The sequence below is a fragment of the Miscanthus floridulus genome, chromosome 12 (genome assembly GCF_019320115.1).
Source record: "Miscanthus floridulus cultivar M001 chromosome 12, ASM1932011v1, whole genome shotgun sequence".
NCBI lineage: Eukaryota > Viridiplantae > Streptophyta > Magnoliopsida > Poales > Poaceae > Miscanthus > Miscanthus floridulus.
The window spans coordinates 72881102-72950470 of record NC_089591.1 but is presented as its reverse complement, the minus strand read 5'-3'; the positions used below and the strand labels follow the sequence as shown (position 1 = coordinate 72950470).

At 45.4% G+C, this 69369-nt stretch overlaps 6 protein-coding genes, 1 non-coding gene and 1 pseudogene across 12 annotated transcripts in view; 3 read left to right on the top strand and 5 right to left on the bottom strand.

Moving 5' to 3' along the window:
• Positions 1–999, top strand: part of LOC136497555 (B3 domain-containing protein Os06g0194400-like) — a 2456-nt gene extending 1457 nt beyond the window's left edge. The window contains exons 6-7 of one of the 3 annotated variants that reach the window (XR_010769345.1): positions 157–297; positions 758–999. The gene's annotated coding sequence lies outside the window, so the exon portion shown is untranslated. Of the gene's footprint in view, positions 1–156; positions 316–757 lie in introns of all 3 variants that reach the window. The other 2 variants (XR_010769346.1, XM_066493394.1) reach the window with 2 other exon arrangements.
• A 2704-nt stretch (positions 1000–3703) lies between these two features.
• LOC136495308 (uncharacterized) lies at positions 3704–4718 on the bottom strand. Of its 2 annotated transcripts, none has more exons than XM_066491265.1 (2): positions 4081–4718; positions 3704–3975 (listed from the first exon to the last, which is right to left on the bottom strand). In XM_066491265.1, the coding sequence occupies exons 1-2, from the start codon at positions 4636–4638 to the stop codon at positions 3970–3972; spliced, it is 564 nt and encodes a 187-aa protein (XP_066347362.1). In that variant the 5' UTR covers positions 4639–4718; the 3' UTR covers positions 3704–3969. The 2 variants fall into 2 exon arrangements, with proteins under 2 accessions (XP_066347362.1, XP_066347363.1); XM_066491266.1 differs by having other exon boundaries at positions 3704–3965.
• A 14879-nt stretch (positions 4719–19597) lies between these two features.
• On the bottom strand, positions 19598–20095 carry LOC136496119 (uncharacterized). Its single transcript, XM_066491830.1, has one exon. It carries the CDS (start codon positions 20093–20095, stop codon positions 19598–19600), a length of 498 nt encoding a protein of 165 aa, XP_066347927.1.
• A 2507-nt stretch (positions 20096–22602) lies between these two features.
• LOC136497477 (probable UDP-arabinose 4-epimerase 2) lies at positions 22603–27331 on the bottom strand. Of its 2 annotated transcripts, none has more exons than XM_066493283.1 (11): positions 27074–27331; positions 26708–26834; positions 26179–26303; positions 25592–25705; positions 25400–25507; positions 25215–25306; positions 23983–24124; positions 23795–23898; positions 23589–23718; positions 23326–23470; positions 22603–23202 (listed from the first exon to the last, which is right to left on the bottom strand). In XM_066493283.1, exons 2-11 carry the CDS (start codon positions 26769–26771, stop codon positions 22976–22978), a joined length of 1251 nt encoding a protein of 416 aa, XP_066349380.1. In that variant the 5' UTR covers positions 26772–26834; positions 27074–27331; the 3' UTR covers positions 22603–22975. The 2 variants fall into 2 exon arrangements, with proteins under 2 accessions (XP_066349380.1, XP_066349381.1); XM_066493284.1 differs by having other exon boundaries at positions 27079–27331.
• A 7023-nt stretch (positions 27332–34354) lies between these two features.
• On the bottom strand, positions 34355–50544 carry LOC136498461 (pentatricopeptide repeat-containing protein At3g14580, mitochondrial-like). 2 transcript variants are annotated; one of them, XM_066494388.1, is made up of 5 exons: positions 50376–50544; positions 37333–37371; positions 35587–36928; positions 35273–35375; positions 34355–34854 (listed from the first exon to the last, which is right to left on the bottom strand). In XM_066494388.1, exon 3 carries the CDS (start codon positions 36923–36925, stop codon positions 35834–35836), a length of 1092 nt encoding a protein of 363 aa, XP_066350485.1. In that variant the 5' UTR covers positions 36926–36928; positions 37333–37371; positions 50376–50544; the 3' UTR covers positions 34355–34854; positions 35273–35375; positions 35587–35833. The 2 variants fall into 2 exon arrangements, with proteins under 2 accessions (XP_066350485.1, XP_066350486.1); XM_066494389.1 differs by having other exon boundaries at positions 34355–34832.
• A 696-nt stretch (positions 50545–51240) lies between these two features.
• TRNAR-CCG (transfer RNA arginine (anticodon CCG)) lies at positions 51241–51313 on the top strand. The gene has a single exon. It is a non-coding gene; the product is annotated as a tRNA-Arg (tRNA).
• Positions 51314–56754: 5441 nt separating this feature from the next.
• Positions 56755–58045, top strand: LOC136498495 (germin-like protein 4-1; annotated as a pseudogene).
• Positions 58046–58644: 599 nt separating this feature from the next.
• LOC136497433 (imidazoleglycerol-phosphate dehydratase 3, chloroplastic-like) lies at positions 58645–62498 on the bottom strand. Its single transcript, XM_066493230.1, has 8 exons — positions 62207–62498; positions 61913–62040; positions 60944–61048; positions 60595–60687; positions 59978–60052; positions 59553–59615; positions 59245–59354; positions 58645–59002 (listed from the first exon to the last, which is right to left on the bottom strand). Exons 1-8 carry the CDS (start codon positions 62418–62420, stop codon positions 58975–58977), a joined length of 816 nt encoding a protein of 271 aa, XP_066349327.1. The 5' UTR covers positions 62421–62498; the 3' UTR covers positions 58645–58974.
• Positions 62499–69369: the final 6871 nt, after the last annotated feature.

Below are 69369 nucleotides of genomic sequence, written 5' to 3'. Positions count from 1 at the left end.
GACCTTCATTGTTTGAAATGGTTGAATCAGAGTTTCATACTTCTGTTGTTTTTGGGGGTAAATTCTCCCATTTCCACATTGTATTTGAACTTTCAGCTTTTGATCAACAAACTTCAATGTTTATAATCTCACTTCCATTAATTTTGAAAATACAAGGACCTATGCTGCTTTAGTGAGGTTATCTTGATCTCACATTGCAAAGCCAATATATTTTGGGTGGATGGCTTCCTTTTGTCCAAGCTATTTGATCAATGTCTAATAGGCATGCAATCAATGCATGAACTGAGCAAGTACTAGGTGACTCTTTCAACTGATGTTGGTTTTTTTTTATTGTACCATCGCCTTTTCCTTTCCAGATACATTTCATTGGTACTTGGACTCTGTGCTCCACCTTTCTCTTGTAGGTTTGTAGTAGTAGTTTACACAATTTCATTTCTGTACTTTTTTTGGTAAAATATTACTTTTTCTGTAAGTTTAGCAAGATAATTGTTTGTTTAGTATTTGTCGGAAGGCATATTGCCTTAGCTGTTGTTGGAAGCGTAGATAGCTTGGCACATTGTCTTCTTATTCTTAATTTGACATGTCCACAGTTTGAACCAAAGAGATGTTTGTTTCTAAAACTTACTGTACTTCCATTGCAAGTGACTCTCCTTGTTTGACTTCTTACTGTTTTGTAGAAATTAGTGAACGTTACACAATTTCCAGGATGATGAATGCCTGTCCTGATGTTAACATGTTTCCTTGTTCCTTCACTCAGTTATGGAGGCGGGAGCGTTGGACAAGCTCGCATCTGGAAATTGCTGGGTGTCTTGAACCTTTTGGGTGGCAGAAAGTTAGCTGATGTATAAATGTTTACCTAACCTAGTATCTACCAGTATCTACCAGCTGCTAGTACTTGTTGGGCTTACCAATTGCACGGTTCAACCTGCACTATGTAAGGGGTTGTTGGTGGCTTTATGGTGCTAATATACAGACACTATGTATCCACCAGCTTGCTATTTCTCGTTGTCAGGAACTTGGTTTGTGGGTGGAGGATTGCAGAGATCGTAGGTGAAATATGTGAGGGTGAGGGATTGGCTGTGCAGGCCGGCCTAGAAAAATGCAACGATAATTCAGCTTGTTCGGTTGGCTGGTTCGTGAAGAAGTACTGTTGGTTGGTTTGTATGAGAAAAATATTGTTCTGATTGGAAATTTACGATCGTTTATGACAAGCCACAGCCAAACGAACAGGCTGAATAGCATGTACATCATTGCGATAAACCAAGAATCGTACATATTCAGCCCTTGGTTGCATACTCTTTTTTTGAACAGTATCATTGTCTTAGTGTTATTTGAAATAAAATCATTAATGATATCAACAATTCTAGTTCATTGCGATAAACCAACAATTCTTTCGCAGGAATCATATCTGAATTTTACAGAAATCAGTTAATTTACAGGGAAATTATAGTAATGAAAAAGAAATTCTGCATTCCAAAAAACAGAGAGAAGACTTGACTTTGGACGTTATTGATCGTCTAGTCAGAAGTGTCAAGCAGGACGCTGTCACGTCTCATATGTACTGGCATAGTGGCATGGACAAGCAGGCGACGGCGGCAACGTGAAGTGCAGTCCTTTTTGGCTTCTGGAGATGCGAACAGAATTCTCGCCTCTGTCGCCGGTGCATCGCCGCCGGTCGGAGGTCCTAATATACTCCGATGGAGTGTGTACTCCGAGCGGCAGCCGCGAACTAGCGCAAACCTTACCGTAGGAATGTACTACGTAGGATGAACGATTTAATTGACAGCATCTCCTCGCCTCTTTCTGCCGGTCTCATCGATCGATGCACGGCGCGATGCCGCGACACCTAACAAATCGAACTAGTGTTGAGCTGGTCGATCTTCCCTGAATCTAATAAAATCTGTCCAAGTATATAACACGGGAGAGAGTTTCTTCTTCGAGGCTAAGACAGACGACAGGCACGTTGAGGGCGGCAGCGCAGTCTCTCTCTTCTGGACTCTTGCTCGGGCAGTCCGGTCTCGAGCTTGTTTTTTTTTACACCTCTCGTCTGGATACAACCCAAACATCTATTCGCATACAGACACACACTTACACCACACACACGCACACATTATCCACACCACTTGGTACACAATCAGACCTATAACTATATACAGATACGAGACGCATCCTTGGAGGGGTCACTAGAGACATGAAGGCTCTGTAGGCGACAGGTGCATTGTAGTCCTCTTGTAGCACCACGCGTTGAGATGCTTCACTAAAATATTACTGTGGAGTAAATCTCGGTGCCAGCGCCGAACCTGAGATTCGAACGCTGATAGGCAGCGTGCACACAAGGGCTTGTTCTCGGTCTCGAGCTTTAGCCCTGTTCGCTTGGTTTATAAGCCATATTTTTTTAGTCAACAAATAATATTTTTCTCTCGTAACAAATCAGTCGACGATATTTTCAGCCAAACAGGCATTAAGTCCAGTAGGTTGCGGACAAAACTCCCCGTGCCCTGCACATTACACGCTACCCGCGGCCCGCCTCGCCGCCGCGGGCCTGCTGTGCACTGCACAACTCCAAAGCCCATCTGATGCAGGTGCAGCTCCAGGTCCGATGCTAGAAAATCCGGCATCAGGCTGAAGGCCCTGCACAGCGAAAATCCCTTGCTACCCTCTCTAATCTCTATCTTTGCCTGAAATGTTTGCCTACTACTACTTCTCCTGTAGATTGCATTGCAGTACAGTTTGTACCGATGCAGCATGCCAGCATTGAACCTGGGCCACGTGGAACCAGCAGAATACACAAATCCAACTGGAGAAGGCACAAATGTCTACTAGTAGTACTTTTATTTTTCTTTCCTCTCCTCGCTCCTTTCAAACACCTTTCTACGGCGACAATGCAGCCACGATTTTACGCCGTGTTCGCTCGGTCGTATCAGCCATGCTTATCACTTATGATATAGTGTTTTTCTCTCACAATGAAACAACATCAGCTGGCTTATAAGTTATAGAAACGATAAAGCGAACAGGGTGTTAGTTTACTCTGGACTCCTACTTTTCGTTAATGTCTCGTTTGTTTTATGGATTAGCATTGAGAGAAACAGCTGTAAAAGGGCATATGCTTTACATATCTATATCCTCTTCGCTCCTTCCAAACACATTCCAACGACAAGTCAACAACACGATAGGAACCATCATTTTGATTTATGTATCAGTAGCTATAGGAATGTACAACCTGCTCGGAAGTGCTTACTGTAGCAGCTACGGCTGAAGAAAACCAGCAACAGCGGCTTCAACAGCTGCTGGAGTAGCGCACAAACGTCATGGATAGTTTAGTTTAGCGTATCTTCAGAAAAACATGCAAGAGGACACTAGTTTTGTAGATCAAGTACTACTACTAGACAATCTGAGAGCCCGTCAGTGCCAACTGCCTAAGGCTCCGTTCGTTTAGAGCAAATTCAGCCCCGGAAGCATTCCGGCCGAGGAATGCTTATATAAACTTTAGTAATAAATCCGGCTGACAATGGTTCCTGATGGTCAATTCCAGAAACCGAATGGGGCCTAAGCAGGAAAAGAACTTCCTGCCTCATGGGACTGAGAAAGTCCACATCAGGATACGTCAGAGCGGGGTTCAACACTCCACAAGATACAAATATTTGCTCGGTACTTGCTGGTTTCTTTACGAACAGAAGATACCAAAAAAAAAATGCTAGTATTTCAGAACATGAACTTCGTTTTTCGTTGTGCTGTGATGTCAAGTTTGGACAGTTCTAAAGACTCCGAAAACTCAAATACTACTGCATACGGAACTCAAATCCTATATCAATGATGTACAAAGATCTAATTTCGACAAAATACTGTACAAAAGGGGGCAAATACTGAACAAAGAAGAGCTACAGCTATATGTGGCTCCTGTTGTTTATTTATGATACAATCGCCATCTGCCAGAGGCTTTCTTCGTCTTCCTGCCGCCGTCGTCACTGGTTAGAGCTGAGGAAAAACAGAGTAACAGAGATACGTTTAGTAGGAGCAGGAGCACAAGTCTTTGATAAGAGATTCAAGATAAGTAAGAGCAAAGCTATGGATATTCCAAACCTTTGAATCAACAACGACACGTGCAGGCTCCATGGCGTTGACCTCCACGCCGTCAGGGTCTTCCTCCTCCGCCACCGCCGCCACAGCCGACGACCGCGGTGGCGGGACTGCCATTCCACTGACCATGGACAGGCAGACTGCCCAGACTCCCACCAAGAACATCAGGAAGAGGAGGAAATCTCTGACCGTATCCAGCCACGTCGCCACTGCCTCCACCGCGGCCTTGTTCCGCGCGGCGACGTCGCCGGCAACGTAGAGCAGGATGCCGGCGAAGCCGAGCCACCGCAGCAATCCGGCGGGCGCGCGCGCCGACGCGCCGAGGGACGTCGTCCCCCGGGAAGCCTCCGTGGCCCGGCGCGCGAGGTCGGCCACGGGGCCGTGCCCCGGGGAGAGCAGCACCGCGGCGCAGCCGAGCAGCAGGACGGCGTGCAGGGCCAGCACGACATGCGCGCGCTCTTCGACCGCGGGGAAGCCCATGGCCATGAGCACGGACGCCGCGGCGAGCGCCACGACCGCACCCGCCCGGCGTATGGTCGCCTCGCTCTGGGACTGGGACATTGCGATGCAGCAGCAGAGGCGGAGGAGGTGAGGCGGATCGAGCAGGAGGGGAGGGGCGGCGCGGAGGCAGAGCAAGTCGAGTGTGCGTGCATAAACTGCACATATATAGAGAGGCAGCGTATGCATTGCACCTCGACGACTTACAGCAAGTATAACAAGGATTACTCAGCCGGCTAAATAGAGTCCACATCAGAAAAGTAGCGTGACCGGCTAAATAGAGTCCACATCAGAAAAGTAGCGTGATTTGGCAGAGAGAGAAAAGGAGAGAAGCAAGAGCCGACGCTTAACTCTCAGCCCGGCTGAATCGCACCATGCAGCCTGTTCCCAGCCAGCTGCAGGCTGCAGGTCGACATTTGGCTCCCATCTTGCTCGCTTTGGATGCCGTGATACGTCCACACATACGTAAGTATTAAATGCTTGTGATCATTGTTGCAGCCAACATATAATATAGGTTGGCTATATAACCAGCTATATATGACATGGCATGGTGTTACAACTTTCAGCTGGCTAAGTTATTAGCCTTGATCTTATGTCATCCAGCCTGCGGGCCTTTTATAAAAGTACAGAGGGAATAGAAAAGGAATAAAAATTTAGAATAATAGATTACTTTGGTACTTTCATTTTGTGGTGATCAGTGGTCGCATGGGTGGATGGGATATACATTATACAAGTTGCTTACGTACTACTTAATTCCAAGGATGAAAGAATAGAGTCCATGTATTATCCGTGATATATGTTCCCCTAGGATTTGTTTTTAAAGTGTTAAGCCTTATACTTTTACATCAGGCGTTAATTATGGGCGTTGAATTAGATCAATCTGAAACTTCACCAGTTATGATCATGACTTTTGAGCAGTGGTTTTAATCATCGGTAACGCTGGTATACGGCGTCCGTCTGTCCGGACGACGCCGATGGCGGGCCACGACGTATCAAAACAACGGCATATCTGTTTATCCACTCAGCCCTATCGTTCTAAAAAAAACTCACATCACCGCAGCGTCATGACACTCCGCTGCACCGCCTCAACGACGGTGCTCTCCACCGCGCTTCCCTTTCCACCGTGCCTCCCTCTCCATCACGCCTCCACTCCGCTGGCCGGTATCTCCTCCGCGCCAGAGCACGACAGCCCATCTTCCTCCCTCTCCACCGCGTCTCCCACCCTCTACGGGCTTCTCTAGCGCATGGACCTGCCGCAGCCTTCTCCATGGGACCTGCCATGGCCTTCTTCACTGGAGCAGCAAGCTCCGCGCCACCGGCGAGCTCTACACCGGTGAATTCCACGCGCCGATGAGCCTCCATTCCCATGCAGTAAGGAGATGTTGCGCTGAAAGCGCATGTTGCAAACGTATGTTTCAAGTGTTTCAATTCAGAGGTATATTGCAAGTGTTTCATATGGATGTTGCGAAACTAGATTGGGATGTTGCATATGCTACAAGTGTTTCAGAGGCATGTTGCAAGCGTTTGTTCAAAGTGTTTCATCTGTTAGACGTATGTTGCAAGCGTTTTGATCTGGATGTAGCATATGTTTCACACATATGTTGTAAGAGTATGTTCTAAATATTTCAGGTATTTCATTCTTATGTTTGAAATGATCAAGATGACTAAGAGGGGGTGAATTAGGCTAATTTTAATTTTTTACAATAATTAAACCATACACTTAGCCCACTTCTCCTCTTGTGCCTAGAATATATTTCTATTGTTCTACCACACAAAAATTTTGCATCCTAAATCCCAATCCTACTCTAGCATAGTAATTCTAGGAATGTAAATACAAGAAATAAATTGCTCAAATATAAATACTCAAAGTAAAGAGAAAAAAAAACGCGACGATGTTTTTTCTGAGGTATCGGAGAGTCGTCACTCTCCACTAGTCCTCGTTGGAGCACCCGCGCAAGGGTGTAGCTCCTCCTTGATCCGCGCAAAGATCAAGTGCTCTCTACGGGCTGATTCTTCGATACTCCATTGCGGTGAATCGCCCACAACCGCTCACAACTTGAGTTGGGTCATACACAAGCTTCGCCGGATGATCACCAAACTTTCAATCACCACCGAACCGTCTAGGTGATGGCGATCACCAAGAGTAACAAGCACAAACTCTCACTTGACCACGACAAGCCTAATGAGAAGGATGGATGCACACTTGCTACTTTCCTTACACTAATGAGGACCTTAATCTTGGATTCTCAAATCTCAATCATCTCACTAGTCTCTTGCTCTCCTTTACACTCTCAAGGGTGTTTCTCAGCTGAACAAATGGGCAAGAGACTTCCCATGGACGAGTGGAGTAAGTATTTATACCCCCTCATTCAAAACATAACGTTTGGAGGTTGAGTCAGCACTCTACGGGGTGACCGGACGCTCCGGTCAGTTATCCCCGTCACTGTGTCAGAAAGAGCCATTAAGTTCTGATCGGACTCTGACCTACGTCCGATCAGCACCGACCAGACGTGTCCGATCAAGAAAAACGCTCTTTGGAACCTTACTGATGTTGACCGGACGCTGGCACCCAAAGTCCGGTCACTTCACTGTTCAGCGTCCAGTCAGTTACCAGATCCTGACCAGTGTTCGATCAGCACTGATCGGACGCGTCCGGTCAAGAAAATCCTTCTCTGGAACCTCCTTGGAGTTGACCGAATGCAGGCACCCAGCGTCTGGTCCACTTTCACTCAGCGTCCGATCAGTACCAGACGACTTCATTATATCAAATGAACTGACCGGACTCACCCTCCAGCGTTCGATCACAATCAGACTAGCGTCCGATCAATCATTTGACCCTCCATTCATTTTCAACTCGAAATCATATGTGAATGAAGTTTACTCTAATTGATCTTAGGGCTACTTCTAAGCTACCTAGCGCTAGATTTGACAAGTGTGCACCACACCTATAACACCTCTGATGTTACGAGCTTGCTTAGTACCTAGGTTAATACCTAAGAGTAATTAGTAAAACGAATTTTCGGGTTTAAAAGTTTGAAGCACATGTGGAATTATAAACGAATCTTGTGTGACTCGCTTTCGTAAATAAAACAAGCAAATAAGTGTCGCTAGTCAACTTGTCTCGGTGCTTAGCAACTTTTAAAATAATCTTGCAGACAAAAGTTGTTTAGGGCTTGTTTTGGAAAAGTACGAAGAAAACGCTTAAAATTTCTGATAGCAAATAAAAGAGCGAATGGCTTGTTTATTTGATTAAGCATGAAAAATAAACTTTATAAACAAGAATACGATACGACTGGTATATAGTACTTAAGTAAAATTTGGAGCATGATTTTTGTTGTATTTAAAATATCGAGTAACAAACTTTAGTGCTTTTAGCCGTGTTTGAAAATATATATAGTCGGCTTAGAAAATAAATATTTGAGAGCTAAAATGATATATAATGTGGGTAGAAAAATCATATCATCAGCAGGATATGAACATCGTGAATATATTGATATGCTTGTTCGAGTGTCAAGGTGATGTTTGTTAGTTTAAAAATAATAACGAAAGTACCGCTGGCCATTCAGCTCACCTACCTCGCCGGTACGACGCGCGTGTTATGTGATTGAACTGAGCTTCCTGATGGGGCGCTGCTGCTTGCTGGCTGCCTTCACATCCCGCTAGGTTTGAGCCGTCCCGTCTATGCACTAGTTTGAGGGACGGTGGTGCCTCGCCGTTTTCGCGCGTGTACTCGACCTCGACTTAACTAGCAGAGCACTCTCGCCTTGGCCACGTCTAGCTCCGGTCGGACCGCTGCCACTTTTCATGTTGCCGCAGCGCCTGGTCCGCCTGTTCCCTGCATGCACTGCCCACGTTAATGCCCATGCACGCTCTGCACCCCGACGTGTCTGTTTGCCTGCGCTCCTGTCCTTCTCTCCCTCTCTTGCGTTGCGTCCGAAATTTTAATGTGAGCGACAGTCGAGCAGGTACCTTACTGCATCACCGAGCATTCAGGCAGCAGCAGGCCCTTTTTCTTTTCCTCGCATACCACTGCGCTCGGCACCTTGGCGTCCGCGCTCTTGCCCTGGCACGCTGCACCACCGCAGTGGCCACGCCCGCCGTCGTTTCCCCTTCACATGAGCGTGCGAGCCCCGCCGTGCTGCTACCGCGCCGACGTCGTTGTGCCGCGCTGCCCGTCCGTAGTCATCCTAGCCGGTACGGCTTCACCGCCGCAGCCACTTGCCTTGAGCCGCGCGCAGCTCCGCCTCGCCTCCTCTGCGTCCCCGCCGTGGCAGACCGGCTGCTCCACGGTGCTCCACCTCCAGCGCCTTCTCCTTCGCCGCTCCACCTCCGTGCTCGGCCAACGTCGCTGCCGTCGCACCAGTTCGTCGGTGCCGGCACGTGCCCGCAGCGCCGCCCCTCCCTTCCACGCTCCTTCTCCGGCTCCGTTGTGCTCCTCGCGTGGTCGCCGTAGCCACGTCGCTAGGAGCCGCCGCAGCCCCTGCTCGGGCCGTCGCCGCACTGCACGCCTGCGGTCAGGTCGCTGCGCCCTGCCCCGGCACGAGTAGAGCCTAGCCGGGGGCGTGCCAAGCCCGCCCGGTGCCGAGGAGCCGCCCTTGCCAGCCACTGCGCCGCAACTGCAGCAGCTCCACCGCCGCTGCCTCTAGCCGCTGGTTGTCGCGCCCGCCGCTGCGCGCGGCCGCGCCTCTGCGGCCACGGTAGGGATTGCCTTGGCCACACCGTACGCGTCCTGGTCCACCGCTGCCCCACGGCCGGTTCTCCGCCACCACCGTGCCACCCTCCGTGCCGAGTTCGGGCGCCAGCCGGTTCCCCTGTCGTGCTCTGCTTGCGAGGAGGACGAGAGGGACCACGGGGTAAGGAATAAAGTTCTTCAGGGTTCTCAATGCAAAAATCAATGACTATCATGAATAGTGTTTGGTATTGCGAGTTAGTTTTGAAATAACCCAGGGGCCTTCTTGCAAATATACCACCGCCGCCCGTGTTGGGCCGCACTCACTGCGCGTGAGCCGGCCCGTTGGGCCACTGGCCGCGCGCCCCGCCTGGGCCGGCCTGTTCTCGCTTGCTGGGCTCCCCCGCCTGGGCCGCATTGCTAGGCCAACTCGCCGGTCGCGGGCCGTGCTGGAACCGCGCTCGCCGTGGGCTTTTTGGGCCGCGATGCTCTTTTATGTTTTTCAGTGAATTAGTGGAGATTTCCTAATATAAATTCTGAACTGATTTTGTTATTTAAATATAAAATCATTTAGGAGTTCAAAAATTGTGGAACAAATTTTGTTGAGTTCCTAAAATCATGATCTATCTATTGACATAATTGGTTCATCTAGTTGGTGTTGTTTTTAGGGTTGCTCTAATTATTTTGACATGCTTAATATTGTTAAAATGTGAACTTGTGGGAATTTTTGTGAGAAAATGATGATAGTGTTGACTCTAAAAAATTTACAGTAAATTCCTAATAATACTAGTTACTCACTGTATTTTTTATAGCTCCAGAATAATTAGTTGCTAGAAAGATAATGATGCTTTATATCGAATAAAGATTAAATCGATAGAATGAGATAAAGAAATAACTTGAGTTTGTATAACTAAAACATTTGTTGGGAAATAACGTCTTATTCAACAGCATGGATATGTAGCCTAAATACGGTCATCGTTAGAACTAGCACGTCATTTTATTCATATTTGATTCCGGACTGGTCCTTTTTCAGCGAGAACTCGCCGCTCGGATTTGTTCGCGCTTTCACCTTTTTTTATCATGAATCCTTTAGAATTGTTCGGTCCATTTGATGTGCCCGCACTTGCTTCGGCGTGTTAAGATGGATTTGATTCTAGGCACTGTGCTCTTTTCGTGATACTCCTAAGTCCTTTTGGTTCCCTGGGGTTGAGTCGCTGAAACGATTTGTAGTTAAAATGGATCACTAATTTATTTAATCTTGATAAAGTTTTATAAAAAAAAATTAATCTCGATAAACTGGAATGGTTCCTAGGTTTAATCCAAGCTAACCGAGCGGACCCTAAAACCAGGGGTGGAGAGGGGGGCAGGGGCCAGGGCCCCTTGTGAATGTGAATTTTTCACTATTTTTTTAAAATTCAAATAAATTTTGAAAATTCAACATTGTTGCTCCTCCCCCTAACATTCAAAAAATCAACTTTCTGGTTCCGCTTCTGCCTAAAACGGATATTGCTTGGAACACTGAGTGTAGAATATTCTAGCTACCTTGGCCACGCGGCGGAGGGTTAGCTGTGCAATGTGTCGACGTGTTAAGCATTCCCGCCACATGGAATTGTATACTAGGTTTATGCTGGTGTTGACGCCGGATTGATCCCGGATCACACACCAGCTAGGGATAGATTGTCCGGCCCGCCACGGACCGAAGAATGTAGCGAGGATATCACACTTTCGTGGTGAAGAACGGAGAGGTTTACGAGTAAACCACCAAAGGATAACCAACGTGCTTGCGTGACGAAGAACGGCTAGTTTGCGAGGAAATCAGAAAAGGAACCATCGAAGCTCCCGCACGGGAGGGATCCATCGGGGAAGGACGTCGCCCGGGCTACCCTAAGTCGGCCGGCAAGCCTAGGGCCTATCCTTGGTATCGGGATCAAGCGATGAACAGCAACCTGAGGGGTTGGAAGGGCAAAAGAGAGGTAGTAGATTGATTTGGTCAATTATATAGTTAGAATAACCCAATGGGCCGTCACCCTTGATATTTATAAGACTGGCCGGTGTTTCCATACAAGTCCCCTCCTCAACTTACAAGTCCGAATAAATTTCCCTTTACTGAACTCGGACATATTATTTTTGCTAAAAACAAAGTCCGCCGATGTAAATCCTTCCTTCTCGAAATCCCCTTCACGTATGCTATTTCTATGCAGGCCAATTAAATAAAAAAGAAAGAAGAGGAAAAGGCCAATTAAATAATCCTAGAATTCTTCTTGGACTCTTCTATTTCCTCTTTAAACACCGTGTGCACGTATACAGCAGTAATCCACCGCCCGACCTGCATTCGACTTGCCTTTGTTATTCTTTTTCCAAGGCACCCACATACGTGCAATATTCGGACCCAACTGAACACGCCTTTCCCAACTCAACAAAGCGTGTCTCCCTTGCTAGCTTCAGACAAATCTCATGTACTCTCCGGCCAACAGCAACGACCATATAATCTGGTGGCAGAGATGATTACAACATGTCAACATCTCTATTCTCATGTTATCAGCACTAGCACTGACTTCGTATTTCATTGTCTTGTCCTCACCATGCAACTTTAATTCCTGGATAAATTTGAGTGTCAACAGCTGCCTCCTGGCTTTCTGAGTTGGATAGGAAAACTACTGCAATGCGGTGTTTGTTTTGCGTTGTGACTTAGCTGAAGGGCCCCAAGCCCCCAACTGCTTAGGATGATGTTGTCAAAAAAAAAAAATGCTTAGGATGCGAGAGGTGTCTCCCTCCGTCTCTAAAAAAAAGTAATTCTCGCTTCATAAAAAATCAACAACTTTTAATTTTGATCAAATATATTTAATAAAATATTAATATTTATGGTATATAATTAGTATCATTAGGTAGATCGTTGAATATACTTTTATAATAAACTTATTTGAAGATATAAATGCTGCACGTATTTTCTACCAACTTAATCAAAGTTGAGAAAGTTTGACTAGTACGATTTTCGTATCGACTATTTTTTTTAGAACTGGAGGGAGTACTGGTTAGGTGGAAAATTAAGGGAGGGGAAAGCGCAAACATGACAGATAAACCATCAGTCTGTTCGCTCGGTTGTATTTGGCTTTTAAGTCGTGGCTTATCAGCCAACAAACAGTAATTTTCTTTTACACCGAACCAGACAACAATACTTTTAGCCCTGGCTTATAAACCAAACCATCCCAAACGAACGGGGCGCATAAAATCAAGGCGCCCATCCCCAACCACATACGGAGTATCAGATGGGCCCTCTGTGAGTGAGTTTTCCCAGGGAGTTCAATGTTCCGATGCCACGTGGACGGCTGACCCGCGGACAGACACGGCAGCACGGAAAATGACTGCCGCGATGCGGAGTCTCTCACTGGCCACACTAGCTCGTGTTTGGTCGGTGAAGATGTCCCGGTTCCAGTTGGATGGAGCACTGCCGGCTGCAGAGAACAGGAAAACAGAGTAGCCGTATCGGGCCCCCGAAGGCCGAACGGAGTGGTTGCACTTAAGGATGGCAACGGGTCGGGTTCGGATCGGGTGGAGTCTCCGTGCACCCAAAATCGAAACCCGAAATCGAAACCCAAATCCGCCCCGAAAACCGATTCGGGTGGAAATCCATCACCAAAACCAAACCCGCGGATACCCGAAACCCGAACGGATACCCGAAACCCGAATGGATACCCGAAACCCACGGATATATATACACATATTCACATATATAAACAAGAGGCAACAAATAATAAATATTTTCATGAGTCAACTTTAAATAAATTTAATAATCTAAGTAAACAAATTATTATTAGTATATTATAAAACATGAGTTTTAATTCTAAATGATTTATTTCGGATATCCATTGGATATCCACGAGTGGAAAACCAAACCCGAAACCGAACCCGATTGGTTTCGGGGCTCCGAACCCGAAAACCATGGGTGAAAAACCATCCCCAAACCCAAACTCGCAGAACCCGAAACCCGCGGATATCCGCACCTAACCCGATCCGTTGCCATCCTTAGTTGCACTCGTGTCCTGGCCTCGGTTGCTTCGCGTGGAAACTTCCCGAGAAAAGGAAAGACGGGGAGGAAACCCTCAACAAAAGCGTTGGTACTTGGTAGGGACTTTCATATTTTCTTTTTTTGTGAATAGTAGGGTCTTTCATTTTTACCTCGGTATATATGTAAAGCGTGAACAAGACGAGGGTGACGAGACGACCTCGTACAACAGTTTCCAAACGCGAGGAACAAGGTGCACTGCTCGCACCCGCATTCACTCGCCATTTGGGCATTCGGTAATCAGCCCCTAGGAGCTGAATTGCTGAAAAGAGCATGCACGGGCATGGCGACACGACTGCTAAAGTGCATGTTCCAAAAAATGACCTGTAGGTGTAGGTAACCCGTCCACGCTACCTCTGGCCAGCAATTTCATCAATCAAAACCCATCGTTAGTGGGGAGTAGATTGCCTTCTGGGTTGTTTTCGGTTTCTTAGGGAGTTAGCGCTCTCTCTTGTTTTCTTGCTTAAGTTGTTCCGGGTACGTTTGCCCGCCTATGCGCGGTAGTAGCTTGATGTTCTTCTCTAGTTTTGGTAGTAGGGAGTTTCCTTTTTCCACGCTGAACTATGTAATTAACGTGTTTTTTCCTTTTATCCGTCTAATAAAAAATCAGCAAAGCTTTTTCCACCTTTTTTTCTAAAAAAAAAGAAATCAGCAGCTGCAAATAAGGACAGGCGAACAACAGTAATACTCTGCACTTGTGTAGTATTTATGGATGAAAACGGATAAGATACGAACGGATATCACTGATATTACATTTGTTTTCGTATTTATGTCCGAATTCGGATTCGAATACGGATATTGTCAAACTTGACGGATATGATACGATTAGATATCGACATCATAAATATGCGATTTGATTATTCGGATAAAGATACGGTATCGGATGTTGAATATCCAGACTCAGATACGGACAGATCTGAACTTCACTAAACGGATTCGGTCTCGAATACGGTCGGAAAATATCCGTACCATTTTCATCCCTAGTAATATTATAGAAAATTCTACTCTCTCTGTCCCGAAATAAGCACACATCTCGCTTCTTGAAAAGTTATTTTTTTAAGTTTGCTAGAGCTATAGAAAATAGTATCCACATTTGTATCTCTAAATAAGTTTATTGCCAAGATATATTCCATGTTTAATCTGATGATATTTATTATTCACAATAAATGTTAATATTAATATTTTTATATATTTGATCAAATTTTAAAAGATTTGACTTCACGAGAAGTAGTACCAAGGGAGTAGTATACTACTACTAGTATATTGGTATTGCACACGTCAGACAGATTTGACAGTCCAAGTGGTCTGACATCACACCTCGTGATGTGAATACGAGAGGACTCAGGGCACAAAGTCAAGAGGAGCCGGCGGCGAGACACCTTAACACCGGCAGAAAGAAAGGAAAATGATGCTTCTGCCGAACAAACATATGCCGATGGCCCTCGGCCCCTCACTTCTTCTGTTCGTCACCGCGAACTAGTATTCCTATCCTATCCCATCGTGAGAAAAAAAAAAGTGGCCAAAGGCCACGCACAAATGGACACAGAATATATCGACCCTGCCTGCGGTGCGGAGTCATCCTTTGTTGTTTTGTGTTTTCTTCTTTCCTGTGGTTTTATGGTTAGTGCCTCTTCAGTTTTTTCTTCGTTGAAGGTATGTAATTTGTGTGTACACTTTTTTTTTTCCTTATTCCTCCTAATATATTTCGGCAAAGTTTTTGCCGACACTTAAAAAAAAACTGCCTGCGGATAATAACGGGATAAGAATAAGCGGTGAACTCCGGCTATTCACCGATGCGAATAGATGCTACGGAATATGCGTATGTGGCCTCGGTGACTCCAGGATCGGCACGGCGACGCGTACGAGGACCAAATGAACTATCGGTCCTCGGTCGCCGTAGGTCGCGCGCCCGGTGAGCGATGGTCGCGCTGCGCTAGGGCCGGTCTCCGGCTTGACGGCCCGGTACAGTCTTGTCTTGGTCACTTACTGGAGGTGTTGCGAAGCACGCTGTCTGTGAAGTAGGCTGACACGCGCTTACCCACGCATGCGGCATGCACATGCATGTGTTCTATTCATTCCCAAGTAGCAGGATAATATTTTACATGAGAATTAAGTCACACTTCTAAATTCTTGTGCACTAGAAATTCCAAACGGAAGCCGCTCACAGGTGTAAAATATTGCAAAACATCCAAACAGGGCATAATTGACAGTGACAAAACCAGCTCCAGAGGCCAGACGTGCGTGCATTTGACATTTTTTATAATCTCTAGCTCAAGTTATAACCAGCAACCTAGAATCACGGCTTTTCACAATTTCTAAATCATCCAACCTGAGCACGGGTGTTGAGCATATCAAACCTGAGGCTCACGTGCTCCTCTATTCTGAGATACAAATAATTTTCAATTGTTCTGAGTTAAACCATGGTCAAGTTGACAAAATTTATATAAAAAACACTAGTAGTCAAGATGTCAATTAAGTTTTATTAGATACACTATAAATTTATTTCTTTAGTGCAATAGATGTTAATACCATAGTCCACAGCTAGCATCGGGTGGAAAAGTGAGGGAAAAGCGCAAACAAGGAATCCACCGCACCGCCCCCCCCCCCCCCCCCCCCCCCCCCCAAATGGAAGTTACAGTGGTAAATCAAGGCGTCAACCGACCAACCCCAACCGCACGTCAGATGCCCTGTGTATGTTTTTCAAGGGAGTTCAATATTCCTATGGCACTTCGACGGCTGATCGCACGGGAGAATTTCTTTTTTCTTGGTTGACTAGGTTCGTGTCCATGCGTTGCTGCGGGTTTAAAGTTTTTCTAATATGTGTTCTGGAGCGCTCGAAGCCTAATACATACAAATACGATAATAATTATTTTTTGACAAGTTTGGCTAATCTATGAGCATCTTGTTTGAGTACCTTGGGGTCCTATGATTCTATGAAAGCCACGTGTATAAGTTGCAGAATATAAAAGAATTATAGTTAACCTAAAAATAATACAGAGAGAGCAGCTTATCCATGGTGACATATGTGTGTTCCTTCTTATCATATATACTACGATTGTAAGTTGACCCATCCTTGTAAGTTGTTCAAGAATGATCAGATTGTTGCAATCCACACAAAAATATTTGGGTGCTCTAGTCATGTATTCCATGGCACAAGAACCATCCCTCTGAAAGCACATGATAGGCCACTCTCCACCAGCAGCAACAACAAATAGCAATCACTTGTGGGGAAAAAAAATGAAATCTCATTACACAAGATGTTTCATCAGTAGTATTACAAGGGGAAAATGTTGACACCATAACAGACTATCAGTTAAAAAAACAATCTGGTTTCAGTCTCAATATAGGAGGAAATGAGAGGAATTCGGAGGAGGGAAGTTTTACAATCGTGGATTATTACTGCTGGCTGGTTTGGTGTGAGAGAAAAATACTGTTCTAACTAAAAATTTATGATCGTTTACGACCAAGCGAACAGACTATATGTCCTAAGGTGTCTGACGGAAGCTATGGCACGTGGCTCTCGTCGAAGCCATCGGCATTTCAGGAAAACAAACCACTTCTACTAGTAGTAGTAGTATGACTGTATGAGTATGTTTAACAGAAATGGCCACGTAAATCTTAAAACAACCCAGCTAGTACTACTTTACTAGTACATGTAGAATGCTCAGCATGGCTGTTTGCCTGCCTCTTTCGTCTCACTGGACTGGGGAAACTGGTCTGCTTTCCTGCCACTTTACTTTCCCAAGCGAATATGTGTAGGAGTCACTGTTTTATTAAAAAAGGGATATTCACTGTTTAAAGAAAAACATAAATTACGATACGCATAGTTGTTACTATATTCTTCGAGGGTGGTACAATATATTTTTTAGCAAAAAACAAAAGCAAATATTTTGAAAACTAGGACCAATACGAATGTGATTGGAAAAATTGGTTCTATATCATTAATAGATGACAATATTTATAAAGTATACTTTCAATCTCCAACTTGCATGGTAGCCTAGTTTTTAACCATAAACTACGAAATCGTGTAATGGACATCCTCCAACTGTAAAAGCTGAAAAATTTTGGTCCTCTGGCTGTTTTCAAAGGTGACTTTCTATTTTTCTAATAATAATAAAAATCCGATTTACTTTATAAATAATTAATTTTAAATCAAAAGAAATATGAAAGCACTATTATTTTTTATAGAAGTGTTATACATGTTTATGATGTATATGTAGTTATTTGAAACTGATTTATTGCTTATACTCGTGGTCATTATTTATTTAAAACAAAATAAGATCCAAATAACTCTAAGCAGAGCACTAATATATAGCTAACACTTTTACAAAAGAATCGTACTAGTTTCATACTTTTCTGATTTGAAATATATTAATTATGAATTTTTAGAGATCAAACTAGAACTTTATTATTTTTAGAAAATAGAAAACCACATTGGAAACCAACCATACAACAAAATTTCCCTGTTTTGGCAGTTAAAGGACGTATGTTATCCGGTTTTATTGTTCACGAATGAAAATCGGACTAACGTGCAGCTTGGAGGTTAAAAACTATATCCTATCCTTTACAAAATATCATCGGAAGAAACAATTTTTGCAACTTGCTTCATTCCATGGTATTCAAGGAGTTCTTTCGGTAACCTTATGAATTTTTTAGTGCTACAAAAAACATTTTTTTCCAATATGATTTTAATCCCGCACAGAGAGTATGAGCAATTTTTCACAGGCGCAACACTGGCATCTCCATCTCCCTGCTCCGTTTTAAAACGAGACATGGAGGCGCTTCAGATACTGACAAACCATAGTGTTGTCTGTTGGTTTTCTTACAAGTTCAGCCCGTTTGTTTGGCTGTGGCTTGTAGTAAACGATCGTAAATTTTTAGCCGGAAGAGTATTTTTCTCTTACACAAACTAGCCAGCAGTACTTTTTCACGAACCAGCAACAATATGAACCAACCAACCGAACAACGATCCTTGGTCAAGTGACCGCAGCAGTTATTAGCAGAGTTTTCAGATTCTTTATCTGAACAGTGAGTCTCAATACTGTGGAAACTTCCGGAATAAGTACTAGTACCTACCTGCACTTCAGCCCTTGTGAAGTTAAGGGAGAAGCCATGGCCCATGAGCCTCGTCGAATCGAAGTGGATCCACCCGAACCAGCCTGGAATTGACACGGTTCTTACGGCCCCGTTCGCTTGGGCTAAAAAAATAAATAAAAATACTGTTTCGGTTGATTTATTGGGAGAGAAAATTTATTGAGAGAGAAAAATACTATTTTGACTAAAAAAACTAAAAAATATGAATTATAAGAGAAACGACGCTTCTTTCTAAAAAAAAAAAGGTGATGCTTCCACTAGTCCTGTCCTGTACTCCTGTCTGCATTTAGCGGTATAACAAACTACCAGCATCTGATTAATTAACTAACTGAAACATGCTAAAAGCCAATAACCACCCTGTACGCTTTGCTTATAAGTCGTATTTTTTTAGTCAACGAATAGTATTTTTCTCCTATAATAAATTAGCCAACAGTATTTTTAGTCATGACTTATCAGCCAGGGAACAGACAAACAAGTGAATTATTCATCGGTAATAAACAATGATACCACGAGTCAATGACGTTCCATGTGTTGGTTTCATGCCATTTGTCCGGCTTCTGCAGCTTTGCGGGCTTTATATGCTTCCTCGGTGAAAGTGGGACCTACTCCCTCCGTTTAAAATCTGAAAATAAACTTGTTGGCTTGTACAGTACAGGACATTATATTATATAAATCTTAAAACAGAGGTAGTACTATTTTCTGAAAGCCATTTCTAGGGTCTGGCAGGGATTTGGAAGGAAGGATCCTTGAAATTCAAACCGAGGTGGGCATTTGGGAGCTAGTCGAAATGTCAACGGGGAATTCCCCGTCGGGGGTTATTGCCCCATCCCCATTCCCACTGGGGCAAACTTTCTCCGTCCCCGTCCCCGTGAAGACTCATGGGGAGTACTTCTTCCCCATTCACGTCCCCGCTAAAAGATTTAATCCCCGCAGGGATCCCCACCCCCGTATCAACACGTGAAGCACGCTCGCCGCCGCCGAAGATATTTCCACCGACAGCTCTGTGCCAAGGTCGCCATGGCCGACGACCTATTGTGCCCCTTCCCAGCTGTCGATCTCATCCATCCCGTCGACAGCTCACCTCCGCTCCGCTGGCCGTCGCGAGGACGTGAACTGACACGCCAGAGATATTTCCCTCGCCACCGCCTTGCCGTGCGACTGATAAAAGGACGGCCGTGGACGCATCGACGAGCACCTCACCAAGCACGCCATAGTTCCGCCTCGGCTGCCGCGCTCGCCTCTGCCGCCGAAGCCGCGCTCGCAGAAAAACGCCCTCGCCGTCGAGCTCGCCTCTGCTCGCCGGAGTCGAGGCTGTCACCGTCGCCCGTGCTCTCCCTCTGCGCCTGCCCTCTCCTCTCCTCCTCTACTCCACCTCCACAGAGCGCCGCCGAGCTCCCTCTCTCTCTCTGCTTCCCCTTCTCCCTCTCTACTCTGCGCTCACCGCCGCCCACCGCTCTGCTCCCCCGTTCTCCCTCAGCTCTGCTCCTCCCCGTGGACGCAGGTCGCAGCGCCGCCGCACGGCCGGCTGAGCCGAGGCCGCTGCCGACGACGCCCCGCGTCTTGCTCTCCACCTCGCCCCGCGCACCTGCTCTGCCCTCTTCCCCTCCTCCGCTCTCTCTCTCTCTCTCCTCCGCCCTCTTCTTCCTCGCCGCAGAAGGCGGCGCCCTGTGCCCTCCACTCCCTTCGTCTCTCATCTACGGGTTTAGAGCGATGCGTGCAAGATTGAGGACGGGAGCGTGCGAGAGCGAGAGAGCGGCGGCTGCGGCTGCGGCTGGAGGACGGGAGTGACCGGATGGGGAATTGAGGAATTATGGTTGGATGTCACGTTATATACCTCCGCGACTTATTGGGTCTTTACATGGGCTGGCAAGCTGCCTGCTGCGTGCTTCGCGGGGCGGGTTGGCGGGGATCGGGGTCGGGGACCAGGCAACCATCCGCGTCCCTGCCATCCCTGACGGGGATAGTCTTCTTACCAAATTCTTTCCCGTGGGGATTAAATCTCCTCTATCCCCGTCCCCTAATGAAAGAATTCACTACGGAGAATCGAGGATCGGGTCCCCGTTGCCATCTTTAGGAGCTAGTGCTCCACATTCAGCCGGTCGTATCACCAAGCATGGCCATGGCCCATGGCTCAAGGGCATGTGCCCATGACCACCATCAGAGTTTCAGGGAAACATCATCAAATCCTCCTCAACTATTAAAAAAAACATCCTTTATGATTTTGTTACACAAACAATAATGATTCTTTGCCTGTCTCCATCTTCAGTTGCATTTCTTTTTCCTTATGTAGGAGCCGAACAATTAGATTCAGTGAATATACATGGATGTGGCATTCCTACGATGAATGATCCTAGAGAAAGGAAATTACAAACAAAAAAAACGGAGCAGGAACTGTGAAAAGTATTCGCATACGAAGGATCGAAGAAGCAACCGGACTCCTATGAAAACTACACCATGGATGGATTAATGTATGTAAGAGCAAACAAGCATCATCCGAGACGTTTCTGGCGAAATGGCGTACAACTTCCGTGCCAATTCCCTTGGTACACACCCCGTCTTCCTAACCGCGGAGACAGAGCTACAGACCACACACTCGGGCGAGCACTCCTCTCACTTTAAAGCGATCACCAGCGCGCACACCAAGGCCCAAACTTGGGCTGCCAATCCATTCCTCCTTGCAGCTCTCCGCACTACTGTTGCCGGCTTGCCGCGATCTCACCTACGCAATCCTACTAGCTCCCGAAATCCAGCCGCGCCGTCCGTCGCCGCCGATATGCACCCAGGCAGCCACGGACAAGGGCGCCACCGCCACCGTGGCGGTGGCGCTGCGGACGCCGACTTCGTGGGAACGGGGTTCGCGCTCGTGCTCAGTGCGGTGTCGTACCTCCTCCTCCTCCTCGGCGACGGCGGCGGCCAGCCTGCTTCCACCCCGGGCATGGAGTGGCAAGTCATCCTGGCTTTCGGAACCATGGCCGGCGGGCTGCTGCTGATCATGCACGGGATACGCGCCCGTGGAGCGCGGCCTCCCGTTCTGGTGCGCCGCGTCGCTGGCGCCATGGGGGCCGTGCTGTGGCACGCGGGTGGGCCCGAGAGGCTGCTGCCCGTGGTGGCCCTGCTCCTGCTCCCGTTTCTCGAAGCCTGGTTAGATTTCTTCTGACGACCACAACGCCCAGGGCCCAGGCCCAGGCCCAGCCAGCTGCAGAGTTCAAGGGCCTGTTCGCTTGAACTTATCAGCTTATCCACTAACAAACCAGCTTTAGTTGGCTTATCAGCCGGCTTTAATACCAGACTTCTGGCCTCAGAGAAACAAGAACGCATGCTTGTCTTGTCAGCGAGTTCATCCAGCCGATTCACAAGCGGCTGAATCTATTGTTTGCTCGCGGTTTTAAGTGTCCACATGTGTGTTTCTCGGCTTCATGCACTCCTTCTAGATTGGTGGTGGTGTTTTTTTTTTTTCCATTTGCCTCGCCAAATATGCATCATCGGCTGACTTTTCAGTGTCATCAGGGCGTTGACGAGTGTAGGCAGTGCTAAGATCTGATGGTGCTAATGTACTCGGTGCAAAGGTTAAGAAAGATCACATGCACATTGACATGCCTGTGTGTTCCAACGTATGGTAATAGCGTCTTCATAAAGATGGCTACATAGATTTTTTTTTAAGGGATTCGCCTACCTCTTGGGCGATTACATGGTACAACTAATAAGTACTTCCTCTATTCCACATTTTAAGATGTTTGTACTATGCATTTAGATATACACTATGGCTAGATACATAGTTAAAACAATGTATCTAAGAAAAGTCAAAACGTATTATAAAGTGGAACTCATAGACTCAATGAATAAATAAAGAGGGGGCATTAGGAAAATTCTTGCTCAAGTTTCTCTATCTGCAAGTCTGCATCCATGGGTTCCCTGTCATATGAGCCTACAACAAACATGGAATGGCCAAGTCGACTCAACCCTTTGGATGAAAAGTTGAAAACTACGATGATTATGGGCCTCTGACTAAGCTAGCATTCCCTTGTTTTTCTTTTCCTTTTCTTGAGGATCCTGAATGTAATCACATGTTCTCTGTATAATATTTGCGCGTGAGACCACCTTTCAAAGAAATGCTTGTGTCACTGTCTCACTGTATCGCATAACACAAGGAGCTCAGCTCGCAGAATCTGGCAAAAGCAGCCTTGTGTAGACTTGAAACAGGTTGGGAAACAAAATCATACATCGACTTATTTATATCCTTTCATTCCACCACCATGAAGGTTGATACACGAGATTGATCTAACCTGTCTACAACACAACTTCGTTTGTGTTATTATATGCCTCAGCACACATCAAATTATATTAAAATGTCAACAACGAAAAGAGGACCTATATATATGAAACTAGTCAAGGAACAGGTAGTGCATTCTCTGTGATACTTGTCTTCTTCCAGTGCTGCAATAAAAGAATCGCGATCTTCTGTTGCTGTTTGCTATGTTTCTATGGTGATGAAGAACCAAATATCTGAAGGCTATATGACTGCACATGGACCCCTTGGATCTGCGTGATGAGTCTCTCAACCTTTCAACTCTGAATCAGGCTGATCCATATCCGTTCGGGTGCGCTTTCTGCCATTTCCACGCCTGGGCGAGGCTTTGGCCAAGATCAGTGTATTGGGCTGTCCAGTTGAGGTCCCTGTGGATTTTCGATGGATCACTGTATACCTCGGCATAATCTCCGGGTCTACGGGCAAGATATTCAACCTTGATGGAAGCTCCTGTTGCCTTCATGCAAGCTTTCACAAACTCATTCACTGATCTACCTGATAAGACAAAAAAAAAAAAACACCACGTTCAGAGACAGAGGAAGGCATATGATCTTAAATAAAAGGGTATCTGTCTCTGAAATTGTTGATCTGGTTACTGGTTATTGATCTTTCAACAACCTTGGCCTGTTCCAACATTGTAGATTCCAACTTTGCCTGGCTGAGCTTTATCAAGAGCTTTGACATGGGCATCTACAAGATCTGTGACATCGATGTAGTCCCTAATGCAAGTTCCATCTGCAGTGGGGTAATCAGTTCCACGAACCTGAAAAGAGCAAAGAATCACATATATGCAATTGTTATTCATGTAAAATTAATGGATGCAGCTACTATACAAAAGTAAAAGGGGGGACTGATGGCACTGAAATGAGCATGTACAATACCTTTAGCCCTGGAATGATTCCCAAAGCTGCATCAAAGCAAGCACCAGATATCCGTCCATGCTCACGTAGCTCTGGCCTTGGAGCTTCTCCTAGCCGTCCCTCTGGGTCTGATCCAATCACGTTGAAGTATCTAATTTATACAGAGCGGGAAAGGGGTTAGAACTATTCCATGGATTGCAATCTAATATAGGCTGCTGAAAACCAACCTTAAGATCATGACAGCCATGTTTGATTGCTTCTTTGATTTTGTAAAATCTAAGATGATGTCCTCTGCCATCTTCTTTGCCTTACCATAGGGATTGATAGGATTCTGCAGTGGTTTAGAAAATAGTTAGAATCATGACAGCATCTATAAAATTAAGGAAGGTAAAAGCTCATGCATTGAGAGGCTAACCTGAGGAGTTGTTTCTACAATAGGCATCGTATCAGGTTCACCGTATGTCGCACATGTACTCGAGTAAATCAGAGTATTTACATTATGTGCTGCCATTGCCTCAAGAACTGTCAATGTGTTTGATGTTATGTTGTGGTAGTACCTGTTATAGCAGTGTTAACTGTTAGACATAATCTGCTGCTCTCCATTCTCTCCTTGGTTGGAGACTGGTCGGCTCGGCCGACCACTCCCTGTTGGGAGTTGGGGATATATTGTAATAGGCCACCTCTAGTACATTAGTTGGTAGCTATTACATCAGCCATGTCTTGGTAGTGGGTTGAGGTAAGCTTTGTACAGCTAGGAGTAGTTGGTATACTCTGTACCTTAGGAGTAGATAATTGGTGTACCATGTACCCTGGGAGTAGGTAATTGGTGTACTCTTGTACTCAGGAGTAGGTAGTTGGCCAACAACTATGGCCCCGTTCGCTGGTCTGAAACTTGGCTGAAACTGGCTGGTTTTGTGAGAGAGAAACACTGTAGCGACTGGTTGATGAACAGTGTTCAGCTGAGGAGGATCAGCCGGCTGGTCTGGTTTTACCAGACCAGCGAACACGCCCTATGTACCTGGTAGAGGTACAACTAAAGTTGTATATATTCCATCCAAAGGGCAATGTAATACTCAGTTAAGTTGGCACAAACCAAAGGGCAGGGCTTTGGTCAACGCTGGTGCTTGTGCTGAGTGTATGTGCGCTGTTCTCAATCTCTTCTTCTACCTCTATCCATAGTGAGTGAGTGTGTGTGCTGGTAAGCTAGTTGCTTACCTGTGCAGGGCAGCCAGGGATCAATCATTAACAGAGTATATACAGTTGGTTAGGAAGAACAACATTTGCTGCAGATAACTTTTGCAACGTGAACTAATACCATGGAAGCAGCATAGAAAACAATTGGAGCAAAAAAAATTCAAACTTGCACTGCATCCATTTAAACTATAGAAGCATTTTGAGCTAAAAATGAAGGTACGCTTCCAAGAATGACAAATCTTGTGTGGACTTCCATTATAAATTTAATTTTGATTTAACAGAATAGCAATTAGATGACTTATGTAGCAATTTCATTCCAATGATTAAGGAACATAGGGTGCTTTGCTACATACACGTCAAAGAAAATTCAACAGAATCATGTAGGTCCAAGCTTTGAAATATTTGAGCAATAAAAGAAAACCAGTACATTACATGCCTAGGACAAGCCTTTACCTGAGTGGCTCCATTGTGCTCTCACCAACATAAGCAACAGCAGCAAAGTGCATAACAGCATCAAATGCATTCTCTGAAAATATTTTGTTCACCTGATTATTGGTTAAGTGCAAAACAAATCTCACCAACACAGAAATGTAAAGAGGAGGGGAGCACTAAGTTATTAAACTTCAGAGGAAGGATACAGCTTTGGCATCGCCTAAATCAGCATAAATAAATTGAAGCCTTCCAGGTTCTGGAAATAGCCGTTGAAGAACTCTAACAGATCCCATGTTCCCTCTGGATAGGTTATCCTGTAAACATCAAATAATGTTAGTTGTTGTTACCACCAAACTATGTTAGCGAGGAATAGAATGGGAGATAGGAATAATAATTACCACAATGGTAACTCGGTACTTGTCACTAAGGAGACGAAGAGTAGCATGTGAGCCAATATACCCAGCTCCCCCTGTTACTAACACATGGGTCACCCCAGTTTCATGGCGAGAGAACTGCACGAAATATGAGTGCATCAACAAAATGCCTCCGGTTGGAAAGATTAAAAAAAACTACTAATAAAGAACTGCAGACGCATGAATATAGGAAATTGTTGAAACTGTACAACTATGACAGAATTATAACTATAAAAAACAAACGATGCATACATGTATCAGTAAAATAACTCTGGCACAGTAGCATAAATGTGTCAGTAAAATGACCCTGGCACAACAGCACAAAGGTATATGTAAAATAACCATTGCACAATAGGGTTACAACAGCAAACATTAAACCATGAGAATAGAAGGCGTCATTCATCGCACAAATGTCTCATCCAATCACCATAATGGCAGCGTTGATGTTCAATGGAAACTAAACAACAGTGTACTTAAGTCGTCTGGAAGAAGGAATAATGACAAGTGGTGCCAACTCAACAGCAAGCGACAGTGACATGGGGGTAGTTGTTGTGGAGAGATTCAGGACGTACCACGCTGGTACCGCTGAAACTAGGGGACTGTTTCAACACGATAATGCACATGACCGTGAGGGCAGCAGCCACGGCAATCTTCCCCGTGAAATTAGGTTTCCGTCGCGGATCAGCAAAGTCCATCCCTGTGAAAAAGACAGGGAGAAATTTAAAAGTTGCACAAAGTAAACTATGATGGCTGGGCCCAATTGTGGTCTGGGTGCCCGAAAGATCAGTTGCTTCTACTTAGCACCACTCATTTGGGGACTCAAGTATGCAGTCTCACGAGTTTATTGGTTTTGTACTAAATAAATTTGAACGTCCAGCACACAATAGAAAGTAAATTTACATGATCAGCTATAGTTCAGTTTTTTTATATAAAATATATTTTTTGCAGTGTACAGTAAACTTTAAAGGACGGCATTTTGGTTTGAAATTTAGTGGTCGAAAATCACCCCTTTGCTGTTTAAAGACAGATCAGTGGAGTTATTATAGAGGCAAAAAAGGAGGAAACAGAGAGGAGCGTAAAGCAGGGAAGGAATTGATGTACCTGACAAGATCCAAGGCCTAGTGGTCCTACTAGCTTGGCTTCTGCTCCCTGGGGTTGTTGGCATGTGAAGTCGGCGGCCAAGAATGAAACCGACAGGAACTCGTCTCCCCTCGTCCTACCTCTGAATCTGCAAACCACGCGATCCACGCACGATTAAAATTCATCTCAAGATCAAACCTTTGCAAGTCCAAGTACCATCGCCTATACAGATACACACGCAGACGCGCGCACAGAACAGAAGGATCTCCGTTAACAACACGGAGAAAAGGCACCGGTTGGCACCGGTGTCGGCGAATAACAACAGCCGCGTGGTGAGAGCTCAGAAACGACGGGGGAAGAAAACTGGATCACGGCGAGGGAACTCACCCCACCTCGCGGAGTCGTAGTCGCTCGGTCGCAGATCGACGTTGGCAGAGGCGGGAAGGCGGGCGGGCGGGCGGGGGGGATTCAGCCGACGACTCGGCGCGTCCGCGGGCGCGGAAACGGAGGGGGGGGGCAGCCCAGGTGTCCAGGCCAAGATGGGATGGGGAGCGACGCGGAGAGGAAGGGAGGGAGGGAAGGGTGGTGGCAACAACCGAGCAGGAGGAGGGAGGCGGAGCAAGTCGTCGGGAGGGGCGTTTCCAATTTCTAGACTACCGGGTCGGGTCATAATAAGCACATGTGGGGTGCTCCTGTACCAGAATTTCTTTTTCTTCTGTCCAATGAATCTCCTTTTTGCGTGTAGTTGGCTGGCATGTACGTATTCCTGCGAATTTGCAAAAAGTTCAGCTATTTTTTTATATATAAAGAAAAAAAACTAATCCTCTGGTAATTTCCTTGTAGCTGTGGGTCCTTGTAACAAGGAAACTAATCCTCATCGGTCAAACTCTGTTGTGTTTTGTGGTTGTATAAATCACACTGAACCGAACCGGCACCGCTCGTTTGGTCTGATGAAAAGAACTGAACCGTGCACCTGACGGCTGACCGTGGAAAATTGCCGTGCCCTGTCCCTGTGAATGATGGCAAACAGAACTCGGATTTCTGGAAAAGGGTACTCTTCATGCTTGATCAGGACTCGATGCGGTTTTCGCGAGCTTTGAGTGCCTCCAAATTCAGAAGCTTGCGTTGCGAGCTTTGCACAGAACGGCCGACGGGGGACCGGGGGTAGCTTGGCATCGAGAAAGCTGCCAGGATTTGTGGGAGTCAATTGGCGTGGCTCTCCTCTCCGCTCTCCCCCAGGCGGCCAGGGCCAGGACCCACTTCGTTCCTATTCCTCCGCGTTGCTCGCGTCTAGGGATGGAACGGGGCGGATTTGGATTTGGTGAAGTCTCTGTGCACCCAAACCTAAAATCTGAAACCAAAACCCGAAACCGCACCGAACACCGATTCGGGTAATAATTCGTCCCCAAAACCGAACCCGCGGATACCCAAAACCCGAATGAATACCCGAAACCCGCTTTGTATGACAACATAGTAAGAGAAACAAGGACTTTCTATAAACATATGCATGATACATATACACATATTCACATGTATAAACAAAAGGCAACAAATAATAAATATTTTCATGAGTCAACTTAGAATAAATTTAATAATATAAGTAAACAAGTTATTATTAACATATTATAAAATATGAGTTTTAATTCCAAATGATTTATTTCGGATATCTATTGGATATCCACGAATGGAAAACCAAACCCAAAACCGAACCCGATTGGTTTTGGGGCCGAACCCAAAAACCATGGGTGAGAAATCATCCCCAAATCCGAACCCACGAGATCCGAAACCCGTGGATATACGACCTAAAATCGTGCCGTTGCCATCCTTACTCGCGTCACGTGATGGACCGAAGGCGGCTTCCTCCTCCCCTTCTTCTTCTTGCCAGACGGCGTCCACTCCAGCCGTCTAGTACGAGTTTCTTTTCGCTGTCCCTGAAGGTTCGGCTTGTGTGCCCTCACCGACCGCCCCGTCAGTGCAGTGATGTGCCCTCCGACAACGCAGGATTCAGAGCAGAAACGCAGGAAAACGGTACTGACCCCGAAACCGGTGGCTCAGATGTCAGTATTTCTTTTCTTTTTTTAAAAAAAAGAGATGCCAGTATTTCTACTGGTGGAAGTTTAAGCGAATTTAATTCTGCTTACATCAAGCTACTGTGCGCAAGATTGATTGAGCGGTTCAGAGTGGGTGATGGTCAACGCTACTGTGCGCAAGATTGACGATGGTACCTAACCATGCCTAATCAGACAGCGGAGGAGTACTGTGTTAGGCTGCAATGCATGCATTTTATTCTAAACGTATATTCATTAGTTTCCGTTCGTCTCGTTGTTTCTCTTTTTCTTGTTTGCTCCTGGTAATCTTCCGTAGCTGTGCTGGACTCAGCACGACGACTCTGCATCGCATCCTGCCTAACGCCTGCAAATTACGTATTGGAGCAAGCAAACAGGCACTGGGTTCATTTCGTGCGCCTTTGGGCGTTTGGGGACTTAACTGGGAGGCTTGCGATCGGTGACGTGACGACAAAAGTTTGGTCACGGCTCGATACCGGTGTGGTGACGGTGGCCCATCACAGCAGGAGAAGTCAATGCACCGGCACCTGCCTGCCAGTGTCAATGGGCAACTAAGGTGGCGTTTACATATAGGGTGTAAAGTTATTACTGTGTCATATCGGATGTTATATGGGTGTCGTATAGGATGTTCAGATACTAATAAAAAAACAAATTACAGAATCCATTAGTAAACCGCGAGACGAATTTATTAAACCTAACAAAAAAAGTCCGTTTTTGGCCCTCCAACTATGGTAGTAGTTTGGTTTTAGCCCTCCAACTCCAAAACCAGACACCCGCAGTCCTTTAGCTCTCAAAACCATTTAAAATTGGCCCTCACGCCCATTCGATCGCGGTATCCGCATAGTAAACCGGCCACGACCCCGCCTGTCAGGCCTTTCCCTCTCACCGTCAGGTTGGGACCACCTGTCATCCCCTCCCTCTCTTCGCGGGCCCCGCCTGTCAGGCCTTTACCCAACCTCCCCGACACACGTCGTTGCCCTCATCCGCACGGGCCCCGCGTCCTGCTTGCCGCTCGCCTGCGCCGCCGCGGTGCCCTGCTCGCTGCTCACGCGCGCGGCGCCGACACCTCGCTCACCACTCGTCTGCGCCGCCGCGGTGCCCTACTCGCTGCTCACTGGCATCTTCCTGTACGTCCGGTCTCCGCACGTTGTTCGCGTTCGCCGGCTCGCCTCCGCTGCAGCCAAGCTGTGCAAGTGCGCGTGCGGCCGCCGCCTCTACAACTCCCGTCGTCATGGCCACGTCCTTGGCTGTTCCCGCCCTGTACGGCTGCGCGCTCGCGCGTGCGGCTGCGTGCGCCGAGGAGTGGCGTAGGGGCCTAATGGAGCTCTGATCGCCGGTTCAGACGGGTCAGCTTGCCGACAGCGTCAGGCCGCGGCGGCCAAGTGGCGGTCGTACGCCAGTGCGGGCTCCACACGTCAGGCCGGGAGGAGCACCATGACCGCCGCGTCGCGCCCGTGTACTCTCTCTCGCCCGCATTGCCTCGCCCTGCTCGCGTTCGTGCTCGCCGCGGAGAAACCGAGCTGCAGCGACGCCGAGGAGCTCCGCCGAGCTCGTGCGCCACCGTAGCCGCGCCATTGCCTGAACCAGCACGCGCAGTAGTTCTGCCTTGCTTCGCGCCACCATCTCCACCCACTCGCAGCGTCGATCGAGCCTTGGTGAGGGCCTATTGGCCACTTCTGCCGCCGCCCGCCATGACTGGGGCTCGCCGGACTTCGAGCTTCCTGTGGTTGGCTATCACCGTAGCTCTCTGACTCCCTTCTCTTCCTTCCCTCGTCTTCCCCACGAACCCTAGAAGCTCGTACCGAGCTTAGCCGCGCCCGCCATGGTCGGATTTCGCTCGAGCGCCGTCGGGCCCTCGTCGCCGTCCGCCATGCACGCCGCCGCCCTAGTTAGAGCTCGGTAGGGGTTAAACCCTAGGCACCTTTAGGTGCGGCTCGTCGCGAGGAGCACGCCGGTGCCCTCGGTTTCGCTGGATTCCTCGTCGACGGCGAGAAATCACCGGTCATCTCCCTCCCTTGCCTCTATTTCGCTGCGCCCTCTTCCATCTGCCTCCGCCGCCTCCTCTGCTCCCTCTTCTTCCTCCTCCTCTCCTCTGCTCTCTGCGGCTAGCTGCGAGCAGGGCACCGCGGCGGCGCAGGCGAGTTGCGAGCGGGGTGTCGGCGCGACGCGGGCAAGCAGCGAGCAGGGCACCACGGCGGCGCAGGCGAGCAGGACGCGGGGCCCGCGCGGGCGAGCAGCGAGCCATGGCGCGAGCAGCAGGAGCCGCAGCCATGGCGTGAGTAGCAACAGCAGCCATGGCTAGCGCTGCCTATTTTGAACGGTTTTGAGAGTTAAGGGACTGTGGGTGTCTGGTTTTGGAGTTGGAGGGTTAAAACCAAACTGCTGCTATAGTTGGAGGGCCAAAAACGGACTTTTTCCTAAACCTAATTAACCCGTCATTAGCATATGTGGCACTGTAGCATTATTGTCAAATCATAGACTAATTAGGCTTAAAAGATTTGTCTCATAAAGTAGTCGTAATCTGTGTAATTAGTTATTTTTAGACTATATTTAATACTCTATGCACGTGTCCGATCTTTGATGTAACAGGATGTAAATGTTTTGGAAGGAACTAAATTGGGCCTAAACTCGTGTTCGCCTGGAGTTGGGTGGCGGAACACGCAATTGAAATGAAGGGTTGTCGCCTTGTAGGACCATGGCAGATCCTGAGGTTTCGCCCTCGGGGGCGATAGCCGGTAAGGACGCGATGGTTCGTATTGGTTTGATGACGATCGACTGGGCCAACAGCTATTGGCGGGCTAGTCATGCTCAGCTGCAGAAAAGGCTGAGTGATACCTATGGGCGAAACAAAATGATGTGAAAGGAACCAAATAAACAAGAACATCTTTAGGGGTCGTTTGGTATGGCCCCAGGACAGCTCCTAGAGCTGTTTTGCTGCTCCGCCAACCAAACGCATAGAAAGGGAACGGCTCCGACGAAGAATCTCCGGTTTTTGCGCTCTCACATGCCAGTGCCGTCGGTTGAAGCCAGAAAATCGAGCTCCCACCGGCTCCCTCTGACAAAGCGCGGGCCCAGACTCTTTTGCCCTGGCGCGGGTGGTCGAGGCCGCGCGGACGCGAGGGAGAGACGAAGCGCGGACGCGACGCGAGGTGGAGTGGAGCGTGAGCACGAGCGTGAGAGGCGAGGCAGAGTGCCTATGCTCTGGCGAGGCCGCGCGCGTGGGCGCCGGTGAGGAGCGCGGACCGCGGGAGCTGCGAGCACGAGCGCAACGGGCGAGGCGGAGTGCATGCATGCGCGCCGGCGAGGAGGTCGAGTGCGTGCACGCCGACGGAGTTAGCGGCGATGGGAAACCAGAGGATAAGAAAGAAACAATGCGTTTCTGTGGTTGGGAGGAGGAGAGAGAAACAAGAGATAAGGAAGGAGGAAATAAAAAGAAGAAGAAGAAAAGGGATAGGAAAAGAAAATAAAGGAAAAGAAAAAAATAAGGGCAAGAATGAGATTTTACTCTTTCTAACTACCGAGAGGAGTTGTTTTGGAGAAAATTGCTATTATAGGACGCGAAACAATGGGCTTCGTTATTATAGGACTTCAATCGTCGACTTCGCTAAAACGACATTTGAAACGTGGCACTTTGTTTTACATGACATTTGGTTCTTTTAATCACTTTTCTCATTTCAAATACATGTATTTTGCCATGGGAGGACCATATTGCCCTTCAGTCATATTCACATAAGAGTGGGGCAGATGCGTGGGCTGCCTGGCTGCTGCCGCCGTGGCCTTCAATGCGGAGTTTGTCTTCTTCTTTCCAGCTCGAATCAAGGGAAAAAGGATTTCCAGTAGCTCTTCTACAGATCAGGCCAAGACGAGGGATGCAGCAACAGCTGATAGGAAGAGGAGCCCATTGAGAGGGAGAGCGACTCCTGAGCAATCGGAGAATCCACATGCCAAGGTCCAATTAATCTCTCGGATGATTTTGTAGTAGTCTGCGATGCAGCATTAGACACACTTGATAATGATGCACTTGGTGAAATGTTGGTTGATGAAACTGACGAGGAGAGTGTACTGTTATCCTTTTCAGTAAGATCCATGCCTTCTGATAGGGTCCTAGTGCCATCTGATGCAGCTGTTGTTATTGGTGACACCCTTCTTGATGAAATTGCCAAGGATGAAAGTTTGAGATCTTTACGAACACCGACCTTTCTGGACACATCATCTGCACCATTAGAAGAAGGTGACTTTTTTGTGATCCCCCTTGTGATGACATTGACGAAGAGACCAGCCGGTCAATTTTATCAGCAAGATCAATACTTCTTGATAAGGTATTTGCAGTGGAGGACATTGTAGTTCGCTTCGGTGAAACCCCATGAGACGGAACTGATGGAAGAGTAGACCTATTGATCTTATCAGTGAGATCCATGCTCTTGGACATTGTGCTTGCAGACACCTTGCCCCCCATCATAGCAGGCCAGCGATGATGATCAATAACCTTGGCATGTGGATTCTCCGATTGCTCAGGAGTAGCTCTCCCTCTCAATGGGCTCCTCTTCCTATCAGCCGGTGCTGCATCTCTCGTCTTGGCCTGATATGTAGAAGAGCTACTGGAAATCCTTTTCCCCTTTGATTCGGGCTGGAAAGAAGAAGACAGACTCCGCATTGAAGGCCACGGCGGCAGCAGCCAGCCCACGCACCTGCCTGCCCACTCAAGGGCAATACGGTCCTCCCATGGCAAAATACATGTATTTGAAATGAGAAAAGTGATTAAAAAGACCAAATGTCATGTAAAACAAAGTGCCAACGTTTCAAATGTCGTTTTAGCGAAGTCGACGATTGAAGTCCTATAATAGCGAAGCTCATTGTTTCGTATCCTATAATAGCAATTTTCTCGTTGTTTTGCCAAACGATCCGAAATAATGGCACGACGAACCATCTACGCGGGCCGAGGAGCCTCACCGTCGCGCCGCCGGCCAACTGTGCGGCCCGTGCTCCGTCGCGCGTCCCGCGTCCCGCGGCTCTGGCTCCGCCGTGACGCAGCCTGTCCACGGCTCCCTGCGCCGCCGCCCTCCTCAGACCTCCGGCGGCGTGTGGCACAGCAGAACGACCTGATCTTTTGGCTGCGGCTGCAGGCATGCAGTATTTCACTAGTACACAAAACAAAACATTTGGCCCATGTGAAATAAGCCTGTCCAAAGGCGAGAGAAATTTATCCACAACACTACGGAAGCAAGATTTTACGCGAAATACACTGTTAAAGTCGATTCTCTCTCCAACACATCGCTTTGATATACAGCACCCCGCATCGAATAAACTAATCATTTTCTAGCTGTGAGGATGGGTAAAAAGACAAACGGCCTGTTCGCTGGTTGGTTTCTGGGCTGGTTTGGGCTGGCTGGTTCTGGTTTATTGTGAGAGAAAAACACTATTGACTGACTGGTTTGGGCTGGCTGAAACCAACAAACGAACAGGCTAAAAATTTATCCTGAGGCGCTCGCTGTCATTCCCCTCCACCTCCCTACCTCCTGTCCACGCACATTTGCCATATCGTCGGCCGCCGCGAGCCGTGCTGCATGAGCTCCTGGCAACCGCCGCTGCCCGCGGTTCCAGAAAGGAATCCTATCACGACATTCTCAACAGGCCAATTCTACAGTTCTGGGAAATAAAATATGGAGAATTTATAGTGACATATTACTCTAACGATAATGTACTGTGCATACTGCACGCTTTTATTCTCTCCTAGTTGACAACGCGTACAACTAGTGTCCTAGGCAGGTGCACATGGTTGGCTAAGTACAATGCAAACAATAGTTGAAATTGTGTTTCCAGACCACCACAACTCCCTCATCACAACCATACACTAAATTGTTGTGCCCACTTCCCCGACAGTAATTTGTGAATGAACCATTTGCAGCAACATCATGCAGACGCGAACAAGAACCTTTTTTGCAAAACAACTGCAGTAATGCACAAACACAAAACACATGTCTGAGGCTTTAACCAGACTTTTCAGTCAAACAGTGGTACAACAGGTCGACAGCTTGGTCCCATGCAGCTGCTGCTTCCTTGCTCACCAGATTCTTTCCCTGCTGTGAATAGATCGTATCAAAACTGCAAAAAGTAAATCGCTGAGAGTAATAATAGTTTAAAAATCTTCATCTAGGCCATGTTCGCTTGTCTTATAATCTGTACTTTTCAGCTTGTTTTTTCAGCCGAAATAGTGTTTTTCTCTCTCACAACAAATCAGCCGGAACAGTATTTCGGCTTTTTTTTCAGCGAAGCGAACGGGGCCTAGTGGGCTTACAAGACCCTCTTGTACGTGCAGATCCATAACCAGATAATTCTCCATGGACAGTTGTCATACAAGGCTAACAACATGTGGATTTCATGACTATCAGGCAACCTAGTGAGCAGAATATATTAGTCATGTGGCTAGTTAAGGAGACGAACAGAAAACAGAAGAGCTAAGAAGCCAACTATTTAGGATGCTCTGTTTCTCTTCAAGGATGTAAAAGGCCAAAAGTACTACCTCATGGCATGCATCTTCGTATTGTTAGCCTGGAAACTGGAATTTACAATAGTAGGAACGCCCAGAGAAGATTAGTTATTCAACTGCCAAAGTATAAAATCACCTGCAAACGCACAGATGTAGATTCAGATTGATATTTCACGTTTTAACCTTAATATTTGAAAGGTTTCGCTTGTCTGAATTCTGGAGGAATCTGGATGGTTTGGAGGAATGCTGGAGGAATTTGTGAGAGAAAAACACTGTTTCGGATGAAAAAATAAGCGGATCAAGCCGGGTTTAAGGGCACGCGAACGGGGCCATTTGAAGCTACTAACCTACAAAACTGAATGGATTTTTTTGTCAGCCTGACATCCATGGAAACTAACACCGAACTATAATCATGTACAGGCAGCATTCATATGGCCGCAGTATGCAAGACTACAAGCACAAATTCAAGCTGGCATTGGTCCACTTGCTCCTCAAACAAAATTTGTCAACCTTCATTCAGGAATCTGGTAAAATTTGAAGTTTCCATACATGTGTCTTGTTAGGTCAAGGAAATTACCGATGTGGAAACCAAAATTAGAACATGGCTGTGAGAAGTTTTGTCCAAGTGCCCATCCGAGGAACAAAACCTTGGCCCACCATTTGCTTCAAGACAAGATGTGCATCATCCACGCAATAATCACTACAGAGGCCATCAATCAGTAGCTTGTATGATTGGAAGCTAGGCCTCACACCTTCTGTACTCATAGTGTTAACAAGGCTTTTGGCTTCAAAAAACTTTCCTAAACTGATGAGACCATCGAGAAGTACCTGATAAGTCCCTGAATTAGGACAGCACCCTTCAGAAGTCATTGATTTGAAGAGATCGAATGCCTCAGACACTCTTTCCTGCCTGCAGAGACCAGAGATCAAAATATTGTACACAACTGTATCTGCAGCAATATCCTGCTTCCGCATTCTCTCAAACAGCTCAAATGCTTTATCAACCTGACTACGCTGACAAAGGAAATGCATAAAGGTCGAGTAGGTCGCCACATTAGGCTGACACCCTTGCTTCGGCATCTCATGCAGCAAGGAGATAGCCTCATCAAATTTACCGCATTGGCACAAACCCTTGACAAGAATATTGAAGGAGCAGGTATCCAATGTCACCCCAAGCCTGGGCGCGCTAGAGTAGACCTCATGAATGACCTCGTACTGCCGCTTGCATACAAGCATATGAAGAACATAATTGAATGTCTTGGTAGAAGGCCAACAATTATACCCAGGCATTGCAAAGAGCGTGTCGATGGCTTTCTGAGGATGTTCTGCCACGTTGCCGTACATCTTGATCAGCCTGTAGAAGAACTCGTCTGAAAACCTGAACTTTTCAGTTCTTGCCTTGGACAGCAACTCCTCCACGTCACTGAACCTCCTGGCGCAGGCCAGCCTATCAATCATCAAGCTGTAGAGCGCCTCGCTGGGCTTGTAGTCTCTCCGGCTGCATGCCTTCTTGAATACATTGTTTATCAGGCTAGAGTCCCTGATGTTCACAAATATCTTGAGCACCTCGTTTGGTGCGAGCCAGTCCTTGTGGTCCAATCTGCCCATCCAGTAGCCGTCATCGCACACTGTAGAGCGAAGTTTCAGGAAAGGAGGTACCGGGCGACGCGCTAAGGCTCTCGACATGATCTGTGGTCAAGGAGGTAGGGACTGGGTGAGGACTGTGCATTGGCGAACCCTAAACCCATGGTATGCCTAGACAAAAATCTAATGTGCAATACGGTAATAATCCAATATACATATTTCGGCAAATGGTTCAGTATAAGAAAAAAACCAAAACACGATAATATTTTTAAGAGGTCTCATAGTACTTTTAAACTAAAAAAAGATAAGCATAACAGGCTTTGATTTGATTTTAGGCTAACATAAGCAAATCTGTAACCAATGTCCATTAAAACAATGAATGTATGTATCCCTACCCCAGTACCCCCACGCAATTGTCAACGTTCACGCCAATTTCAAGCTAAGCTAAACCTGCTAATCAAATGTAAAGATTCTACACTTGAATTCACAAATACCCACTCAACACTCACCAGAGATGCAGATGCAGAGCACGAAGCGTTGACCGTCGGTGTAACACCCTAGGTGTTTGGCTTCCACTAATTGCATGTCATTTCATAAACATGTGCATTAGCTATGTCATCATGTCATTATCTTTGAAACATACATATGCAACATTTTAAATTGTATGTGTTTCATACTTGATTGCTTAGAGTGGTAGTAGTGCAACATGTGAATGTAACATGAAACTCTCATACATGGAAACATGGCAATATGGTAAGTAATGTGGCAATTATAAAATTGACAACAAGGTATTGAAACATATGAAACATTTCATTACAACATATGATTGAATTGTTTGTTTTAGTTGTTTTATTCCATGTGATCATTAGAAGTGGTATGACAAGTTTGTAAAGTGGTTGATCATGGTCTAATGCACCTTAACTACACTTAGAGTAATTGTTTGGACATTGTTCATGTAGATCAAAATGACCAAAATGCCCTCAAGTGCAAGTTTGACTTGAATTGACCCTTGGAGTGTCATTGTTTGACTGTTTAAAAAGTCCAACTTAGAAACCTTGCATGGCTGTGCACTCTTTACAAAAGTTGTAGATAATTTATCAAGGAACAAAAGTTGTTTTATGGTCAACTCATGAAAATGTCTAGAACGTGGTCAAACATGGCCCACAAGTCAGAATTTCATGCTAATCAACACTGAAAAATCTTGCTAAGTCATTGATGACATTTCAGTGTGATCGAGCCATCTTTGGCTTGTTGTAACTTCTGATCCATGGCAAATTAGGTGATGGTTCTTGAAAGTAAATTGCAGATGGATGTTTGGTCTACATTTGTCATGAACACTGTTTTTGCAAACAAGCAACGGATTAGCCAGTTTACCGCGAGGAAGTCACGCTGTCAGGCTGCTCACCCCGACTGAATGGAAGCTACAGTGGTCGCGTTTTTCAGAAAACGCCGGACGCGTGTGCGCCGCGCGTCGCCGGCTTGCTGTCGCGCTAGCCACGCGCCGTGCGCCTCCTGGCGTCGCAGCCGTGCCTTGAAGCCACTCGCGCCTGCCCGAACGCACTCGCCTCCCCATTTCGCTTTTCCTCTCCTCCCACAGCACGCAGCGACGGGCGAGCTCTGCCGTCCGCCATTGCCGACCAAGCATCGCCGCTGCCGTACGAGCAAACCACCGCGAAAACGCGTTGCCCCGTCCGCCTGCAGCCTCGCCGTGACCTCCTCCACCTCCTCCACCTTTCAGCCGGATCGTTTGAGCCTCGGTAAGAGCGCATTGCCGTTTTCCCCCACCGCGGCCATGGCGGGAGCTCGCTGGAGTTGGCGCTCCACGCGGCCAGCTGCCCTCGCGCCGCTCCCATTCCTTCCTCGGCCACGCGTTAGGTCATAGGAACACCACTGAAGCTTGTAGGGTCACCGATAGGGGCTTTGTCGTCATCGGTTCACCGGAGCCGGCCGTGCCGTGACCGTGCGCCGCCGTGTCAGTCGCTGACCCCTCTAGCCACCACCATAGCACCGATTAAGGTCACCAATAGATGCGCATGTTCGTGGCGAACGTCGTAGAGTAGATGGTTTCGCCGGAGAAGCCACCGGCGTTGAGTTCCGCCGTCGCCGAGGCCGCCTCCCCTGTTTCCCTCGCTGACGCGCGGGCCCTTCTTGTCAGCCGTCGCGGCTGAGGCGGGAGCCCAGCGTGGGCCGCGTCGCGTTGGGCCACGCCAGCGCGTGAGTCGCGGGCCGCCGGTTCTTGGGCTGGCCCGTGTAGGGCTGAGTGTTGTTTCCTATTTTATTTCGTTTATTTATTTCACAGATTTATGTATATCTTGAAAAATATGTAGCTCCTAGTATATAGATCCAAATGCTATGGTTCTAATTTTGTTAAGTTCCTGGTCATGTCTAGTATTTAATAAAAATATTATATGAGCACTTGTTTTAGAAAAATTGGATGAATTAAATAGAAGTTTAAAATGTGTTTTTAGAAGCATGCAAACTTGTTTGAATTTTATCTTGAGTTTCTGTGGTCCAAAAATTATGAAATTTTGTGGGTCCTCTATTTTGGTTTAGTAGAGTCTCTGGTTAAAATTTCAGAGCTAGTGCATGTGTAGTTTTTAAGTTATAGAATTTCCTTTTATTAATAGGTGGATCTTGTGTGAATTTTCATAATTTTTCTATAGATCCAGTGAAGGTGAAATTTGATGGGTGCTATTATTATGATAGAAGGATGCTAGGAAAAATGGGAAATCTATTGCTTGACACTTTTCATTAGAATTTCTTAATTATGCCATTTTAAGCCAGTATGCCTTATCATTTTTGTGTAGACTGTTATACTTACTTAATGGCTTTGAAATTTTTATGGTAGTCTATGTGAAGCATGAGATAGGTACTGTAATTTTTGTAGATTTTTCTGAATAGTTTTACTATATATTGCTTTAATCACCTAATTAACTAGGTAAATTAGAAAAGGATATTAAATAATTTATTTAGAAGTTAGCACTATACTTTCTGATGTTTCTTAAGTATGAAAAACAAGTTGGTAAACTTGGTTTGGTCAAATTAGACTTTTGCACCATCATTAAATAATTAAGTTAGCAACCCTGTCATTGCGGGACAGATTCTAGGTCTACTGGAATTGGATTCGGTCAACTTCAGAATCATGCTTTGATGTTTACAAATGAATTGTAGAGAATTTCATAAGCTTTCCAGAATGTCCTCTTGCGAGTCAATTGGAGTTATAGAACTCTGGTTATGATAGAATTAAGTTACTACTTGTTGCATATGAAGCTTTAACTGTTATTTTAAGTATGTCTTTACTATCCTAAGTTTATGGTACTGTTCCTAGGTGTTAGGCCTTTAACTGAAGATAAGCATCTTTATCTTAGGTTATGCAAGCTAGGTAAGTTGCTCTTGTTATTTAAGTTAAGTTGGATACAAGCTTAAAGTGATTTGAATAGAGCTAATTACTCGGTAAACGAGTGTCCAGTGATGCTTTCGTAAACACTCACTGTGATTCAATCATCATGCATCATATCATTCTTATGCATTCATGATATTTATATTGTGCATCGGCATGCAATAGGTGTACCGGAAGGAGTAACCCTGCTGGAATTCGAGGAGCCGAGCGAGCAGCAGCAGCCGACACCGGAGATTCAGGAGGAGCAGCCTTCAGGAGAAGTGCCAGACGAGGTCGCCGTTGAGTGCCCTGACCACCGTCCTTGCAACTTTGTGAAAGGCAAGCCCCGGAGCATATTAAGCCTCCTATTTTCCGAACTGCAGTTACAGTATTATTATTATATATATTGTTGCATTAAGTTTAGGTGTTGGATGCAAACACTTGCTGCATTGGTTACCCATTCCTTGTCCAGATATTGTTACCCTGAATCCTATATAGCTCAGGCTCGAGTAGTGCTTAGCCCTGCTTAAACTCGGTAGAAGTCGGGTGATTTCCTGTCACCTGCGAGATATAGGATGATACATGTGGCACGGTTGGCTATATTTGCTATCGTGGAAAAGAACCAGTCTTAATTTGAAATGAAGACCGGATGGAGGCTTGCCGGTTTGCAGTGACTCCGTCTGTGTCGATTAAGGACTGAATCTTGGAGCCTTTCCTGTTCATGTTGAACGCATGCCTCTCTCTTAGTTGGCCGGCCTGAAGACCGACCGCGAAGCCGAGTAGCTCAACTCAGGCCGGGAGTTGATAAGTATAAAGTACGCCTCGGAAGGGAGCCGTAGGCGTGAGTCCAAGGGCAGGTGATTTAAAAGTCCTGGTCGTCCTGGCAGAAGGGTAATCCCTAAGAGCGCTGGCGCTGATCGAACCCGCGAATTTGGTTCCTGAGTTGTACCAAAGGTAACCCACGGCTACTCTTGCAAAGTATGCCAGGGTGAGGGTTAGGAATACCCCCTCAGCTGAGTTGTAATTCGATTCGAATCGCCGTCTCTCCCGGTTAGTGAGAACTTGACGGGCTTATCTCCAATGTAGATACACTTAATAACATAATGGTTCGGAAATGATGATATGATGAGGACAGCCTTATTACACCTGCTATGGTTAATATTGTTTGCTCCTAATAAGTGAGTGCTCTAGTACAGGTGCTAACCTAGTGGACAGGTAAATAATGATAAGCTTGATGCTAAGTTTAAATTGGTTACTGTCATAAGCTCTTTTATGCAACTGTATCAAGCTAGCCCACCTGAAAGGCCTTGCATGATCCTTGGTGTCTTTTATTTCTGATTTTCGTCGGGTAAGTCTAGCTGAGTACCTTCTCATACTCAGGGTTTATTTCCCACCTGTTGCAGATGACCAGTTCTACTTTGGTTGCTACAAGTACTGCCTTCTCCCTGCTGGGGATGAAGACTAGACCGTTGGGCGCGGTTTCTACTAGTTCTCATACCTGATGATGCTTTTGTGGGACATGACTCTGATCTTGGCAATGTATTTGAAAACTATGATGTTTTGTACTAAACTATGTTGCTTCCGCGCACTCAAACTTGGTTTGTAATATTTATTTGAACTCTGATGGATGTAATCCGAATGCTACTTGTGAAATGTTGTAACGGATGATGTGTTGTGTTGAATCATTACGATCTTGGTTTGTATGTCGAGAGTTGGTTGAAATCCTTCGTGATTTCTGGACTACCGGGATTATGGGAGCTTAAGTACAGGAATTTGATCGCTTCGGTGATTGTTTTTGTACTTATGTTCTTATGATTTGGTCGGTTCCTCGGGTAAGTCTAGCTGAGTACCTTTTCGTACTCAGGGTTTATTTCCCACCTATTGCAGATGACCAGTTCTACTTTGGTTGCTGCAAGTACTGCCTTCTCCCTGCTGGGGATGAAGACTAGACCGTTGGGCGTGGTTTCTACTAGTTCTCGTACCTGATGATGCTTTTGTGGGACATGACTCTGATCTTGGCAATGTATTTGAAAACTATGATGTTTTGTACTAAACTATGTTGCTTCCGCGCACTCAAACTTGGTTTGTAATATTTATTTGAACTCTGATGGATGTAATCCGAATGCTACTTGTGAAATGTTATAACAGATGATGTGTTGTGTTGAATCATTACGATCTTGGTTTGTATGTCGAGAGTTGGTTGAAATCCTTCGTGATTTCCGGACTACCGGGATTATGGGAGCTTAAGTACAGGAATTTGATCGCTTCGGTGATTGTTTTTATACTTACGTTCTTATGATTTGGTCGGTTCTGTTACAGCTGGGAATAATATCATGACTAACCAAGTAGTTAAAGATGTAAAGATAGAGATCGGGGATCGAGGGTTCCTTGTGGATTTTGTAGTTCTACTAGGGGTAGGAATCGATGTAATCCTAGGAATGAAGTGGATGAGCGGGAATGGAGTGTTGATCGATACATCAACACGTGTGGTTATGTTGAGGGATCCTGTGGATAAGAAAGGTTTTCTAGTGCAGTTACCTCGTGATATTGCTATCCACAGTACAGCCAACGCTACCTTAACCAAAGCCATTAAGGATCTACCGGTTGTCTGTGAGTTTCCAGATGTCTTTCCTGATGACTTGCCTGGATTACCTCCGGACCGTGATGTAGAATTCAAGATAGAGCTCATTCCGGGTACAGCTCCTATTTCTCGAAGGCCCTATAGAATGCCGCCCAATGAGTTGGCTGAGCTGAAGAGTCAGTTGAATGAGCTATTGAAGAAAGGGTTGATTCGACCTAGTTCTTCTCCTTGGGGTTGTCCAGCTATATTTGTGAAGAAGAAGGACGAGTCTCTACGCATGTGCGTGGATTATCGCCCCCTTAATGCTGTTACTATCAAGAACAAATACCCTCTTCCTCGCATCGATATTCTGTTTGATCAACTTTCTAAAGCTAAGGTATTCTCCAAGATCGATTTGCGGTCTGGCTACCATCAGATCAAAATTCGTCCTGAAGATATACCTAAGACAGCTTTCTCTACTCGTTATGGCTTGTTCGAATACCTCGTCATGTTATTTGGGTTGACAAATGCTCCGGCACACTTTATGTACCTGATGAATTCTGTATTCATGCCGGAGTTGGACAAATTTGTCGTCGTGTTCATTGATGATATCCTGGTATATTCTCAGAATGAAGAGGAGCATGTTGACCATCTGAGAATTGTTTTAACTCGGTTACGTGACAACCAGCTTTATGCTAAGTTCAGCAAGTGCGAGTTCTGGTTGAACAAGATACCTTTTCTTGGTCATGTATTATCTAGTGATGGAATTTTGGTTGACCCTACTAAGGTGCAAGAAGTTCTTGAGTGGAAGGCACCTACTACGGTCATAGAAGTCCAAAGTTTTCTGGGTCTGGCTGGCTATTATCGTCACTTTATCCTGGATTTCTCAAAGGTCGCCAAGCCCATGACTCGGCTACTGCAAAAGGATGAAAAGTTTGTGTGGACTCCGAAGTGTGAAGAGGCTTTCCACACTTTGCGGACCTTACTAACCTCTGCTCCTGTATTGGCACAACCCGACATCGAGAAGCCTTTCGATGTCTACTGTGACGCATGTGGCACCGGTTTGGGGTGTGTTCTTATGCAGGAGGGTCGAGTAATTGCTTATGCTTCGCGCCAGCTCCGAAAGCATGAAGTCAACTATCCTACTCATGACTTAGAGCTAGCCGCAGTTGTTCATGCCCTGAAGATCTGGAGACATTACTTGCTGGGTAATGTATGCAACATCTATACTGACCATAAAAGCCTCAAGTACATTTTTACTCAACCCGAGTTGAATATGCGTCAACGACGATGGTTAGAATTGATCAAAGACTACAACCTTCAACTGCACTACCACCCTGGTAAGGCAAATGTGGTTGCTGATGCCTTAAGCAGAAAGGCCCATTACAATTCCTTAGTTAGTGAAGACTTTCATCTGGCACACCTCCTTCATCCTGTAGTACTCCACAATATCACTGTGGATTGCTCTCTTAGAAGTCGAATTATCGAGCTCCAGAAGACGGATGTGGGTGTATTTCACATCAAGCGGAAAATGAAAGAGAAAGAGACCAAGCACTTTAAAGTCGATGACAAGGGAATTCTCTGGTTTAATGATAGACTGGTGGTACCCAAAGATAAAGAACTTAGAAATCAAATTATGGATGAAGCCCATTCTTCAAAATTGTCCATCCATCCTGGTAGCAGTAAAATGTATCAAGATCTCAAGCTGTATTATTGGTGGACCAAGATGAAGAAAGAAATCGCAGCTTATGTGGCAAGGTGTGATAACTGTTGCAGAGTCAAGGCTATTCACATAAGGCCCGGACTATTACAGCCACTATCTATTCCTGGCTGGAAGTGGGAAGAAATTAGCATGGATTTTATTGTTGGATTACCCACTACCAAAAAGGGTTGTGATTCCATCTGGGTTATCGTAGATCGTCTAACTAAATCTGCTCACTTTATTCCGGTCAAGTCTACCTATCATCCTCACAATTATGCTGAGATTTATTTTCAACAAGTGGTACGTCTCCATGGTGTACCCAAATCCATTGTTTCTGATAGAGGACCTCAATTCACGTCTCGTTTTTGGGAGTGCTTACATCAGAATCTTGGCACTCATCTAATCCGCAGTTCTACCTATCATCCGCAAACATCAGGACAGACTGAGCGTGTTAATCAAATTCTTGAAGACATGCTTAGAGCTTGTCTTATCTCTTGCAAAGGCTCTTGGGAAGACTGGTTACCTCTCGCTGAATTCTCTTATAACAACAGTTATCAAGAGAGTATCAAAATGGCTCCTTTTGAAGCTCTTTATGGCCGCAAGTGTAGAACTCCTTTGAACTGGGTGGAACCCGGAGAAAGAAGATTCTATGGTATTGATTTTGTAAAAGAAGCCGAAGAGCAAGTCCGAACTATACAGAAGAATATGACTGCCGCTCAGGCTAGACAAAAGAGCTATGCTGACAAGAGAAGAAAACCTATTGAGTTTGAAGTAGGTGACCATGTTTATCTGAAGGTATCCCCTATGAAAGGAGTCAAGCGTTTTGGAATTAAAAGGAAGCTTGAGCCTCGATATGTTGGACCCTACCGCATTATCGAGAAAAGTGGAAGAGTAGCCTATAAACTCGATCTACCCCGTGAGATGGGAGCTATATTTCCGGTATTCCATGTGTCCCAGCTGAAGAAGTGTCTTCGTATTCTCGAGGAAAGAATAGCAACAAGGAAAGTCAACTTGAAATCTGATCTTTCTTATGAGGAAAAGCCCGTGCAAGTTCTGGATACTCAAGAAAGAGTGACTCGTACACGAGTGGTTAAGTTATACAAGGTAGTTTGGAGTAATCATAGTGAACGGGATGCAACCTGGGAGCGGGAAGATTATTTAAAAGAAAACTATCCAGCTTTCTATATTAAATGGTACGCTTTCCAAATCTCGGGACGAGATTTTTCTAAGGGGGGAGGGCTGTAACACCCTAGGTGTTTGGCTTCCACTAATTGCATGTCATTTCATAAACATGTGCATTAGCTATGTCATCATGTCATTATCTTTGAAACATACATATGCAACATTTTAAATTGTATGTGTTTCATACTTGATTGCTTAGAGTGGTAGTAGTGCAACATGTGAATGTAACATGAAACTCTCATACATGGAAACATGGCAATATGGTAAGTAATGTGGCAATTATAAAATTGACAACAAGGTATTGAAACATATGAAACATTTCATTACAACATATGATTGAATTGTTTGTTTTAGTTGTTTTATTCCATGTGATCATTAGAAGTGGTATGACAAGTTTGTAAAGTGGTTGATCATGGTCTAATGCACCTTAACTACACTTAGAGTAATTGTTTGGACATTGTTCATGTAGATCAAAATGACCAAAATGCCCTCAAGTGCAAGTTTGACTTGAATTGACCCTTGGAGTGTCATTGTTTGACTGTTTAAAAAGTCCAACTTAGAAACCTTGCATGGCTATGCACTCTTTACAAAAGTTGTAGATAATTTATCAAGGAACAAAAGTTGTTTTATGGTCAACTCATGAAAATGTCTAGAACGTGGTCAAACATGGCCCACAAGTTAGAATTTCATGCTAATCAACACTGAAAAATCTTGCTAAGTCATTGATGACATTTCAGTGTGATCGAGCCATCTTTGGCTTGTTGTAACTTCTGATCCATGGCAAATTAGGTGATGGTTCTTGAAAGTAAATTGCAGATGGATGTTTGGTCTACATTTGTCATGAACACTGTTTTTGCAAACAAGCAACGGATTAGCCAGTTTACCGCGAGGAAGTCACGCTGTCAGGCTGCTCACCCCGACTGAATGGAAGCTACAGTGGTCGCGTTTTTCAGAAAACGTCGGACGCGCGTGCGCCGCGCGTCGCCAGCTTGCTGTCGCGCTAGCCACGCGCCGTGCGCCTCCTGGCGTCGTAGCCGTGCCTTGAAGCCACTCGCGCCTGCCCGAACGCACTCGCCTCCCCATTTCGCTTTTCCTCTCCTCCCACAGCACGCAGCGACGGGCGAGCTCTGCCATCCGCCATTGCCGACCAAGCATCGCCGCTGCCGTACGAGCAAACCACCGTGAAAACGCGTTGCCCCGTCCGCCTGCAGCCTCGCCGTGACCTCCTCCACCTCCTCCACCTTTCAGCCGGATCGTTTGAGCCTCGGTAAGAGCGCATTGCCGTTTTCCCCCACCGCGGCCATGGCGGGAGCTCGCCGGAGTTGGCGCTCCACGCGGCCAGCTGCCCTCGCGCCGCTCCCATTCCTTCCTCGGCCACGCGCTAGGTCATAGGAACACCACTGAAGCTTGTAGGGTCACCGATAGGGGCTTTGTCGTCGTCGGTTCACCGGAGCCGGCCGTGCCGTGACCGTGCGCCGCCGTGTCAGTCGCCGACCCCTCTAGCCACCACCATAGCACCGATTGAGGTCACCAATAGATGCGCATGTTCGTGGCGAACGTCGTAGAGTAGATGGTTTCGCCGGAGAAGCCACCGGCGTTGAGTTCCGCCGTCGCCGAGGCCGCCTCCCCTGTTTCCCTCGCTGACGCGCGGGCCCTTCTTGTCAGCCGTCGCGGCTGAGGCGGGAGCCCAGCGTGGGCCGCGTCGCGTTGGGCCACGCCAGCGCGTGAGTCGTGGGCCGCCGGTTCTTGGGCTGGCCCGTGTAGGGCTGAGTGTTGTTTCCTATTTTATTTCGTTTATTTATTTCACAGATTTATGTATATCTTGAAAAATATGTAGCTCCTAGTATATAGATCCAAATGCTATGGTTCTAATTTTGTTAAGTTCCTGGTCATGTCTAGTATTTAATAAAAATATTATATGAGCACATGTTTTAGAAAAATTGGATGAATTAAATAGAAGTTTAAAATGTGTTTTTAGAAGCATGCAAACTTGTTTGAATTTTATCTTGAGTTTCTGTGGTCCAAAAATTATGAAATTTTGTGGGTCCTCTATTTTGGTTTAGTAGAGTCTCTGGTTAAAATTTCAGAGCTAGTGCATGTGTAGTTTTTAAGTTATAGAATTTCCTTTTATTAATAGGTGGATCTTGTGTGAATTTTCATAATTTTTCTATAGATCCAGTGAAGGTGAAATTTGATGGGTGCTATTATTATGATAGAAGGATGCTAGGAAAAATGGGAAATCTGTTGCTTGACACTTTTCATTAGAATTTCTTAATTATGCCATTTTAAGCCAGTATGCCTTATCATTTTTGTGTAGACTGTTATGCTTACTTAATGGCTTTGAAATTTTTATGGTAGTCTATGTGAAGCATGAGATAGGTACTGTAATTTTTGTAGATTTTTCTGAATAGTTTTACTATATATTGCTTTAATCACCTAATTAACTAGGATAAATTAGAAAAGGATATTAAATAATTTATTTAGAAGTTAGCACTATACTTTCTGATGTTTCTTAAGTATGAAAAACAAGTTGGTAAACTTGGTTTGGTCAAATTAGACTTTTGCACCATCATTAAATAATTAAGTTAGCAACCCTGTCATTGCGGGACAGATTCTAGGTCTACTGGAATTGGATTCGATCAACTTCAGAATCATGCTTTGATGTTTACAAATGAATTGTAGAGAATTTCATAAGCTTTCCAGAATGTCCTCTTGTGAGTCAATTGGAGTTATAGAACTCTGGTTATGATAGAATTAAGTTACTACTTGTTGCATATGAAGCTTTAACTGTTATTTTAAGTATGTCTTTACTATCCTAAGTTCATGGTACTGTTCCTAGGTGTTAGGCCTTTAACTGAAGATGAGCATCTTTATCTTAGGTTATGCAAGCTAGGTAAGTTGCTCTTGTTATTTAAGTTAAGTTGGATACAAGCTTAAAGTGATTTGAATAGAGCTAATTACTCGGTAAACGAGTGTCCAGTGATGTTTTCGTAAACACTCACTGTGATTCATTCATCATGCATCATAGTCATTCTTATGCATTCATGATATTTATATTGTGCATCGGCATGCAATAGGTGTACCGGAAGGAGTAACCCTGCTGGAATTCGAGGAGCCGAGCGAGCAGCAGCAGCCGACACCGGAGATTCAGGAGGAGCAGCCTTCAGGAGAAGTGCCAGACGAGGTCGCCGTTGAGTGCCCTGACCACCGTCCTTGCAACTTTGTGAAAGGCAAGCCCCGGAGCATATTAAGCCTCCTATTTTCCGAACTGCAGTTACAGTATTATTATTATATATATTGTTGCATTAAGTTTAGGTGTTGGATGCAAACACTTGCTGCATTGGTTACCCATTCCTTGTCCAGATATTGTTACCCTAAATCCTATATAGCTCAGGCTCGAGTAGTGCTTAGCCCTGCTTAAACTCGGTAGAAGTCGGGTGATTTCCTGTCACCTGCGAGATATAGGATGATACATGTGGCACGGTTGGCTATATTTGCTATCGTGGAAAAGAACCAGTCTTAATTTGAAATGAAGACCGGACGGAGGCTTGCCGGTTTGCAGTGACTCCGTCTGTGTTGATTAAGGACTGAATCTTGGAGCCTTTCCTGTTCATGTTGAACGCATGCCTCTCTCTTAGTTGGCCGGCCTGAAGACCGACCGCGAAGCCGAGTAGCTCAACTCAGGCCGGGAGTCGATAAGTATAAAGTACGCCTCGAAGGGAGCCGTAGGCGTGAGTCCAAGGGCAGGTGATTTAAAAGTCCTGGTCGTCCTGGCAGAAGGGTAATCCCTGAGAGCGCTGGCGCTGATCGAACCCGCGAATTTGGTTCCTGAGTTGTACCAAAGGTAACCCACGGCTACTCTTGCAAAGTATGCCAGGGTGAGGGTTAGGAATACCCCCTCAGCTGAGTTGTAATTCGATTCGAATCGCCGTCTCTCTCGGTTAGTGAGAATTTGACGGGCTTATCTCCAATGTAGATACACTTAATAACATAATGGTTCGGAAATGATGATATGATGAGGACAGCCTTATTACACCTGCTATGGTTAATATTGTTTGCTCCTAATAAGTGAGTGCTCTAGTACAGGTGCTAACCTAGTGGACAGGTAAATAATGATAAGCTTGATGCTAAGTTTAAATTGGTTACTGTCATAAGCTCTTTTATGCAACTGTATCAAGCTAGCCCACCTGAAAGGCCTTGCATGATCCTTGGTGTCTTTTATTTCTGATTTTCGTCGGGTAAGTCTAGCTGAGTACCTTCTCGTACTCAGGGTTTATTTCCCACCTGTTGCAGATGACCAGTTCTACTTTGGTTGCTGCAAGTACTGCCTTCTCCCTGCTGGGGATGAAGACTAGACCGTTGGACGCGGTTTCTACTAGTTCTCGTACCTGATGATGCTTTTGTGGGACATGACTCTGATCTTGGCAATGTATTTGAAAACTATGATGTTTTATACTAAACTATGTTGCTTCCGCGCACTCAAACTTGGTTTATAATATTTATTTGAACTCTGATGGATGTAATCCGAATGCTACTTGTGAAATGTTGTAACGGATGATGTGTTGTGTTGAATCATTACGATCTTGGTTTGTATGTCGAGAGTTGGTTGAAATCCTTCGTGATTTCCGGACTACCGGGATTATGGGAGCTTAAGTACAGGAATTTGATCGCTTTGGTGATTGTTTTTGTACTTACGTTCTTATGATTTGGTCGGTTCTGTTACAGTCGGGGTCGGGCAGCGGACGCCCGGCGCTCAGACGAGCGGCTGGAGGAGCTCCACAACGGCGCGGCAGCGCTGGACGGCTAGCGTTAAAAGCGGAGGACAGGGACGGCCAACGGAGTCACAGAGCTAGAGGACGGGGAAGCGGGGGCAGCGCTGGCGCCTGGCGGCGCGGGGCTCGGACAAAGATGTGCTGGGCCTTCTAGTATAGTCGGGAAAAGCCTAAATAACGCCTTCGACTGAATACGGTGGCAAACTTTAAAATCAGATTCTCTATCTCTGAACTTTTCAAAACTGATCAAATAACCTCTCAAAACGGTTCTGAACGATGGTTCTGCTACAGTAACGATGGTTTTGTCTTATTTATTTATTTTATTTGTGCTGAAACTTTGAAAAATCATTGTAAATCACAGAGAAATCATAAAATAGAAAATTCAATTTTGTTGGACTCCACATGAGTAGAACTACACAGTGAACATATAATATGGTATGCTTTAATATAAAGTTTTTTCTATAACTTTAAATTTATGTTTTTCTGTAATTAATTGGAATAATTCATAGTTGCAGCTTTTATGGTCCAATTATGGTCAAATTTTTATGATGGTCTAATTATTGTATGTTTGAACTGTAGTAAAAATTTAATACTTATTGAATCATGTATAACTTAGTTATAGATAAAGCATCCAATGAGTCTGAAAATTTTCTAATAGTTCAAACATACAATAATTTGGGTGATGAAGTACCCTGAATAGTCGAGGGGGCTATGAAGACTATTTCCTAGCAACTCTCGTCCGTGGGCCGATGGCCTTTTTGGTAGAAGGCCAGCTCTCATATTTTATCATCAAATACTATAATATGAAGGCAACAACAACGTGACCGCGTGGCCTAATGGATAAGGCGCTCGCCTCCGGAGCGGGAGATTGTGGGTTCGAGTCCCATCGTGGTCGAGATTTAATTTTTAAACTTTTCTGTTTTATTTTCAGGAAGTATCGCTGCGCCGCCGCTATGCGGCCTTCGCTGGTTGGTTTCTGAACTGGTTTGGGCTGGCTGGTGCTGGTTTTATGTGAGAGGAAAATACTGTTGGTTGGCTGGTTTGGGGTGGTTGAAACCAACAAGCGAACAGGGTGATGGTGAGTAGTGACGTGTTTACAATTTTTTTTTTTGATTTGACGATACAAAAACCTGATGTACATTTGGGGTAGTCCAGCAAACACCACAGAGTGCAAATTTTTATTTGTTGATTGATGAGCAGGTGGAAGGAACTTCTTCGTCACCTTCTTTCCGTGATCTTCTATTCTTGCTTCCTTCCTTCTACCTTTCTCCACCTGTTTTTCCATACGGATAGCTGAATGGGAAGGCGGAGATGCGAGAGCTTCAGCCCGTCATCCTTCTAGATCCGCCCCACTTTGACAGGACACTAAATATAAGGGTTCCGTTCGCTTCGCTGAAAAAACAAGTCGAAACACTGTTCCGGCTGATTTGTCGTGGGAGAAAAACATTATTCCAGCTGAAAAAACAAGCTAAAAAAAGATGGATTATAAGAAAAATGAACAAGGCCAAAATGTGGTAAACAGAAAACTAGATTTTCTATTTATTCCCCGAACGAATAAAATTGTGCCAAGTAACATTTACACTCGATGTTGCAGAGCGAGGATTTCTTGCCTCGGACGGAAACCAAAAGGAGTGGCAATAACTTGCAGTAGATTTGGAAGAGGTCGAAGAATCATGGCCATCGCTGATAGTTCACGCAACGTTCGCCTAACATGTGTAAATGATAAGTGGAGGGGTTTACGTATAGTGGCCCGCTGGTTTAATTAAAGGGAGGTGCTGGCGTCCGGACATTCGACATGATAGGATTCCTTTGGACGGTCTTTCCCGCATGCGCCTGCACAACCTGCCTCCGTCCGCTAATTCGTCCTGTCCGCATGCGCATCGCGCCGTCGTCATGTGCGTACGACTCCCGCTCTCAACCCGCCCCACCTGTCTCGATTCAACCCGTCCCCATCCGTGCACCCCGCCCCCATCCACTCGCCCCGTCGTGCCCCCGACCGCCAGCCCCAGCGCGCCGCGCGCCACGTCTGCCAGCCACCGGCTCGCCGCGCCCCATTCCCCAACGCTGGTGACGTGCCACCATCACTCCCCCGTGCCCCTGACTCTCTGAACAGCATGAAACACATGCAACATATAACACTTGAATGTAACATATGTCTAAAATAGATCAAATATCTGGGAAATACACTTGCAACATATGTGTGAAAACATATGCAACATCCGGATAGAACACTTGCAACTTGCAACATGAAACACTTGCTGCAACGGAGACGGGAACAGATGGAACATTTGAAACATACTGTTGCAACATATGGGTGAAACATATGCAACATCCAGATCAAAACGCTTGCAATATTCGTTTGAAACAGATGGAACATTTAAAAAAACTCTTGCAACATGTCTCTGAAACACTTGCAACATGTGCGACATCCCTCGATCTACTTTTGCAACATCCATATGAAACAACTGCAACATACCTCTGAAACACTTAAAACATATATTTACAACATAGGGGAGGGGGAGCGCCTGCGCCGATCAATTCCGGCCATCGGGGGAGCCGGCAGCGAGTGGCGGCAGGCAAGCACCACTAGCATCCAGCACCAGCGGCGCGCGCGAGCACCATCGCCACCAACTTCACCAACGTCGGGCTTTGGTGGGCCGAGCGGGCGGCACGCGCAACAGGCGGAGCGAGCACCACCAGCACCAGCGCGCATGACAGGAGGGGGCGAGAGGCACACGTGACGGGGCACGAGTGAGCGGCGCGGATGGGCCGCGCGGCAACAACGAAGGGAGTGCGCGTTCGCGTCCAAGACAGGGCAGCCGCAAGGCGCTGCGAAAGGGAAGGAGGAAGCGCAAGGGATAAGGATGGGTGATTTTTTTAATAAACTAATGGGCAGAGCGAGCGACAGGGTAAAAGCGCAAGCAACGAGCCAACGAGGTGGTGGGCCTACGGGAGTGTCCGATGATTTGCTCATGTCAGACGTAAGACATGTAGCATTACCGTTAATTAAACAGGTCGATCTAACTATCACTATCTACTACCTTGGTCCTAAAATAAATCAACTTATAGAATTATCCTAAGTCAAATTATTTAAGTTTCACCAAATTTATAGAAAAAAGCATCAGCAAATATAGTTTTGATGTATTTATTTGGTGATGTAGATATTGTTCTTCTATTTAAAAAAATCAGTCACTTAATTGACGTTATGTGCTTCTATAAATTGATTTATTTTCGGATGGATGTAGTATTATCTATATTTAGTTGAGCAACTTTGTACTGTATGTGTCTCAACAAGTTGCGCTTCAGAAAAACATGTTGTGTGGAACTGCGATATGGGTAGATTAAACCGTCATCTAAAATCTTTAAATGCACGGACAGTACTGAGTGTATAATATTTAGTGTTTAGGATAACACTGACATCATGTACGTCTAAGTGCAAGATTTGCTGGTTTTACTTGTCTAAGTAAAATATAGCTTCTCCCAATATATAAAATCAATTTAACTTAATTTTCTTTCCAAAAAAATGCCAAGTCCCATGAGACCTTCGATGATCGTTACGTGTCCTAGGACCTAGCATTACATGATTTATACAAAAGTTAATCTCACGAGTCACAATCTGCACTACATAACACAAAAAAATTCAGCTGGGGGTGCTACCTATCGCGCTTCCTTTTTCCAAGATATCTGTGAGATTGTGACCCCTTGTCATTTGCGCAGCCGCCACTCACTAATCATGGGCAATTAAAAGTCAAATACTAATGCACGGGGAGGATAAGCACTGGGGAAGAATGGCCCGTGACCTAATGCCATTATCCCATTACTCACCGTGCAATGTCCCCGCAGCCGCAGAGTGCTGTATGCCATCCTGGCCGACGTACGAGTGGGATTTCCAGTGCAAACCAGTACACTTGTTGACGAACTGACCGTATCCAACGTCACAAGTGAAGTGGAGCTCATGGAAACCCTTGTTAGATGGTCTGGTGTGGATGCATTTTAGGATCGGAACTGCGCGCATGTACTGAGAACACTTTTTCTTATCTTGCTGTATTTTCAAACCATGACGTATGAATCACAGAATGATCGAGGTTTAGTTTAGTTTTGCTATCTGTCATCAGTTATCAGCCTGCTGAAAGTTTCTTATGTACAAGTCAATTTGCTTGCTCAATGCACTCCGATTGATGGTATCGTCGGACTTTCTCGGCATCATTTGTCAAAAAAAATCTTTCTATTCACTGAAAGATAATTGACTTTATTTACCAGTTTACCTATGGCGGTAATAGATTAGGATGGATTCACATCACAGTGGATAGCAGCATGCAGCGGCGGCTTTTGCTATGGCACTGCACTAGCCATAATGGAGGAGCATGTTTTATGAATCACACTTATGAACGCACGTATATACAGTCTACCGAATAGACACGTTGCCTACCACTGAATCTATAGAGGTAATAGATGAGGATGAAATCATGTCAGGGTGGATGGTAGCGGCGACAGCTTCTTTTGCTACGGCGTTGCACTAGCCATAATCAAGGACCAACCGGATGGTCACCTTGCCTACCATTGAATCTATAGAGGTAATAGATGAGGATGGGTTCATAGGTGGATGGCGGCGGTGGCAGTTTTTGCTATGGCACTGCACTAGTCATAATCAAGACTATCTTTTGTGAATCAATCCTTATGAAGGTACACACACTCTACTAGATATACACGTCGCCTACCACTAAAAAAACACCGCTAAATCATGGAACAAGTCTAAAAAAATACAAGGACATGTGCCAACTCAAGAACTTGAAACAGAGTAGTAGGTAGGTTTCAGTACGTAAAAACCCAACTAGCTAAGCTATGCTCAGTTCACATTGAGGATCTTTGTAGGTGGTGGTTTTTTTTAAAGTGTTCGGTGGTGGAATAGAGACATCTAGGATACTCGTATTTATCAGTCATCACAAGATGCCATGTTTGTGTTATAGACACAAGTGATGATCGAACTAACAAGAATGGGGACATATAAATGTTAACATTAGGGTAGCCAATTTGTAGAAAGTTTGGAATGAGTAAAGGTGGCCAGATATGAATGATTTTGCTAACTTACATATTTATAATTAAGTGTCCAACTTAGGGACTAGTTTGTTGTTTGCGTACCTTAGTGTATATATGGATCGTATCAACTCAACCAAATCCGGTGCATGAAATGGCATGTTGTTTGGTTGTTTGTATATATATTATTAGTTTGGCTGATATATAAGAGACGATGTTTGGTTGCCTGAGTTAAGATATGCAATGTTGCATGAGACAAACATAATACAAGATCATCACCAAAATATTTATCTGGTGTAGGTACGTACACTCCTGTAGCCCTTGGTTTATCTTATCAAGCCTTGAAATCCTCTTTAAAATGCATTTAAATCACTTGATATGTATGAACTGATCACGTTATAATAAAATCTTTAGCTGGGCAAGTGCTTGCATCTAGCACACCTAGGTCCATACACCTAACCAATTAGCAGAAACTTGCATTCTATGGCCTGGTTAGGACATATACAACCAATCAATCACACTCTTAATGTACATGAAGGCTACATGAGACATAGCCCCTATGTTTGCATCTGGATACACAAACTCAAACGGCACCAAAATGGTCTAAGGGGAAAGGCACAAGCCATTCCGTAGAAGCAGAAGCATGATGTCATTCATGAGTCGTTGGTTAGTTGCTGAAGGTTATTCTCATGTGGGATTTCGGTAGTATTCAGGTGTCAATTGAGAGTGGCTTAGGGAGGGGAGGTTGTAGCAAAGTTAGTGTGGCGTGGCGGACGAGCACTCTGGAGTCTTGGAGACGCGAGTTTAAAGAAAATTTTAGTCACCTCCTCAGGATCGGAGGTACCACCCGTAGAATTTTCAGTACAGAGCGGTACTTGTTTACGGATGCGGATCGATCCAAAGTCACAAGTGGGTTTATGGAAATCTTTGTGTTAGTGGGTGAATGTGACAGCGTGATTGAAAAAATTTGTTATCTTCACCCACATTTTCCAACCACATCGTACGTGCATGCATGTAATTCCACAATGATATCAGGCACGTGATTAATAATATTACGACACCATGTAAACAAACAGTTAGTGGAACTGTAACAACAAGACACAGATACATTCTACGTAAGCCATCGGTAGACTAGCATCGTGGATGCCTACTCAGACTACACACACAGTGAGTGAGCTAGTGATGGATGGTGAATTGTGGAGCAGAGCGTGCAGGCAGTCCACTACACTGCACAGTTACCTTTATGACAGTACAAATTGGTGCCCTGGCAAGTGTTGTAGAGCACACAAGCTAGCTAAGCAGCTCGTTCGAGCACACACTTGATCACTAGCTAGCAAATAAACATTGCGATGGCTTCCCGTGCCTTTGCTACACTGCTTGCAGTGCTAGCATTTGTGGGCTTTGCTTCAGTTCCCCATGGTCTGGCAACTGATCCGACCCAGCTCCAGGACTTCTGCGTTGCTGATAACAACAGCCCTGGTAAATACATTATTACTATGGATTGCTATATGTACGAGCAGTAGTTTGTTTAATGCAGTATATTTTCTAGACATGTATGTATGCATGCAAAGGCAAGTCATGTGTATGATCCGCGATGACTGTACTAACATGGGTGGACGCGTGCATGTAGTGCTGGTGAATGGGGTGGTGTGCAAGAACCCGAACGTGGTGAAGGCAAACGACTTCTTCTTCCACATAGTGCCGGCGGCACCAAACGGGCAGGGCTCCGGCGTGGCGCCGGTGGCGGTGGCCGAGATCCCGGGGCTGAACACGCTGGGCATCTCGCTGGCGCGCATCGACTTCGTCCCCGGCGGGCAGAACCCGCCGCACACGCACCCTCGCGGGTCGGAGATCCTGACGGTGATCCAGGGCACGCTCCTGGTGGGGTTCGTCACCTCCAACCAGCTGCTCAACAACACGCTCTTCACCAAGCAGCTGGTCATGGGCGACGTGTTCGTCTTCCCGCAGGGGCTCATCCACTTCCAGCTCAACAACGGCCAGACCCCCGCCGTGGCCATCGCCGCACTCAGCAGCCAGAACCCCGGCACCATCACCATCGCCAACGCCGTGTTCGGGGCCAAGCCGCCCATCCTGGACGACATCCTCGCCAGGGCCTTCATGCTCGAGAAGGCCACCGTCGACTGGGTCCAGCAGGCGTTCGGCGCGGCACCGGTGGCAGGAGGCGGCGGCGGCCTGCCCGGTGGCGGTGGCCTGCCGGGTGGCGGCGGCTATCCTGGCGGCGGTGGCTATCCCTGGCGGCGGTGGCTATCCGGGGCACCCCGGCCGGTAGGCCGTAGCTGATCGGCACGACGGTGGCGCCTAGCATACATAGGACCTCAAGTCCTCAAACATGAAGCCACGTGAAGGTTATATACTTATACGTATGGATTCGGTTGTAACGGTCAGGTCAGGTCAGGTCAGGTGTACCAAACACCCACACACACCTAGTGTCCTAGCTATATTGTGCACGCACAATGCGGCGTTTGTGTTGATCGAGCAGTAGCAGTAGCTCGATCGGGTTGAATAATTTGTGGCAAAACAGCACCAAGTGTACTGCAATCTTTACAGTTCCTATATATGAAATAAAGTTGAAAGTTTCAGTGTTTGATCTAGTACTAGTAGTACTATTGCATTAGCCGCGCTTTTATGTTGTACTCTGCTCCGTTCTACTCACTTTGGCTCTATCAGATCCCAAGTTAAACTTCATTTCTTCGGTTTTGTCCAGTTAAACTTCAATTTTGACCAAGTTCGTAGTAAGTTCGCCACGATCTAATCCCGGCGCAGCGGATGCTTTGCCGGCGCACACGACGCGCAACGAACCATTTCAGTGGCGCGGCCGGCCTGCGTGTCCATGGGCAGCGGAAGCAGTCTACACACGCGATCGTCGTAGACTTTGCATCAAGCAGGCGGCGTGCCATGCTGTCGACTCCGGCAGCGACATCACCTGTCAATTACTGATGCGTGCCACATGGCCATGCAGCAAAATTATGCCGGAGAATTCGCTGATTCGGCATTCAGTGAACGTTCGTGGGTTAAGTGGAACCACACACAATTCATCCTTCTTTCCAGATAATTGGAGGGCTCCTATTTTCTCAACTCGCGGAAACTGGACGAACAAAAACCAATTTATTCCCTGCAATGGCCAAACAATTACATACTCCTATGTTTGTGCGGATGATCCACGTTGCAAAGTTCATACAATACGCAGCATTATTCCTGGTCCTGGAGTATGTTTAGCATGTCTAGACCTTTTTCAGTCTTCAGATATCTCGTAACTCCAGAGAGCATATAAGATTGCAGTAGCGAGCAGATGCGTTATGCCACTGTCACAAGGCAGATGATGAGTAGTGCTTACATTTGATTTTTGATGATCTCATTAGCAAGGTCCATGCTTTGGTGTCAGAGGTGAACACAGGCTCCCAATGTAAGCAGCAGAAACCAAGCTGTATCTGCCTGCTCTGCAGATGTCCCCTCATTGATGTGTGCTGCAATGAACGATATGCGTTCTTCCAAATTGCGATGCTATGATCTTGACAAAACACCTTTGGAGCTGCCGTTGAGACAACCAAGAAACATATCAGCAGACAACACGGGTGTAGATCGTAGAATATGAAGAGCATATGTTTTTTAACTTTTAATCCCAGTTATCCTATACCAATGTCAGATATCAATCAACAGTAGAAAACTTGAACTACTGTGGTTTGAAATAACAGTGCTTGAAGCATTTTTCACGTACTGGTCATGAACTAAGGAGAGTTTTCTGAATAAACTTTTCAGTAAGGAAAGACAGACCTGGGGACAGTGCCTTGACGGCGCAAGTCATATTCTGTTGCTTGTCGAAGGGCCCTAGCAAATGCTTTGAAAGATGCCTCGATAATATGATGTGAGTTTTTCCCAGCAAGCTTCAAAAGACAGTATGGAGCGAGAGATCAGGTGCTAGGGGCAGGGTCATGCAAATTAGCTATAACAAATAGAGAAAACTCAACCATCTTGCCCTTATGCTCAGCCTATATGATGCCCTTAATTGCCCGTGACTAAAATTGTATCACTGATCCAACTGTTTTGAAGAGAATTTGATTTGAGAGGACAGCAATATGTACCTGACGGATGTGAAGAGTCATCCCAGATGTGTTCACCACAGATTGGAAAAAGTGTTCAACCAGCTGGAACCAAAATGAATAAATGAAACTTTGACTAACTTGACTGCAGGAGTTTACAATGCAGAAAGTGTTGCAATGCATTGGTGATGAATAAATGATGACTGCCAAGTTTTTTTTTTTGAAGATTTCACAAAAAGGTATTTCTTTGTAAACACAGGAAGTGGTGTTTAAAAAGTTGATGGAATATAAATGAATGAATGTAGAACTTGAAATGAATGTTTCAGATGTGGCTATCAAGGATTTTTATTTTTATTTTTTTTTGGGGGGGGGGGGGGGGGGGGGGGCGGGGTGTCTAAGCATAAAGGAAACATCAACTGTACATATGTTTGATAAATGACAAAAGGTTTGCAAATTTCACAAATTACCTGTGTATCATATGTGCCAACTCTCTGAGTAGGAATATCTAAGCCACAGCTTAAATGAGGGCGACCAGACAGATCCTGGATACAGGGGGAAGTAATAACCAACAATTTGTTTCAGGTTATTAAAAAAACAAATGAGGTGGCTAAAATTTGCATATTTATAGTGAAGGGAAGTTAAAACATCGACAACATGACCATTGTGATGTGTCCAATAAATAACTTAAACTAACATGAATAAAAAATGGCAAAGAAATCTATGATAACATTTAACAGAACAGCAATCGTACTTTTTTTCCAATTTGTAGGTGACAGATGAATATGAAAAACTTCATACACAAACAAAAATCTAAAAAAACAGCCTGAATGTTATTGCTAAGTGTCAATAAATGCATATGAACGGCCCTCTAGTAATAGTATATGCTCATGAATACATGGAAATCCAAAAACAAAGAACTAGGTGATTGAGCATTTCTTAAGCGTAGAGCACTAGAGCCCGACATGTGCAACTCAGGTATAAGCCCACACAGCATTTGAGGCTTATGAATGCATAAATGGCACATAGAGTCAATGCAAAACTGCACCTTTATAGTGTGTAAATACAGCAAAAGAATACGACTTACCAGTATAACCTCAACCGCTGCCTCATCGAGCGGTGCTGTAAAATGCCCAAAACGGTTAATTCCCTTTCGATCACCAAGTGCTTCAAGTAGTGCCTACATAGACAATAAGAGAAGATCATCTCATTGATTATCTGCCTATCTATGCTAATGCTGATTGCATGGAATTAAATTACAGGTGGTTCAGCACAAGTCATAAGCTGAAAAAAATGGTGATTCAGTGTTAATTTTAGTGCAAAAGTTAGGAAAGGAAAATATATGGATGTCCTAACCTCAAGTTAATAATGATCCCTGCAAATGCATCTAGAAGTAAAAGTAAAACTGACAAATGTTCTTGGAAAGTAATAATCACCGTTCCAATTGCCAAAGCAATGTCCTCATTTGAGTGATGGTCATCAATATGCGTGTCACCTGTTGCCTTCACGTACACATCAAAGAGTCCATGTGATGCCAGCTGCTGCAAGTTTTAAGCCCAAAGTTAATGGCTAACTTTGACTGAAAAAAACATACTTATCGAACTCATTTAGAACCTTCTATTTTGAACCACATGACATAGGTAGTACAATAGAATAGAGACCATTAAAGAGCAGCAGCCTGTTCAAAAATAAATGCCTTAAAAGGGAATATAATGGAAATAGGTGGCCTTTTTACACGAATATTTGCTTTCTGGCTTTGGTTGTATTTTAGTATTTACAGTTATTTCTCTTCACAAGTGTTAGTCACGTACTCACGTACAGTAGTCATTTCTGACACCTGTGTGGAATAACAAGAGGCATACATCCCACTCACTACATTAGTTAGTTGATCGGTGGAAGAGAAGTAACACTCTCTTCATTGATCACATCATACTAGGAAAAGGAAAATTGAAACAGGCATTTTGCAAAGTAAGTGCTCAATAGCACAGTCCCAAGAGTGACCACCTGCAACACGTGGAACTAGAAAAGTGGTAGAGTTCTTCGCGTCAGGATGTCCTCAAGTTCTCATGGTACAGTACATCACTTTCTAAAAAAATGACTGTACTACTGGCCCTCTTAAACATCTTCTTAAGTTAAGAGCAGTATACAAAAAGACTTTTTCCTATCAGAAGATGCTTCCATTAGTCCACTTTATGGATTTGATCAAGAATTCGAGATACTTTCATGTGAACTACGCGGCTTTGATTTTTTCCCTTTTGCACAAAAAGGCGGCAAGGCCTAATGTTCCGATTCCCCTCATCCATGGACACCAGAAATCACAAAGAAAGGAACCACAAGCATATTATGTCTATACAGATACCTCCAGTTCTCTAATTACTTGTACAACGCAGATAAAGTATACTCACATCAAGCATGTGATCCAAGAAGGGTATCCCTGTGCTACAATCGGCGACACCAGTGCCATCGAGGTTGATCTTCACATGCACATTTGTCTCCTTGGTCACCCTCTTAACCTCTCCAATCCTAGAAGATCCTGAAGATTTTGAACGCAATCATAAAAAAAAATGTGCGTGAAATAAATACAGCCAGTCGAAATAGCTAGTAGAGGAACTATGAAGTGTTGGGCACAGCTAAGGAACAAATCAAACACGAAAGCAGCACAGAGAGCAAAAAATTCCACTATCAAACACATGAACTACCTATGGAGCCTCCGGGTGCGGTCGGGGAGCCGTTGCCGCCGACGCCGGCGGCGGCCATGGCAGGCGACGGCTTGAGACGAAGCGAGAAGCCGAGCGGCCTAGCGGGGAAAGCAGGGGCCCGACCGATAACCCACCCCGAGGTTCTGGGAATCGGGGAAGCCGGCGTGGAGGGTAAGCGGGCGGGGCAGGTTGAGACGAACCGCGCGGTGGTCATCGCCGGCGCCGCCGCGGCTGGTTTGCTTGGTGGCAGACTGGCAGTGGACAGCGGAGTCGGGAGTTGGGGGCGTGTGGACTCGCGTGCATTGGGCCTTGGGTGGTGTAGAGAAGCAGGTTTGCTTAGTTGGGCCGGCCAATGGTTAATTTTCTGGGCCATCCGAGAAAAAGACTTTGTTGGGCTCGCGCTTCAGAGTTCTCTAGCCTTATTTCTATTTCGATAACGATACAATTAAGACGTCCGGACGACGGTTCTCGCACGCGCCGCTTGTCCAGCGACACTATCCGCTCGTCTCGTTCGTACGCTCCGATGCTCGTTGCGTCGTTTCCTCCCTGCATTGTTGTGCCCATCCACCCACAGCGCTATGCCCCCGCCGCGCCGCGCACCATCCCCTACGGCCTCCACGGTGTTGCCTCCTCCGCGCCGTATTCTTCACCGGGCCCAGTCTACCTCGCCGCCTCCACCACGCTGCCTCCTCGCCGTGACTGTCTCCACCGAGCCAGTGAGACTCCACGACGGATGTTCCATCAAGCAGGCGAGGGGACGAGATTCGTGGACGCCACGCCCCCGACGAGTTGCCCGTGCCGCTGTCGCACAGTGAGGTCCATGCGCCGCCGTCGACCTTCGCGCTGGCGTGCCTCCATTCGTCCAAGCAAAACCCATGTTGCAAGAGTATGTTTCAAGTGTTTTAGATGTTTCATCTGGATGTTGCAAGTGTTTCATCTTGATGTTGCAAAAGTATATTGGGATGTTGCGCATGTTGTAGTGGCTATACACGTATGTTTCGAGTGTATGTTCTAAATGTTTCATCTCATTTTTCAAACTTATATTTGCAAGTGTTTCATCTGGATATTGCATATGTTTTCACGCATATGAAGTATTTTCAGGTGTTTTTTGCAAGTATTTCATCGCATGTTTTGAGTGTTTCAGTTGTTTCTTACGTATGTTGCAAGTGTTTCATATGGATGTTTCAAAGTAGATCTAGTGTTGCAGCTAGTGTTTCAGATGCATGTTTCATGTGTTTCAACTGTCTTTAGACGTATGTTGCAAGTGTTGCATCCCGATGTTTCAAAAGCAGATCGGGTGTTGCATCTCTATCTTCGCTTTTTGTTGCCTCACCTTCGCCTCGGTGTCTCCTCCTCCTCCTCTCGAAGCCGGCTAGGCATTCGCCGTCCCCTCCCCCTCTTATGGATGCTGGCGTAGCACCTGATGCAGCTGCTGACCGCGTGCATGCGCGTGAGAAGCGGAGGGGCGCGAGCGGGGACTTCCCACGTGCAGTCAAGCGGCGCAGGCCCCGCATAGGCGAGCGCAGGATGGAGGTGCGCGGGGAGAGACGGAGTGCAGGCGTGGACGTCCGGACGTGAACGTCCATCCGGACGTCCGAATGCTAGCACTGTCGTTTCTATTTTCATGTCCATATTTCCTCTAAAAAATCCATATTGTGATTTCATTTTTTCTTCAAATAATAGTAAATACACAGGCGTTTACGTTTACGAAGATGCACCGTAATCAACACTAAGAACACACGTACACATATCCTACTCCTATAAATTCCTCTGGAAAAAATAAAGTCATATGTACCCACATCAAATTGATAGCTTAACCCGAGTGAATAGATTTTACCTTAAAAAAACTAACCACTTGAGCACATAGTTTGCCAAATTATTTTATTTAATAATAAATCAAAATCTTCCTTGAACTAGAAATGGGATATTGAAGAATAATCTGTCTTCTTAAGTATGCATGCTGGCACGCGGTTTTAGATTAGACACTGAAATAAAACGTTCACGTGATATATATTTGAACAGTACTCCTATTTGTAATAATTCTTTTATATTATTAATAAAAACAGAAGAAAGAAAGCCGAAATAGCTATATCTAGGAAAAGCTACATGCAACTATTTTGTTGGTGCATGATGATTACAGAAAAGCAAATATAGCAATCCATAACCCTCATCGTTACACTCTTTATTATCGAGCCAAATATAATCGTTCTGTTCGTTTGGCTTATAAGTCGTACTTTTTCAGTCAATTAACAGTATTTTTCTTTCATAACAAATCAGTCAACGGTACTTTTGGTCATGGCTTATCAGCCAAGCAAACAGGGCAAATAACTCGTCCTACTCTAACCTATAAATATGCTGACATGGTACTGTCTTGATGAAGAGAGAGAAGATAAAAGTTTCATAGGAGTAGAGAGAGTTTCATGAGGATAAAACTCTTCTGCACTGTTTCTAAAATATAGGTGTGTTGAAAACAGGAAATGAAACGACTGGCCTCAGAGGAGCGAGCGGTCTGCAGTAGCCTTTTCTCATTTCTGGGTGTGAGGAAATTGAAGGCGAGGAGAGAGATTGCCACCAATTCAAGGTGTATTTATTGGAACAGTTGGACCAAATTGACGCACACAACAGCACAGCGCACATAGCTAGCATAGCACAAAAGCAGATAGACTAGCAAATTTTTTTTTTTGAAAAATACCATCTCCTGTTTCCAAACACTTGGCGTTTTTTTTTGACAACGGCACACTCTCCTAAACGTAACTTGACGAGTATTTTCTGTTTAAAAATATAAATGAACATCTTAACAGATTTAAGCATATGACCCTCAAATTGAAAAAGTTTCATTCAGATTCGTATTCTGAACATCAACTATTCATACCCCCTCCATCCTAGAAAGAATGTAATTCTAACACACTATCATGCTTTAGTATCTTAACTTTGACCAATTATAAATTAAAAAGTATTAATATTTATGATATCAAATAAATACCATTAGATTAATTAAGAAATATATTTTTCATACTAAATTGATAATTTGAAGCCATAAATATGAACGCTTGAACTTATCAGTCCGACTTATCAGCCATGGAACAGTGTTGTTCTCTCACAACAAATCAGCATCAGCAGGCTGACACGCAACCCATAGTTACATTCTTTTTTAGATAGATGGAGTATCTATAAAGAATATAGAATAGAGAGTGCAGAGTATAGGCAATAATCAATCAAATGCAAAGACCAAGCCAAGGGAGGACGAAGATTTTGGATGCATGGATTCGGTGGATGCTTAGTTGCTCACATCAGCTGGTTTGATAAACGTGCATGTGTGTTTGTTCCTTTTGTAGAGTACAGGAGGCCTAGGAGGCAAAGCATAGAGCGTGGACATGGATGGATGAGTGGCGGGCCCACCCTAGCCTAACTAGGAGTACTTCCTTCGCTCATTAAATCCCTAAAAACGACCCCTCCCCCATCATCGGTGTGCATAAATTTTTCAACGAGGAACCACTCTGCATTCATGGAACCATTTATTGCGCGGGCGTATTATTGAAGACTTGTACTTTTCCCTGCTAGTACCTGCAGCTATAGACTCCTCTCCTCTGCCGGTCCCGGTCGGCTGCTGATCCTGAGCTGTGTGTGAGTGAACAGGATGCAGATGGTGCGTGCTACTAGTAGATTATTAGGAACTTTGATTTTTTTTCTCTCTCGAAAACCTACTCCTACTTTGTCAAACGATGACTATCCCTCTCTGCATCAGCATGACCCCCCACCCCCAGCCCCATCCGTGCTGTGCAGGTGCATGCACCTAATCATCATTTAATACCCGGGCCTTGTTTAGATTGCCTCAAAATTTTAAGTTTTTTCACTCTCTCTCCGTCACATCAATTTTTGACGCATGTATGGAACATTAAATGTAGGTAAAAAAATAACTAATTGCACAGTTTGATTATAAATCACGAGACGAATCTTTTGAGCCTAGTTAGTCCATGATCGGACAAAATTTATCAAATACAAACGAAACGTGCTACAGTGTCCAGATTGCAAAAATTTACAATCTAAACAAGGCCCCGGAGGTTGAGCTGACTTGCAAGCTTCGAGCTTCCAAGAGTTTGCAGAGAATTCGCTACACGACCCTCTTGGGTCTCGTTTGGTTCCTCCCAAAAATTTACGACATATCCCATCAAATGTTTAATACATGTATAAAATATTAAATATAGACTAAAAAATAACTAATTATACATATTACGATTACTTTACGAAACGAATCTTTTAAGTCTAATTAGTCCATGATTTGACAATAAAGTGCTACAGTACACATGTGTTAATGACGGATTAATTAGGCTTAATAAATTCGTCTCACGATTTACGGACTCTGTAATTTATTCTTTTACTAGTATCCGAACATCTCATACGACACCCCATATGACACCTGACGTGACATTCAAAACTTTATGCCCTTTACCCCGTGTGTAGCTGTGCGTGACTTATTCTGTCAAAGGACAGTTAGGAACTAGCAGTGCAATTTAGGCCCTGTTTAGTTCCAAATAAGTTACTTACTTATAAGTTAAAATGTGAAAAAGTGACTTATTTTGCTAAACACCACCAACTTATAAGTCACCTCTGCTTATAAGTTTTAAGTTGGTTCACCCCTGCTTAAAACTTATAAGTCACCCTTTTTTACATGGGGCCCACATCTTTAATGAGCTTATAAGTCATCTACAACCAAACAGGCATGACTTATAAGTTACTGGTTTTAAGCAAACGAGGCCTTAAATAATGGAATACGCAGGTCAGCAGCAATAGCTGTGCGTGACTTATTCTGTCAGAGGACAGTTAGGAACTAGCAGTGCAATTTAAATAATGGAATACAACCGGTCAGCAGCAATAGTCAGCCTGTATAATCTACCATCATATCGAACAGGCCGAGTAATCGTTGCTACGAAAATAAGATCCGGCTCTGCCCTACGTACACCGGAACTGCTACCACCGGTACTGTACGTAAAGACTTTACTGTGTCAGGGCCGGGGACATGCATGCTTTAATTCTGGCCGCTCTGTTGCATGCAGCACTTTTCCCCCCAAACCACTGCACATTACGCCATGGCTGTTTTGTGGCACAAGTACAGGAATTGACATTCGGAGCACGGACCTATGCAAAGGTTTGGCCAGGCGCATGCAAAGCAGCCGTTGTAGGAGGAGTACGCAGGATTAACTGCGCAGATTGTACACTGGGCAGGTACTAGAGACTGAGCTAGACAGCTGCGGCTGCAGTGGTTCTTCTTCAGCGCGTGTTTAGTTAAGTGAAGTTTGGATTTTGGGCTACTGTAGTACTTTCGTTTTTATTTGGCAATTAGTGTTCAATCATGAACTAACTAGGCTTAAAACGTTCGTCTCGTAATTTTCAACCAAACTGTGCAATTAGTTTTTTCGTCTACGTTTAATGCTCTATGCACGTATCATAAGATTTGATGTGATAAGTACTGTAGCACTTTTTTAGAAATTTGGATGGAACTAAACACGCGCTCAGATTTGTGCTCCTCTGATTCCTGCTCGTCCTTGCAGCAGTAATAGCCGGCGTTCGATCGGTTGCGTTGCATGCATCTGCGATCCGCTACTAGTAGCTCTTTGGTCGCAGGAGGGAGGATGCCCTCAGCTTCCCTCCTCGGGCCTTGTTCAGATTGTAAATTTTTGTAATCTGGACACTGTAGTATGTTTTATTTGTATTTGATAAACTTTATTCGATCATAGACTAACTAGACTTAAAAGATTTGTTTCGTAATTTACAACCAAACTGTACAATTAGTTATTTTTTTATCTATATTTAATGCTCCATACATGTGTCAAAAATTGATGTGATGAAAAGAGAGTGAAAAAACTTGAAATTTTGAGGCAATCTAAACCAGGCCTGGTTGTGGAAGGTCGATGATGGAGCTAGCTACACGTTTGCTTGGGATATTAAACTAATGCTGCAATTTGTACTGTCATCCGGCAGTTATGGATCAGCCGACTTCTGAACACCCGTTTGCGTAGAGCACAAAGTCCATGTTCTCAACTACAGCTGCTCCTAACCACTACTACGTACTATCCATTGATGATTGCGTAGAGCTGTATAGCTACAGAAAATTGACGCATGGGGTGATGTCTGTCACTCAACTTGATGTTTTTCCCCCCTTTCTGCTCAAGTTAAAGTTGAAGAGTCAATTCAGCATGGTTTCTCTGCACCTTCCCCCCCCCCCCCCCCCCCCCCCCCCCCCCCCCTCGGCTTAGACTATTCATGCATGCAGTTGCTGTTCTGGTTGGCAACAGTTAGTTGACCATGCATGGGCGTGGCTAGCATCTCATCATGCATCTAAATAAAATAAAATAAAATACACATTCCCGAGCCGCATATTAGGACGGATATGTTTTCCTCCACGGTCAACAAATATGTATTTAATAATAGATAAATTGAATAAGAACTCGATGCTCCATTTCACATTTCATTCTCGAAAAGGCTACGTCACCTGCTTAATGGCGGTCAAACGTGTAGACAGTCATATGACGCCCACACGATCATGGTTGATGGATGGATGCGCATGGGAGCGGTGGGTAAGCTAATCATCCAGTCTCCCTGCCTCCATTTTTTATATGGCTAATGTTAGTAAACATGCTGTCCTATAAGAAAAGGAGATATTTGTGAGGGATCTCTATGCAATTCAAGCACAACTCGTGAAAAGAAGATTTTTTTTTTTTTGCAAACTAGACGTCTGATTACATTCGTTCAGCCTGTTCGCTTGTTGGTTTCAGCCAGCCCAAACCAGCCAGCCAACAGTGTTTTTCTCTCACAGCAAACCAGCACCAGCCAGCCCAAACCAGCCCAAAAACCAACCAGCAAACATGCCGGTTGTGGTGGAACCTGACCAAAAGACTTGACATGCTTGATAATATTTTTTGAATTTATTTCTAGGTTTAACAACACTATTCTGATAGGTGATGTGCCTGCACTCGACGTCGAGATGTCATAGACTTTGCCAATCTCTATATCTGTTGGCTCAGTCTTTTGGAGGTGCTCATAAGGTCTTTATTATATAAGCGTCTACAAATGTACAGTACTTCATGGGAAAAAACATTTTTTTGTCTCAGGGATACCACAAAATTAAAATGCTATTTGCATATAAGCCCTTTATATACTGAAAT

What these genes read in the sequence shown, in the direction of transcription:
- LOC136496119 (XM_066491830.1), bottom strand. Translation starts at nt 20,095, where the DNA reads ATGAGAGACGAAGGGAGTGGAGGGCACAGGGCGCCGCCTTCTGCGGCG.
- LOC136497477 (XM_066493283.1), bottom strand. Translation starts at nt 26,771, where the DNA reads ATGCCAACAACCCCAGGGAGCAGAAGCCAAGCTAGTAGGACCACTAGG. An exon ending in ATTTAGGCGATGCCAAAGCT is followed by an intron (nt 25,307 to 25,399) that starts GTATCCTTCCTC and finishes ACCAATAATCAG; the next exon opens with GTGAACAAAATATTTTCAGA. An exon ending in GAATCATTCCAGGGCTAAAG is followed by an intron (nt 23,471 to 23,588) that starts GTATTGTACATG and finishes TGCTCTTTTCAG; the next exon opens with GTTCGTGGAACTGATTACCC.
- LOC136498461 (XM_066494388.1), bottom strand. Translation starts at nt 36,925, where the DNA reads ATGTCGAGAGCCTTAGCGCGTCGCCCGGTACCTCCTTTCCTGAAACTT.
- LOC136495308 (XM_066491265.1), bottom strand. Translation starts at nt 4,638, where the DNA reads ATGTCCCAGTCCCAGAGCGAGGCGACCATACGCCGGGCGGGTGCGGTC.
- LOC136497433 (XM_066493230.1), bottom strand. Translation starts at nt 62,420, where the DNA reads ATGACCACCGCGCGGTTCGTCTCAACCTGCCCCGCCCGCTTACCCTCC. An exon ending in CAGCGGTTGAGGTTATACTG is followed by an intron (nt 60,053 to 60,594) that starts GTAAGTCGTATT and finishes CCCTGTATCCAG; the next exon opens with GATCTGTCTGGTCGCCCTCA. An exon ending in TGACTCTTCACATCCGTCAG is followed by an intron (nt 59,355 to 59,552) that starts GTACATATTGCT and finishes TGTCTTTTGAAG; the next exon opens with CTTGCTGGGAAAAACTCACA.